Here is a 72,089-nt window from a genome sequence, read left to right as displayed (position 1 = left end):
CATTAGATGGTTCGTTGGCCATAGCCATTGAGTTCATTGGGTTCAGCTGATACAAATCTAAAGCAGCTTTAGATGTCATCAGAGCTACTGCAGAACAGTTGACTGGTGGGTGTGTGACCCCCGCCGATTAGATACTGATGGATAGGCTATCAATATGAAACCCCTTTAAGGTGTGCTGCACTGGTTGGATAGTAAAAACCGTGTGGCATCGCACATATAAAAAAACTGTATAGTAAGGCACACTTTTTGGCTTCTTTATGCACCCCTCTGCGGCTGTGGTCTCTTCGCTCTCTGTGGGCAGACATCAACCACCTACATCTTCCAGGAGTGCCATGCAGTCAGCGTTTGTTAGCTATGCCCCCCCTGCCCTCTCCTGGTGGCCAAAGCTCTCTTCTGGCTTTCTCTCCTGCATAGAAAATAGCAACACACTCAGCCCATTGATTCCACTAATAAAAATGGTATGTAACGCCTCTCCTGTTTACTTCTCCACTGACTTGAAAGAGAGAGAGCGATACACTTTTATGAATTTAGGAGTAGGGATGGATGAATGAATGTATCCTGACTGCTTCACTATGAGATCTCTACACCAACACTGGGAGAAGGAAGGGAGCAGGAAGGCTTCAGAGCATGTCAGTACACCAGTGAATGCAGTAGGTAGACCAGAATTTAAGGCACTTGAAGGTTAGGGAAAAGGATGGAAGATGTATTGAGCTGGTAGGCACGTGTATCCACACCATGAGTAACGCTAGAGAGCATAGGACGATGTCCACTATTTATGATGTCAGAGACAGGAAGTGATGTCACGATAGGAAGTGCTTTGCGTTTCAGCGTGGATAGTAGTTGGAAGGCAGACACTATGTCTATATAGCTATATTGTGTTTATATAGTAGTGGAAGAAGGGGGTATATGAAGGGTAGCTGCAGTGTGCCTTAATAAGGTAAGATGGCACGGCGTTGGTGGAAGTGGAGATCCAAAATGGCAGTGCATTTCACTGTGAAACGCACCGATCATTCAGGAGTAGGAGTGGAAGATGAAAGATGGCAGTGCATTCCACAGTGGAACGCACCAGAAGCTGGTCTGTCTAATTGGAGGTACGGTGTTCTCCAATGTGAGGAGCATTGGATAGTACAGGACGGAGGGAGAGAGAGACTAAGTGGTGGCTGGCCTGTGAGATGGGAGGAAGCTCTATTGCGCACTCCCATATGGAGTGCATCGGTCTACAGGGGCGGGGTTGAAGATGGTGGTGTGTTGCACAGTGGAACGCACCAATTTGTAGTCTGCCTGAAAGTGAGAATGCAATGCGTTCCAAAGTGGAACGCATTGCAGTACAACGCAAGGGACTGGCTCTCTGTGCGCATGTATAGTGTCTAGTTATCAGTATAGATATAGAGACAAATATAATTTGTGGGAAATACAAGATGAAATGAAATGGTGTATGAAGTTTAGATGAATATGAAATATGTCATGTTAGGTCAAATGTATATTGTATTATATCTATGTGGATATGTGAGGTGTAGTTAATGTGGAAAAGTAGGATGAGGAATGTGAGACTGTTAGAATGGAAAGTGGGGAAAAAGGAGGAGAAAAAGAAGGAAATAAGAAGGTCCAAGCTAAACTCAATCACAGATACCTGTACAGAACAGCCATATTGTGGACTCTAATGTTCATTATCAACTACACCAGTGGTGCCCAACCAGGGGCGGACTGAGAACCCTCAGGGCCCCCGGGCAAAATAAATCAAGGGCCCCCTTACAGGCCCCACCCATGTTCTGCTGCAAGCCCCACCCTTGTCCCGCCTCCATGCCCCGTCTCCAGCCACACCCTACACAATCTTTAATAAGATTTCAAAGTTAAAGCGACACAAAAGGCACCCAGACCACTTCAGCTCATTGACGTGGTCTGGGTACAGTGTCCCTTTTGCAAATCGAGCTGCAATGTTCTAGAGAAGCTGCATTGTTTACGTCCCAGTAATAAGTCAGCCTCTAGTCGCTGGCAGCCACCTGAGGGCTTCCTGGAGTAAAACAGACCTTTGGTCCGGTATCTGACGCTGGACGTCCTCACACTCTGTATGATGACCTCCAGGGTCAGATTTTTCCCCTATAGGAAAGCATTGATTCAATGTCAGTCACTTCGGTGCGCAATCCCATCCTGCGGCGCGTGATCCCACGAGACCCGTGACCTACAGCGGCAGGTCTTGCGGGATCACGCGCTGCAGGACGGGATTGCGCACCGAAGTGACTGAACTCATTCCCGCGCAGCCCACAAGTAGTGGAACAATTACAAGAGGGGTGGGGAATAGCCAAATTAAAAAATATTTTGAACCAAAAGGTGTTATGGGGCTCTGTGGATGGCACTGTTATGGGGGCTCTGTGGGTGGCACTGTTGTGGGGGCTCTGTGGGTGGCACTGTTGTGGGTGGCACTGTTGTGGGTGGCACTGTTGTGGGGGCTCTGTGGGTGGCACTGTTGTGGGGGCTCTGTGGATGGCACTGTTGTGGGGGCTCTGTGGGTGGCACTGTTGTGGGGGCTCTGTGGGTGGCACTGTTGTGGGGGGATCTGTGGGTGACACGTATATAGCACCTTATGCTATATATGTGTCATCCACAGATCCCCCCATAACAGTGTCCCTGTGAGTGAATGATCCCCAATACAGGGTCTGGGGGCCGGCATCTGGTGCTGTAATGGCAGTGCGGCCCGGTGCAGTCACTGTATTCTATTACACCGGGCCCCGCTCACTGTAATACTAATATTCATATGTGAACAACTTGAAATCCTCTGCGATCCTCTCCCTCTGAGCTCTCTGTACTCACAAACTCAGTAGCAGGCCGGGCGGCAGCGCAACTCACTGACGTCACGCGCCTGCTCCTCCTGCTTCATTCATAGAGTTGCGCTGCCGCCCGGTCTGCCTGCTACTGAGTTTGTGAGTACAGAGAGGGAGAGGACCGCAGAGGATTTCAAGTTGTTCACATATGAATATTAGTATTACAGTGAGCGGGGCCCGGTGTAATAGAATACAGTGACTGCACCGGGCCCCGCTGCCATTACCATGCCAGCATAACATTCGGAATCGGGGTGCTGGGCACAGTGCTCCAGACTAAAAAAAATATCTAGTAGCCATTGGCTCCTGAACTGAAAAATTTAGGAGCCAAATTACATTTTTAGTCGCCAAATCAAAACTGAATCAAAATTTTGGTATCGTGACAACGCTACGCCGATCAGATTGGCGTAGGGTTGTTTCGATACCAAAGTTTTGATTCGCTTTCGTCACCATAAAAAAGTATTGCGATACTCAATACCGTGCAAAAAAAAAACACCAAAAAAAGCCGCGTGCATTTCGCATTTTATGAAACGTTCGGCCCATAATAGAACAGTCCTATCCTATTTTTTGGGGTGACAAGGTGACTAAAAATGGCGAATGCTCACCGCATAGGAGATATTTTTTAATAATTTAATAGTTTGGACTTTTCGGACGCAGCGCTATGTAATATGTTTATTTATTGTTTATATATTTTATATGTAAAATTGGGAAAGAGGGGGAATTAAACTTAATATTTTAGGGTACTTTCACACTAGCGTTTTTCATTTCCGGCATAGAGTTCTGTCACAGGGGCTCTATACCGGAAAAGATGTCTTAAGGTCAGTCTTTTTGACTGATCAGGCAAAAGATAAAACCGCAGCATGCTACGGTTTTATCTCTGGCGAAAAAAACTGAAGATTTGCCTGAATGCCGGATCCATCCTTCCGGTTGAACCGTGCGATTTTCACGCATGGTTGCTAGGATGAAAGTCTATTCACTGTATTACTTTCCCTTATAACAACATGGTTATAAGGGAAAATAATAGCATTCTTTAATGCAGAATGCGTAGTAGAAGGTCAATATAATAAACATTGGTGGCGCAGTGCGCCCCCCCTCCCTAGTATAATAAACATATAAACATTGGTGGCACAGTGCGTCCCCCCCCAACATAATAAACATTGGTGGCGCAGTGCGTCCCCCCTCCCTAGTATAATAAACATATAAACATTGGTGGTGCAGTGCGCCCCCCCCAACATAAATAATACACATTGGTGGCGCAGTGCGCCCCCCCCCAACATAATACACATTGGTGGCGCAGTGCGCCCCCCCTCCCTAGTATAATATACATATAAACATTGGTGGCGCAGTGCGCCCCCCCAACACCCCAGTATAATAAACATTGGTGGCGCAGTGCGTCCCCCCCCAACATAATAAAAATTGGTGGCGCAGCGCGCCCCCCCTCCCTAGTATAATAAACATTGAGTGCGCCCCCCCTCCCTAGTATAATAAACATATAAACATTGGTGGCGCAGTGCGCCCCCCCCCCAACACCCCAGTATAATAAACATTGGTGGCGCAGTGCGTCCCCCCCAACATAATAAACATTGGTGGCGCAGTGCGTCCCCCCTCCCTAGTATAATAAACATATAAACATTGGTGGCGCAGTGCGCCCCCCCCAACACCCCAGTATAATAAAAATATAAACATTGGTGGGCAGTGTGCCCCCCCCCTCCCTAGTATAATAAATATATAAACATTGGTGGGCAGTGCGCCCCCCCCCTCCCTAGTATAATAAATATATAAACATTGGTGGGCAGTGCCAATGAGGGTTAAAAAAATAAATAAAAATTAACTCACCTCCTCCAATTGATCGCGTAGCAGCCGGTCTTCTGTACTTTCTTCAGGACGCAGGACCTGTGGTGACATCACTGTGCTCATCACATGATCCATCACATGATCCATCACCATGGTAATGGACCATGTGATGGAGCTCAGTGACGTCACCACAGGTCCTGAAGAAAACAGGAGACCGGCACCTACGCGACCAATTGGAGGAGGTGAGTTAATTTTTATTTATTTATTTTAACCCTCATTGGCACTTCCCACTGCGCCACCAATGTTAATTATACTGGGGGGGCGCACTCAATGTTTATTATACTGGGGGGGCGCACTCAATGTTTATTATACTGGGGGGGCGCACTCAATGTTTATTATACTGGGGGGGGCGCACTCAATGTTTATTATACTGGGGGGGCCGCACTCAATGTTTATTATACTGGGGGGGGGGCGCCACCAATGAAGATAACTGAGCTGTTAATACAAATGCAGGAGGCGGGTGCCGAAATCAAATAGCGGCACCCGACCTCTATGACAGGGAGCTGCGATCAGCGGCAGTTAACCCCTCCGGTGCAGCTCCCTGTCATAGAGGTCGGGTGCCGCTATTTGATTCCGGCACCCGCCTCCTGCATTTGTATTAACAGCTCAGTTATCTTCATTGGCCACAGCCCCTCCCCCTGTCCCTCCTCTTATTGGCCGCGGCAGCAGCAGCACAGGGAGGAGGGAGAGACTCTTCCACTGCGCTGCTGATAATTAATAATATTATTCTGCGGCGGGCCCCCATCCCGCCCGGGCCCTCGGACCATGCCCGAAGTGCCCGACCGGTCAGTCCGCCCCTGTGCCCAACCATTTTCGTCTGAGGGCCGCACTAGACATGGTATAAATTTTGCGGGCCAGAATCAGGTAGCTTTGCCAGAAAGAAAAGCAAACACTGAGGGGGCACGTGTGAGCATTACTACTGTGAGGGGGGCACGTGTGAGTATTACTAAAATACAAAATACGTAGACCTACACTTGTTCAAATCTGCGTTGGAAGCTGCATTTGGAGCCTCTGTTGCAGATTCTGTCGAAAGACCAGACAAAAAAGCCTTATATGCAGCACTTTTGTGTCCACTAAAAAGACAGGATCCCGAACGGAAACTGAACGGATCCCATCATAGTCGGTGGAGTCTGTTCAGCTTCTTCCCTGTGGGGTGACAGGAGGAAGGGAAAGCAGGGTCAATAATGAGGTGACAGGAGGAGGGGGGAGAAGAGTCACTAGTGGGGTGACAGGAGAAGGGGGAAGTAGGGTCACTAGTGGGGTGACAGGAGGAGGGGAAACAGGGTCACTAGTGAGGTGACAGGAGGAGGGGGAGCAGGGTCACTAGTGGGGTGACAGGAGGAGGGGGAAGTAGGGTCACTAGTGGGGTGAAAGGCGGAGGAGGGAGCAGCATCACTAGTGGGGTGATAGGAGGGGGAAGCAGCAGCAATAGTGAGGTGACAGGAGGAGGGGGGAGCAGGGTCACTAGTGGGGTGACAGGAGGAGGGGGGAGCAGGGTCACTAGTAGGGTGACAGGAGGAGGGGGAGCAGGGTCACTAGTAGGGTGACAGGAGGAGGGGGGAGCAGGGTCACTAGTAGGGTGACAGGAGGAGGGGGAGCAGGGTCACTAGTGGGGTGACATGAGGAGGAGGAGGGAGGAGGGTCACTAGTGGGGTGATAGGAGGAGGGGGAAGCAGGATCACTAGTGAGGTGACAGGAGGAGAGAGGGGAGCAGGGTCCCTAGTGAGGTGACAGGAGGAGGAGGAGGGAGCAGGGTCACTAGTGGGGTGATAGGAGGAGGTGGAAGCAGGGTCACTAGTGGGGTGATAGGAGGAGGAGGGAGCAGCGTCACTAGTGGGGTGATAGGAGGAGGAGGGAGCAGGGTCACTAGTGGGGTGATAGGAGGAGGTGGAAGCAGGGTCACTAGTGGGGTGATAGGAGGAGGTGGAAGCAGGGTCACTAGTGGGGTGACAGGAGGAGGAGGGAGCAGCGTCACTAGTGGGGTGATAGGAGGAGAGAGGGGAGCAGGGTCCCTAGTGAGGTGACAGGAGAAGGAGGAGGGAGCAGGGTCACTAGGGGGGTGACAGGAGGAGGAGGGAGCAGCGTCACTAGTGGGGTGATAGGAGGAGGGGGAAGCAGCAGCACTAGTGAGGTGACAGGAGGAGGGGGGACAGGGTCACTAGTGGGGTGACAGGAGGAGGGGGAGCAGGGTCACTAGTGGGGTGACAGGAGGGGGAAGTAGGGTCACTAGTGGGGTGAAAGGAGGAGGAGGGAGCAGCATCACTAGTGGGGTGATAGGAGGAGGGGGAAGCAGCAGCACTAGTGAGGTGACAGGAGGAGGGGGGAGCAGGGTCACTAGTGGGGTGACAGGAGGAGGGGGGAGCAGGGTCACTAGTACGGTGACAGGAGGAGGGGGAGCAGGGTCACTAGTGGGGTGACATGAGGAGGAGGAGGGAGCAGGGTCACTAGTGGGGTGATAGGAGGAGGGGGAGCAGGGTCACTAGTGGGGTGACAGGAGGAGGAGGGAGCAGCGTCACTAGTGGGGTGATAGGAGGAGAGAGGGGAGCAGGGTCCCTAGTGAGGTGACAGGAGGAGGAGGAGGGAGCAGGGTCACTAGTGGGGTGATAGGAGGAGGTGGAAGCAGGGTCACTAGTGGGGTGACAGGAGGAGGAGGGAGCAGCGTCACTAGTGGGGTGATAGGAGGAGAGAGGGGAGCAGGGTCCCTAGTGAGGTGACAGGAGAAGGAGGAGGGAGCAGGGTCACTAGTGGGGTGATAGGAGGAGGGGGAAGCAGCAGCACTAGTGAGGTGACAGGAGGAGGGGGGAGCAGGGTCACTAGTGGGGTGACAGGAGGAGGGGGAGCAGGGTCACTAGTAGGGTGACAGGAGGAGGGGGAGCAGGGCCACTAGTGGGGTGACAGGAGGAGGGAGCAGGGTCACTAGTAGGGTGACAGGAGGAGGGGGAGCAGGGTCACTAGTGGGGTGACAGGAGGAGGAGGAGGAGGAGGGAGCAGGGTCACTAGTGAGGTGACAGGAGGAGGGGGAAGCAGGGTCACTAGTGGGGTGACAGGAGGAGGGGGAGCAGGGTCACTAGTGGGGTGACAGGAGGAGGAGGGAGCAGGGTCAGTAGTGGGGTGACAGGAGGAGGGGGAGCAGGGTCACTAGTGGGGTGACAGGAGGAGGAGGGAGCAGGGTCAGTAGTGGGGTGACAGGAGGAGGGGAGCAGGGTCACTAGTGGGGTGACAGGAGGAGGAGGAGGGAGCAGGGTCACTAGTAGGGTGACAGGAGGAGGGGGAGCAGGGCCACTAGTGGGGTGACAGGAGGAGGGGGAGCAGGGTCACTAGTGGGGTGACAGGAGGAGGAGGAGGGAGCAGGGTCACTAGTGGGGTGACAGGAGGGGGGGAAGCAGGGTCACTAGTGAGGTGACAGGAGGAGAGAGGGGAACAGGGTCCCTAGTGAGGTGACAGGAGGAGTGGGGAGCAGGGTCACTAGTGGGGTGACAGGAGGAGGGGGAGCAGGGTCACTAGTGGGATGACAGGAGGAGGAGGGAGCAGGGTCAGTAGTGGGGTGACAGGAGGAGAGAGGGGAGCAGGGTCACTAGTGGGGTGACAGGAGGAGAGAAGGGAGCAGGGTCCCTAGTGAGGTGACAGGAGGAGAGAGGGGAGCAGGGTCCCTAGTGAGGTGACAGGAGGAGTGGGGAGCAGGGTCACTAGTGGGGTAATAGGAGGAGGTGGAAGCAGGGTCACTAGTGGGGTGACAGGAGGAGGAGGGAGCAGCGTCACTAGTGGGGTGATAGGAGGAGAGAGGGGAGCAGGGTCCCTAGTGAGGTGACAGGAGAAGGAGGAGGGAGCAGGGTCACTAGTGGGGTGATAGGAGGAGGGGGAAGCAGCAGCACTAGTGAGGTGACAGGAGGAGGGGGGAGCAGGGTCACTAGTGGGGTGACAGGAGGAGGGGCGAGCAGGGTCACTAGTAGGGTGACAGGAGGAGGGGGAGCAGGGCCACTAGTGGGGTGACAGGAGGAGGGAGCAGGGTCACTAGTAGTGTGACAGGAGGAGGGGGAGCAGGGTCACTAGTGGGGTGACAGGAGGAGGAGGAGGGAGCAGGGTCACTAGTGGGGTGACAGGAGGAGGTAGAAGCAGGGTCACTAGTGGGGTGACAGGAGGAAGGGGAGCAGGGTCACTAGTGGGGTGACAGGAGGAGGAGGGAGCAGGGTCAGTAGTGGGGTGACAGGAGGAGGGGGAGCAGGGTCACTAGTGGGGTGACAGGAGGAGGAGGGAGCAGGGTCAGTAGTGGGGTGACAGGAGGAGGGGGAGCAGGGTCACTAGTGGGGTGACAGGAGGAGGAGGGAGCAGGGTCACTAGTAGGGTGACAGGAGGAGGGGGAGCAGGGCCACTAGTGGGGTGACAGGAGGAGGGGGAGCAGGGTCACTAGTGGGGTGACAGGAGGAGGAGGAGGGAGCAGGGTCACTAGTGGGGTGACAGGAGGAGGGGGAAGCAGGGTCACTAGTGAGGTGACAGGAGGAGAGAGGGGAACAGGGTCCCTAGTGAGGTGACAGGAGGAGTGGGGAGCAGGGTCACTAGTGGGGTGACAGGAGGAGGGGGAGCAGGGTCACTAGTGGGATGACAGGAGGAGGAGGGAGCAGGGTCAGTAGTGGGGTGACAGGAGGAGAGAGGGGAGCAGGGTCACTAGTGGGGTGACAGGAGGAGAGAGGGGAGCAGGGTCCCTAGTGAGGTGACAGGAGGAGAGAGGGGAGCAGGGTCCCTAGTGAGGTGACAGGAGGAGTGGGGAGCAGGGTCACTAGTGGGGTGACAGGAGGAGGGGAGAGCATGGTCACTAGTGGGATGACAGGAGGAGGAGGGAGCAGGGTCAGTAGTGGGGTGACAGGAGTAGGGGGAAGCAGGGTCACTAGTGGGGTGACAGGAGGAGGGTAGTAACGCTTTACAAGAGGTGAAGACAGTTACAAGTAATGCTTCAATCTCAGCAACAGCAATTTGAGATTTTTCACTGGGGATCATGAATATCAAGGTGAGATTTCATCACATGCTTTGATGGGATATATGTGACTCCATTTTGTCTTATTCAGCCACATGTATTACATTTGGTTAGTGCACTACAAAACCTCCCTTCCCCCTATGGAATGTGAGACACTTCCTTAAACTGTTTCAAGGATTCCATACATTCCTTAGTTTGAAAGTATGAACAGTCCAAGCCATATAAGGTCATCTGGCTCAAGTGTCTGCTAGCTCATGTGTATATACCTGATTGGTCAAATGCTGTTTCTAGGAGTCATCTATTATGTTAATGCAGAGCTTATGTGTGACCATACTATTTGTCAAATACTAATGCTAACATATGATTGGATGTAAAGGAAGCTCAACCCCCTCTATTAAAACTGTTTGCCAGCTGTGAATAAACCAGAATGGATTGGAAATAGACATGTGTTCATGTGGTCAATCTAATTCATTCTCCCGGTACCGGTATAGACTTAATTCAAGCTGGCCACTGTAATCATGTGTCAGGGACACACCGTTAGGTAAGAGAGTAAATTTTCCTAACAGTTCTGGGGACTCGGTTCCGGGATTGGGAGGGTCCTCTTCAGGTCTACAGCGAAAGACATCAATTTTTTTTGTCCTCCTCTTGGACCTGGAGCAATGACCAAAATCCCATTCAAGTAAGTCGAACCATCTATTTATGATTTCAGTGATGCGATGTCTGGGACACGCAAATGTTGATTTTAAGCGGCTCATATCATTGAGTCCACATCGTTAGGTATAAAATGTTGATTGTAAGAGGCTCATTTGGGTCCGTATCGTTAGATAGTGCACTATATATAAGAATAATCTGTTCCGGGAACAGAAGGATACAAGCTTGAATTAATTCTTATGTATATATAGTATAAGTATTTTAGAAGTATTAAGATTATCTGTCTGTGTGAGATGTTGGCCGGGTGGTAAGTTTACGGTCGCATCCCGCTTTGAAATCATTCTGTTTCTATCACTGCCAACATGTAAACTTTGTTGCACGGTCTAGTCCCACAAATTATTTCCTAGTCAACACATGAGTAGACAATTGGGCTAGGGTGAGTGACAAGACACAGCAGAGTCAGGAAGTTAATTCATGGCAAGGGAAAAAGTGTTTCAGTGTTTGCAATTAGAAAGGGCTTGTGTTAAACGTTCAGAAATGAACTGGTTAAGTTTTGTTGCCCTAATGATCTGTGTGTGTTTAAATAGTGACGATTTATAGTCCTAGAATTAGAGATTACAGCACTAAAAGATGGATAGTTAATGCATAAGTGTATTGATAATTGAAGTTAGAGAAATGAAATGAGCAGCATTTCTTATTTCAAGATGGAGGATTTTGAATCCTATAGAGAGAACAAAGGTTGCCATAAGGCATCCCTTCCCCCACCATATTCCAAAATGTCACTTGTAGTCCTACAAAAAAACTTTTCCTGTTTTCTCTGCAGTGTGCTCTCAGAGAGAGCCCCCTCCCTCCTCTGCTCAGGAATTTCATATGGGGGTTGAGGGGGGAGGGGGGCTGCTAATTGGTAAATGCATTGGCAGAATGTGAAGATGCTAACCTGTGTTATCTATAAGATCTTCCAGACAGGGCTCCAGTATTGGATTAGATCTTTCCCAATTGTATGTTCCAATGGTTTAAAATGTGCCTGCAGTGATGATGCTAATTGGAAGTGTCCACTCCTATCAATCTAAGCTTGCACCTATGCTAAGTCCTTATTCAGATATGAGTAAAAGTTTGAGGAACATGTGGTACAGCTGAACGTCTTGATGTATTGCTTTACTTCCCCTGTTTGAACACTCCTGAAATAAGAGACGCAAGACAAGAGGAAATAGAAAGGGTAGTTATATAGAATAAGGGGTGATATGTATAACACTAAACCAAAAAAACTACATGGCATATAAGATGGTTTGTTAATTTTAACAAAATGACTGTATGATTAACATGTATATTGTTTTACAGTGACAGACCATCAGCAATTCTGGGTGTGGTATGAATATCTGCTTCCCGGAAAGCTGTGTTTGTCTGTGCTGCAAATTTTGGAATGTAACAAAGAGATTGTGTGATTGGGTGAAAGATACATGATTCAGTGGAATGTGAATGGGTGTGGCTCTGAGTTGTATGTACGTAGCAGAGCTGTGTGTGCAATTCATATTTTATGTGTAAGGGCGTGGTTATGAGCTGTTTTGTGAAGATGAGTACATGGAAAAATGCATATGAATGCGTATGAAGTATGGTATTTGTTTTTAAATATGCGCATTAAGAATTTTATTTTATTTTCTTGGAAGTTTTTTTTATTTTTTATTGGTACCAACAGCATTGATCAAGCTGTACATTTTTATTTCAATGAAAAGTTTTTATGGGCCCTTTGTGTGTTCATGTCTGTATTGTCAGATCTGTTTGTTTCAATGTTTGCAGTTACATGTTACATGTTCAGTGTTGTGCTTAACATCAGAGCTCTGCTCGTATGGACAGCTAAGATACTAATGGCAGAACAGAAGACAGACCAAAGCGTCCACTAAAAGGGGTGGCCTTAGATGACTCAGAATGGGAGGAAGGAAATGGGAGCCCTCTATGGGAATAAATGGGGTACTGACAAGGACATACAGAACAGATTCCTTACCAGTAGAAACCATGGACAGGGAATACATCATGTCATGTATTTAGCATTATACTAGATTGCCCAGTCAGCCTATTAGGGAGAGATTTGTTCATTAAGCTTGACTTGCAGGTATCAGCAAAGACTCAGGGCATAAGAGTACATTCAGATCTCATTCCAGTCTCTACACCAGTGCCACTGATTCTTGCAAACATACAGGACCACCCAGAACTTAATAACATTAACCCTGCATTATGGTCTTCAAATGAATATGGCACAGGATTCATAGATTTGCACACATTACAAAGCTACTGTGAAACCAGGTGTCATCTCAGTGTTCCAGAAACAATACCTGCTGTAAAAAAAGAGAAACTTGATGGACTTAGGCCAATGATAAAGGAATTCCTACAAAAGGGAATCCTGGAAGAGGTGATTTCACCCTACAGCACGCCCGTGAATCCAGTGACAAAGGCAGATGGTGCTACCCGCTTTGTACAGGATTTAAGGGCCATCAACAACATCATTGTGCCTATAGCCCCTGTTGTACCTGATGTCACTTAATCATTATCTGCCATTCCAGCAGACGCTGTTTGGTTCAGTGTGATAGATCTGAAAAATGCTTTCTTTTCTATCCCAGTTGATAAGATAACCAGACTACTTTTTGCTTTTTCCTTTGACAGACGCCAACTGACCTGGTGCAGAAATGCCCCAGGGATATGCTGATTCACCTGTAGTGTACAGCATAGTCCTCCAAGCGATGTTAGAGTCATGGTACATCCCCCCAAGGTTCTGTGCTGCTGCAATATGTCGATGATTTATTACTGTGTAGCATGTCAGCGGAGGCCAGCATTCAGGATGGTTTATCACTGTTACAATGGTTGTCAGGATGTGGTCACAAAGTGGCACTTAAGCAAATGCAATGGTGTAAAATGCAGGTTGAATACTTGGGCTTTGTCCTCACAAAAGGTGAACGGAGAATCAGCGCAGAAAGAGTCCAGTCTATTGCGGGTTTGGTCGCCCCGCACACTAGGAAAGAAATGTTATCTTTCCTTGGTATGATAAACGGTAGACAATGGATTCCTGATTGCTCCCACTATTGACAATGTTTTGAGGCAAGCCACTCTGGAAGAAAATCCAGATTTGATTAAATGGTCTTCTGAAATGTACAATGCATTTGATTATCTGAAATGTTCGCTCATGTCGAGTCCAGGGCTGGGCCTCCCTCACTATAATATGCCCTTCCACATGTTTGCACGCCAAAATTGTAAAACCATGGCGGGTGTACTGACACAAGAAAACGGAGGCAAGTTGCGTCCTTGTGTGTTTTTCTCAAAGGTAATGCCCACCCCTGTTCAAGGGATGCCGGCATGTCTGTGTTCTCTTGCAGCCTGTGCTATGATGGTAGAGATGACAACTTCTTTCACAATGTGACATTACACCATTTTGCACACCACTCATGATGTTGTAGGCCTACTCAAGGACATCCGCACTCAAACACAGCAGGCAGCTGAGCTCATTGCACTCACTAGGACATGTATTCTACATACTGATAGACCTGTCACCATTTATACTGAGCGTAGGTACACACATGGGGTAGTGTGGGACCATGGTATGATCTGGCAGAGGAGAGGATTTACGGCAGCAGATGGTAAGGATCATGTCTCACAGGGCAATGCGCTGGCAGGTAAGATGGCGAAATGAGTGGCCAAAAGCAACCTCACAGGTTTGTATAACCATTGGGAGATGCCATGTTTGGCACCTCCAACCCCTGAGATGTTGCAAATGCTTACTGATCTTCAGTGGTATGTCACTGAACAGGAACAGCAAGACCGGTGTTATCCAGTATTGCAGAAAAATCCTGAGATAGGATTAGTCTGCGAAGAGGGGAAGTTATGTATTCCCCAACACAGTGCTTCCATCTTAAATAGCACATTTCTACGGAGTAGGACATAACAGCATTGAGATACTCATGGGTAGGCCTTTCCCCACACCATGGGCAAGACGCCCCCTGGTAGTGCAGGAAGGGGACTTGGACCTGATCAGAGAGGAGTAATAATATGATCAAGGTCCTCAGTAAAACTGAAGAATAAGTTGCTTGTAAGTCTTTTTCTCTTTCACAGGAATCAACCCGTCCATTCCGGATAGGCGACCAGGTGATGATCACGATCTTAAAGAGGGGAAAGGAACCAGGAAGTTTCACCTACGGACCACCCACCGAGGTAGTCGTGATCACCAGAACAGCAGTCCTCACTGAACAGTCGCCCACGTGGATCTACGCCACAAGGATTAAGTTGGTGAAGAAAAGAGAGGTACTAACGGGGGCAGACAGCCCTGACCTCCAACGAGGCCCAGAGTTACTAACGGAGGCAGACAGCCTTGACCTCAAAGAAGATACAGAAGGGGTACTAACGGAGACAGACAGCCTTGACCCCCAACGAGATGACGCAGTCGGGAAATTCCTCGAGATGGCTGAGATGTAGTGCCTTAATAATTGTAATTTTGTGTCTCCTACTTACTATCCCATGGCTGTGGAACAGACAGATATACCTGAAAACAGAATGCAGAGGGGAAGACAGTCTATGCAAGACAAAGGAGAACTTATGGCTGTACCTGGCCAAAACTCTGAACTTAACTGACTTTTGTCTCCAAACCACTTTATCGGCATCTAACATTTTGGAGACATGTCTGGTAGCGGTCCCCACCCCACTAGATGTATGGACGGAGCTCCTACGTTCCCAATGGAATGACGCAGATATGGAGGATCATGATGTTAAATATGGATATGTAAATCCTTATCATGCTTGTTATGACTGTCCTACATATGAGACTCTGCAAAGTAATATGATAGAAATAATTACAGGTCTTGTCACAGCAGCAGAAATATGTTATAACTTCACCTGTGATGAGACACTATTGCCTCCCTGCATACAAGCAAAAATGCAGAATAAGACTAAACCAAATATTTGTGATAGAGATTTAGGTAGTTGTAAAAAAATAGTATCAGGAAAGAATATGCAATGTAATATTACAAAAACAGTACCATCCCTAGACAAACATGTACCTCTACCAGCAGGATGGGTATTGGCCTGTGGGAATACTAGTTACACATACATACCGGCCAATATTACAGAGGGACCCTGTACAATAGCCAGGTTGACGTTAGCAATGATACCACTATTCCCAGCAATGCAGACACGATACACGAGAGACACTTCCCTACAGTTACCCGAAAATTGTGACTATAATGTGAATCTCCTCTCTAGATCAGAATATATGAGTTTAGGGGTATCTTTGATAGGAGTACCAAGTTTGGCCATATATAACCACAGGACAATATTAAAACTTGCCTGTTTTATGATAAAACAGATAAATGTCACTAGTGCAGTTCTGCAAGATATGCTGCTGGATATACAATCGTATGAAAAGGCTATCTTGCAGAATAGGGCAACTATTGACTATTTATTGTTCCAACATGGTGTAGGATGCTCAGCGTTCGCAGGGATGTGTTGTTTCAATTTATTAGATCACTCCTGTGGAATAAAAGATAAAATAGGCCAATTAGAGGAGATGAGAAAACATATAAAACAGGATGTTGACCAAGGTTGGTGGGACTGGCTTTTTGGCTGAATACCTGACTTTGGTCAAATAAGATATGTTTTAGGAGTGGTACTCGCCGTGATTGCTGCGATAGTGTGTCTCTGCTGTTGTCTACAGTGTGTGCCCTCCCTTCTTGTCATATGTCAAAAGGTGGCCGAAAAAGGGGTACACTTAACATTCCTCTATACACCTGTAGAGGTAGAAGAGGTAAACCCAACCTCAACAAAGCCTGAGGATTATACTCCTGAAGGGTACATGGAATACCTAAAGGTTTACAAGCAAACCAAGGAGGAGCAGAGAAAGAACCATATAGTATATATATATATATATAAGGTTCTAAGAGGGGATTTGATGGGATATATGTGACTCCATTTTGTCTTATTCAGCCACATGTATTACATTTGGTTAGTGCACTACAAAACCTCCCTTCCCCCTATGGAATGTGAGACACTTCCTTAAACTGTTTCAAGGAATCCATACATTCCTTAGTTTGAAAGTATGAACAGTCCAAGCCATATAAGGTCATCTGGCTCAAGTGTCTGCTAGCTCATGTGTATATACCTGATTGGTCAAATGCTGTTTCTAGGAGTCATCTATTATGTTAATGCAGAGCTTATGTGTGACCATACTATTTGTCAAATACTAATGCTAACATATGATTGGATGTAAAGGAAGCTCAACCCCCTCTATTAAAACTGTTTGCCAGCTGTGAATAAACCAGAATGGATTGGAAATAGACATGTGTTCATGTGGTCAATCTAATTCATTCTCCCGGTACTGGTATAGACTTAATTCAAGCTGGCCACTGAAATCATGTGTCAGGAACACACCGTTAGGTAAGAGAGTAAATTTTCCTAACATGCTTTATTACAGAAGCGTTTGAATAATTACGGAGTACGGGAGCTCAGGGACGCCATGTGCCTCTATGCAGGCTTTTCCATGTTCATGAGGATTCATTGTAATTATATATTTTGTGGTAGAATGGGAAGAATGGTCTTAGATAAGATACTACTGGGCATGGTGTAGCTGCAGAGATAACTATAATGAGCTACTAAACCATTGCAGACGTTAACCATACAAATCAATCCCTGCCATATAATGCGGCAACATAGGAGGAGAGGGGAGCAGGGTCACCGAGGAGCAGTCACATGAGTCTACGGCTCCTTACTTTTCCAGCGGCCCTGTCATGTTTCCCAAGGTCCTCTAGCAGCGCGCCCCGCTCTCCTTACAACAGCCACCCCCGGCCCCTCCTTCTTCCAGGTTCTGTCAGCTTCCCCTGCTACAGGACCTGTATGGCTCCGGCGCGCGCCTATACCAACCAATAACAAGGCTCCTTGCTGTAAGGAGCTTTGCTATTGGTCATTTCAGGCATAGGCAGCATCGCTGCGCTGCCTGTGCCATTCACAGTGCTCACTGCGCTGATGAATGTGGGTCACTGCACGTGCCGCATGACACAGCTTTGCGGGCTGGATTTGGTCCGCGGGCCGTAGTTTGGGCATCACTGAACTATACCATCTAAGAGCAATATTCCTGCACCACGTTATCTCTTGATATATCTATACAGAGGTGTAACCGTATATGAATTATTATTTCATACTATTGTTATACAATTTTCTGCTACTTGACTGTATACGATCATTATTTTGTATGAAAAAACCACCATGTAGACTTCAATGTCTAATTTTCTGTTTTAGTGTTCGAAAAAGGTCTAATTTTACCGAAACGTCACACTGTCAACTTTTAGTTGCCTTGCATAAGAAAAATTTAAAATAAAGACACCTTGATATCACCATACTCATTGGAGTGCTGAAGTTTCTATGTCGACATTTCTGCGGGCTAGGAACCCACAACCTCAGCATCCATCTGATCAGGACAAGAGTACCATGCCATCCTATCTTATAACCTACGACTACACCCAGCAACTGGGAAATGTGCAAAGTATATTGAGAGTAATTGCATGCCTGTGGTTAATTTGGAACAATTGCATAGTGTATCTGGTCTGAGAGAGACTCAGGAAGTACTACAACCATCATTGCCGTCTCCTATATATAGCCTTTGGGAAAAGCCTGCTCTGTGAAATATTTGAGAACTTTGCTTGCTGCTTTTATTTATACTGTCAATCCCATCATCTGCAGAGTAAAGAGAGACTTTATTTATACTAACCAAATGGGCCTAGACATTGCCTCCACTATCTGCCGGCCCCTGTCTCTTGCACCTTACTACTCATCTACCCAACATTAAGGGCACCCCAGCCACCACCAGGAAGGAACCCTCAAAAGTCCAGACTGTGCCCCAAGGTAAAAAGCGTGCGTCCATGAAGTGGACTTCGATCTTAATTTCTGGATAAATTAGATTCGCCGCAAAGCCAAATTTCCTTGTTCTTCATGGTAGCGAATTGATTTAACATAAAATAGTGCAAAAAAAATCAAACCTGCTTCATTTGCTCGCAACGGGCCGACCACCACCTTCTTGTTTGAAGATCTCAGCCAAAATCCTATGCGTGGTGACATAATCTCGGGCTGTGTGAGATTTTGCGCCAGCTCTTCAAGCAAGATGATGGCGGTCAGCCCATTGGGAGCAAATAGAGCAGGTAAGCATGATTTTTTATTGTTTTGTTTTTTATTTTACACCGTTTAATGTATATCAGATGCCGCGATCATGTATGAACACAGCTCATAAGGGGTACAATGGGGAGCGGCGCAATCGATGCTCCCTGTCATTGTACCCACTACTTACAAAGATATGCGCTTCGTGACAAAGTAATTCATGACAAAGCAATTTTTTTTTTTTATTTGACGAAACAGCCAAATCGAATTTTCAAATACTTCGCTCATCTCCAGTGCCTTCCATTACTCATATAGACTAATCAGGATTTATACCCACAAGGTCCGCCATGGTCAATGCACAGTACGATGCTTATATCCTAACCTACAACTCCTAGTACATAACTCAGGAGATAGGGTCATTTGCTCCTGGGATTTCGTTAAGACGTTTCACAGTGTTGAATGAGATTACCTAATAAGTGTGTGACTTTAGATTAAGTGAGTTCAGATTCAGGGACTTCATTAGGGGACTGCAGTAAATCAGTTTCTTATTACTACATTCTATTGTATTTTCGCTTTCGTTGTGTAATCCCCATCTAGTATGTGTTCCATTATTGACAGCGCAGTCCAGTGCACATCTTGTCTGATGTATTCAGTCCTGGAAAAGCCGTTCGAGGGTGTATATCATTTTTCAAAATGTGAGCAAATTCCCTGTTTGGAATCGCAAATTGAGAATCTAAACGGGCGAGTTTCAACACTGAGAGGCATTAATTTGGAAAAGAGTTTGCTGCTCACTGAGCAAGCACTCTATGGGGTAGATGAGGGGGAGGGTCAAAAGGAGGCTGAGTAAAGTGAGGTAGCTAGCTGGGTAACAGTTAGAAAGTAGAGGGAAGAGTGCCAGGGAGGCTAGCCCTAATCTGACACACCCCAACAAGTTTGCATAGTTGGCAGATGAGGGGGATGTCAGTTCAGGGAGAGCACTGCGGCAGCCGGACACTTCCTCTGCCAGTCAGGGGAATGTAAGCTCCAGTAAGCAGGGGACCAGGACAGCATGGCAGGGCAGACAGGTGCTGGTAGTGGGAGACGCAATTATTAGTGGTACAGATAGGGCAATCTGTCACAAAGATCGTTTAACAGTGTGTTTTCTTCCCGACGCTACAGTTCGACACATCGTGGATCGGGTTGACAGATTACTGGGAGGAGCTGGAGAAGATCCAGCGGTCATGTTCCATATCGGAACCAATCACAAAGTTAGAGGTAGGTGGAGCGTTCTTAAAAATTATTTTAGGGATTTAGGTCAAAAGCTTAGGGCAAAGACCTCAAAGGTAGTGTTTTCCGAAATACTGCCTGTACCACGAGCCACACAAGAAAGGCAGCAGGAGATTAGGGAGGTTAACAAGTAACTCAAGAACTGGTGTAGGAAGGAGGGGTTTGGGTTCCTGGAGAACTGGGCCGACTTCTGTCAGCTACAGGCTCTATCGTAGGGATGGGCTGCACCTCAATGGGGAAGGGGCAGCTGTGATGGGGGGGAAAGATGGCTGGAAGGTTGGAGGAGTGTTTAAACTAGGGACTGGGGAGGGTAATTACGTTATAGGATAGGAAGTGCAGATAGAGATCGGGGGCAAGGTAATCAGACTGGGGGAGGAATGGAAGGAGGGACTAGAACAGTTCAGAAGTAAAGGTGTAGGGTAAAAATATACATAAACCTCTTAATTGTATGTATACTGATGCCAGAAGCCTGACTAATAAAACTGGGGAACTGGAATTAGTGATGTGTGAGGAGGACTATGACATAGTGGGAATAACTGAGACATGGCTGGATGATAGCTATGACTGGGCAGTTAATGTACAAGGTTACAGTCTGTTTAGAAAGGATCGTCAAAACAAGAGGGGGGGAGAGGTCTGCCTTTATGTAAAGTCCTGAGGGACATGAACATATGGAGTCACTGTGGGTAGAAATACATGGAGGCAAAAATAATAATAAATTACTAACAGGAGTTTACTATAAACCGCCTAATATACCAGAGTCCACAGAAAATCTACTACTAAATGAGATAGACAAGGCGGCAAATCATAATGAGGTGGTTATTATGGGGGACTTTAACTACCCAGATATAGACTGGGAAACTGAAAACTGTACATCTCATAAAGGAAACAGATTCTTGGCAATAACCAAAGACAATTACCTTTCCCAACTGGTTCAGAACCCGACTAGAGGGACGGCCATACTGGGCTTAATATTAACCAATAGACCTGACAGAACAACAGATGTGCAGGTCGGGGGACACCTGGGAAATAGTGACCATAAAGTAATAACTTTCCAATTATATTTCAAACGAGCGTTTCTACAGGGAGGAACAAAAATACCAAACTTCAAAAAAGCAAAATTTAGCCAACTAAGAGAGGCCATAGGCGTAACTAACTGGGACAAAGTCCTCAAAAATAAAAATACCGCCACAAAATGGGATATTTTTAAAAGCATCCTAAAATCTAATTGTGAGAGGTACATACCTTATAATAGGAATAAAGGGTTAAGTAACAAGAAGAAACCAATGTGGATAAATAGAACTGTAAAGAAAGCAATAAATGTCAAAAAGAAGCATTTAAATCACTTAAACAGGAGGGTAGCACGGAAGCACTGAAAAACTATAAGGAAAAAAATCGAATATGTAAAAAACTATTAAAAGACGCCAAACTAGAGACCGAGAGAATAATTGCCAAAGAGAGCAACACTAACACTAAAATGTTCTTCAATTATATTAATGGTAAAAAGTATAAATCTGAAGGTGTCGGCCCTCTACAGAGCAATGAGGGGGGAGTTGCTGAGAGCGACGAGGAGAAAGCAAAGCTATAAAAAAAAAAATTCTCCACTGTATTCACTGAGGAAAATAAACTTTCAGATGACATGCAGAATGTAAAAGTAAATTCCCCATTAAAAGTGCCCTGTCTGACCCAGGAAGAAGTACAACAGCGACTTAAAAAGATTAAAATAGACAAATCGCCAGGACCGGATGGCATACACCCCCGTATCCTAAGAGAATTAAGTAATGTCATAGCCAGACCCTTATTTCTGATATTTACAGACTCTATACTGACAGGGAATGTCCTACAGGATTGGCTCATAGCAAATGTGGTGGCAATATTCAAAAAAGGTGCAAAAACAGAGCCTGGAAACTATAGGCCGGTAAGTTTAACATCTGTTGTGGGTAAACTGTTTGAAGGTTTTCTAAGAGATGCTATCTTGGAGGATCACAAAGAAAATAAGCAAATAACGCCATATCAGCATGGCTTCATGAGGGATCGGTCATGTCAAACTAATTTAATCAGTTTCTATGAGGAGGTAAGTTCTAGACTTGACAGTGGTGAATGAATAGATGTCGTGTATCTGGACTTCTCCAAAGCATTTGACACTGTACCACATAAAAGGTTAGTATATAAAATGAGAATGCTCGGACTGGGAGAAAACGTCTGTATGTGGGTAAGTAACTGGTTCAGTGATAGAAAACAGAGGGTGGTTATTAACGGTACACACTCAGATTGGGTCACTGTCACTAGTGGGGTACCTCAGGGGTCAGTATTGAGCCCTATTCTCTTCAATATATTTACTAATGATCTTGTAGAAGGCTTGCATAGTAAAATATAAATTTTCGCAGATGACACTAAACTGTGTAAAGTAATTAACACTGAAGAGGACAATATACTACTACAGAGGGATCTGGATAGATTGGAGGCTTGGGCAGATAAGTGGCAGATGAGGTTTAACACTGACAAATGTAAGGTTATGCACATGAGAAGGAATAATGAAAATCACCCGTACATACTAAATGGTAAAACACTCGGTAACACTGACATGAAAAAAGGACCTAGAAATTTTAATAAACAGCAAACTAAGCAGTAAAAACCAGTGTCAGGCAGCTGCTGCCAAGGCCAATAAGATAATGGGTTGCATCAAAAGGGGCACAGATGCCTGTGATAAGAACATAGTCCTACCACTTTACAAATCACTAGACCACACATGGAGTACTGTGTACAGTTCTGGGCTCCTGTGAACAAGGCAGACATAGCAGAGCTGGAGAGGGTCCAGGGGAGGGCAACTAAAGTAATAACTGTAGTGGGGCAACTACAGTATCCTGAATGATTAACAACATTAGGGTTATTCACTTTAGAAAAAAGACGACTGAGGGGAGATGTAATTACTATGTATAAATATATCAGGGGTCAGTACAGAGATCTATCCCATCAGCTATTTATCCCCAGGACTGTGACTGTGACGAGGGGACATCCTCTGCGTCTGGAGGAAAGGAGGTTTGTACACAAACATAGAAAAGGATTCTTTATGGTAAGAGCAGTGAGACTATGGAACTCTCTGCCTGAGGAGGTGGTGATGGTGAGTACAATAAAGGAATTCAAGAGGGGCCTGGATGTATTTCTGGAGCGTAATAATATTACAGGCTATAGCTACTAGAGAGGGGTCGTTGATCCAGGGAGTTATTCTGATTGCCGGATTGGAGTCGGGAAGGAATTTTTTTCCCCCTTAAGTGGGGAAAATTGGCTTCTACCTCACAGGGGTTATTTTGCCTTCCTCTGGATCAACTTGCAGGATAACAGGCCGAACTGGATCGACAAATGTTTTTTTCGGCCTTATATACTATGTTACTAGTTACCTCTGAAAGGTACTGCCAAAATATGGTTTGGGCTTACAATTTATATCCAGTGTACAAATGCTATATAGTGAACCAACAGGCTATGGGATAATGGATGTTTGATTGAGTCGTAGGTAGAACACAATAGGGCTATCCCCTGTCTCCGCTGATCTTCCTGTTAAATATTGATCCATTGGCCCCCTATCATGTAGGGATGACTTTTATATTAGTGAGTTATGTGGAAAAGATTTGGGGGGAAAGTGGCACTTTATGCAGACGTTGTCCTGTTGTGTCTCACTAATAACAAATATTCCCTATATAATGCTGTAGAGACTATGGGGTCATTTATTGTACTGAAATACGCCTATATTAGATGGTGCTGCAGCGGTTAGTTGCGCAGCCATCTGTGACTTCTCTCTGCTCACGCCAGGTCTAAAATTGTGGGTGTGGTGTAGGCGGGAAACGGGACGGGCTGGTAGGCCCGTCTTATTTACCATTTTCTACACCTATTTTAGGCGTAGAAAAAGGTCTAAATGTAAGACAGCTCGGAAGCTGTCTTACATTTATAACTGGAGCAGGATCTGGCAAAGTTATGAAAAGGCCAGGGTCTCTTCATAACTTCGGTGGAACCAGCGCAGGGGTTTATTAAGACCGGCGTCTAAAACGCGATCTGTCCTAGAATATGAGCAGGACTGGATGCCTCCACTTCCAGAGCTGCCTAGGAGGGTGAGGGGCCGGGGCCTCTCTATACAATACACTAATCTACAATAGGTGGTAATGATGTGATCCTGCCTATATTATGCCATCATGGCTAAGCAGTCTGACAGGAACACTTACCAATGTGTAGTATATGCAAGTGCCAGAGTGTCTACATCTGTTGTCGGAGATTATTGATTGAATTAGCATAACTGATACCTTTTAATGGCTAACAAAAATAGAAGCAATGATGTTACATATCAAGCTTTCGAGACAATATCAGTCCCTTCATTTTGCGTACGTCAAGAATGTATGAAGAAACAACAATATATATACAGAAAGAACAGAGACATGGTGTAATGAATGAACATAGTGGGGGCACGAGGTCTTTGAGATAACATCAATTTAGAGACCATAAAACTTTCACACAGCTTAGGCTACTTTCACACTAGCGTTTTCAATTCCGCTATTGAGATCCGTCATAGGATCTCAATAGCGGAAGAAAATGCTTTAGTTTTGTCCCCATTTATTGTCAATGGGGACAAAACTGAACTGAACAAAACGGAATGCACCAAAATGCATTCCGTTCCGTTTGGTTGCGCTCCCATCGCGGACAGAATAATGCTGCAAGCAACATTTTTCTGTCCGCGATGTGGTGCGGAGCAAGACGGATCCGTCCTGACACACAATGAAAGTCATTGGGCACGGATCCGTTTTCTCTGACACAATAGAAAACTAATCCATCCCCCATTGACTTTCAATGGTGTTCATGACTATAGAAGACATAATACAACTGGGTCCGTTCATGACGGATGCATGTTGTTGTATTATGGTAATGGAGGCGTTTTTACATATCCATGACGGATCCGCAAAAAACGCTAATGTGAAAGTAGCCTTAGGCTCAGGTTTTGGCTTTCCGTTTGTGAGATCCGTTCAGGGCTCTCACAAGCGGTCCAAAACGGATCAGTTTTGCCCTAATAGATTCTGAATGGAAAAGGATCAACTCAGAATGCATCAGTTTGCCTTACATCAGTCTCCATTCCGCTCTGGAGGCGGACACCAAAACGCTGCCTGCAGCGTTTTGCTGTCCACTTGACGAAACTGAGCCAAACGGATCCGTCCTGGCACACAATGTAAGTCAATGGGGACGGATCCGTTTTCTCTGACACAATCTGGCACAATAGAAAACGGATCCGTCTCCCATTGACTTTCAGTGGAGTTCATGACGGATCCGTTTTGGCCATGTTACAGATAATACAAACAGTTCCGTTCATGACGGATGCACACGGTTGTATTATTGTAACGGATCCGTTTTTGCAGATCCATGACTTGTTCTCAAGATTTTTGATATTCTGTTGTCTTTATTGTCCATTCATTACACTGTGTGTCTGTTCTTATTGTATATATATTGCTGTATGCTGCCTCGAAAGCTTGCCATGTAACATCATTGCTTCTATTGTTGTTAGCCATTAAAAGGTATCAGACCTGCAAGACTCTTATGTTTCTCTTAATGAGAGCACTAGACTAGTGTTCTACTGGCTAACATGGTACCAGACTTTTTCCTTTTTCTTTTAACATAACTGAAACATAGAAACATAGAATGTGTCGGCAGATAAGAACCATTTGGCCCATCTAGTCTGCCCAATATTCTGAATACTATGAATAGCCCCTGGCCCTATCTTATATGAATGATGGACTTATGCCTATCCCATGCATGATTAAACTCCTTCACTGTATTTGCAGCTACTACTTCTGCCGTAAGGCTATTCCGTGCATCCACTACTCTCTCAGTAAAGTAATACTTCCTGATATTACTTTTAAACCTTTGCCCCCTCTAATTTAAAACTATGTCCTCTTGTAGAAGTTTTTCTTCTTTTAAATATTCTCTCCTCTTTTACCTTGTTGATTCCCTTTATGTATTCAAAAGTTTATATCATATCCCCTCTGTCTCGTCTTTCTTCCAAGCTATACATGTTAAGGTCCTTTAATCTTTCCTGGTAAGTTTTATCCTGCAATCCATGTACTAGTTTAGTAGCTCTTCTCTGAACTCTCTCCAAAGTATCAATATCTTTCTGGAGATATGGTCTCCAGTACTGAGCACAATACTCCAAATGAGGTCTCACTAGTGCTCTGTAGAGCGGCATGAGCACCTCCCTCTTTCTACTGGTAATGCCTCTCCCTATACACCCATGCATTCTGCTAGCATTTCCTGCTGCTCTATGACATTGTCTGCCTACCTTTAAGTCTTCTGAAATAATGACCCCTAAATCCCTTTCCTCAGATACTGAGGTTAAGACTGTATCACTGATATTTTATTCTGCTCTTGGGTTTTTACACCCCAGGTGCATTATCTTGCACTTATCAACATAAAATTTTAGTTGCCAGTTTTTTGACCATTCCTCTAGTTTTCCTAAATCCTTTTCCATTTGGTGTATCCCTCAAGGAACATCAACCCTGTTACAAATCTTTGTGTCATCAGCAAAAAGACACACCTTACCATCGAGGCCTTCTGCAATTTCGCTGATAAAGATATTTGTCACGAGGGTGTCAAGAGCCACGCCTGACTCCGTTATACCCGGGGTCAGGAAGTCGCAGCGGGTGGCTGCGCGCTCCATGTAGAAACATAGTGCTGTTTCTTTATGGTAGCTTTCTGGGTTTGCCTTGCAACCCTTTTTGGCTCACTCAGGGATCCGTAGCTCCTTCTCCTCAGCTGTTTCTTGTCCAGCACTCCCAACCTCCTTATATTCCCCTCTCACACTTCTCTGGTTGCCAGATATAGAGCTTCCTGCCTGGACTTCTATACTGACCCACTGGAGCTGTGTAACTGTGTTCCCTGGTTGTTGTTCCAGAGTGTTACCCTCCGGATCCCTGTGGGCCTTGGTGGTCTGCTGTTGTCGCCCACCTGGGATTATATGTTTTGACTGTATTGTCTGTCCTCTCCTTGGTGTTTTCCTTTAGTGTCAGTGGTGCGGACTAGTGATCCCACCGCCCCGTTCACTACACAGGGCTCATCTTAGGGAAAGCCAGGGTTTAGGCACGTGATCGGCGTACGGGTGAGGAACCCGTCTAGGGACGTCAAGGCAGTCAGGTGCCAACCGCAAGGTGAGTCAGGGGTCACCACCTTTCACTCTCCCTTGGACAGGGCCTTCCCACTTCCCTCCCTTTGCGTGACGCCGGTCATTACATTATATCTGGCCCTTATTTTGTGTAGGTAAAAAAAAAAATAATAATAATTTCTTTCTACCTACTTAGAATCCAGTATGGATCCAGTTGCTGCTTTGTCAGAGCAACTTCAAGGCCTGTCTTTGGAGGTGGCAAGATTGAAGGCGTCGGTCCTCCAGCGACAGCAGCAATTACAACAGACCGAAAGCCCAGCGGTTGCTACAGGTAACCAGGTTGTTGTGGAACCCAAGGTTGTTCTTCCTGACAGATTTTTTTGGGGAAGGGACAAATTTGTGACGTTCCGTGAGGCCTGTAAATTATATTTTAAGCTGCGCCCTTACTCCTCTGGTAATGAAGAACAGCGGGTGGGGGTTGTTATTTCCCTGCTGCAGGGGGACCCGCAATCCTGGGCGTTCTCTTTACCCGCTGATTCCCAGGGTCTCCGGTCAGTGGATGAATTTTTTGGGGCCTTTCGTCTCATATATGACGACCCTGACCGAGTCGCACTGGCTGAATCAAAATTACGGAGACTCCTACAGGGAGAGCGGCCAGTAGAGGAGTATTGCTCAGAGTTCCGTAGGTGGGCTACGGATACCCAGTGGAACGACCCGGCTCTCAGGAGTCAGTTCTGCTCTGGGTTATCCGAAAGGATTAAGGATGCGCTTGCGCTGTATGAGACTCCCTTTTCCCTTGATGCGTTATGTCCCTTGCTATCAGAATAGATAGACGTCTTAGGGACAGATTGAAAAAACCGGAGCAATTGGTAACCCCTCCCAAGCAGCAGTTAGTCTGTACGGACTTAGACGAGCCTATGCAGCTAGGAGGAACTACTCGTCAGGTCCGTCCTCCTGAGGCTCGCCGTAGGCGTGGGGTTTGTTTTTTCTGTGGGGAGAGGGGTCATTTTATTAATGTGTGTCCTTCCTTCCTCAAAAACAAAAAAAACTTCGGAAAACTACTAACCCCAGGCTGTGTGGAGGATGTCAGCCGGGGGTATACGTTTCCTCCATACGAACATCGCAATTTGTGCTGCCAGCGGTTGTTGTTTTTGGCGTTAAGATGGAGACTATTTATTTTTTTCTAGACAGTTGAGCAGGAGTAAATTTGATAGATGCCCATTTTGCCCACACTATGGGTTTGTCTCTCTGTACGCTACAGAGACCTATTCCCATATTCGCTATTGATTCTGCTCCTCTGTCTCAGAGAAACCTCACTCACATTGTCCATAACTTACACCTTCGGGTAGGGGACCACCATAATGAGTTGCTTTCATGTTATGTTCTGGAGGGGCTTCCCACTCCGGTGGTGTTGGGTCTTCCCTGGTTGGTAGCGCACAATCCAGTGGTGGATTGGCAGGCCAGGGAGATATTGGAGTGGAGTGAGCATTGCAGAGAAAATTGCTTAAATAGCAATTGCTTAGTCGCCTCCATAGCTACCCTACCTACATTTATTTCAGACTTTGAGGATGTTTTTTCTGAAAAGGGTTGTCAGAAGTTACCACCTCACCGTCCTTATGATTGCCCGGTTAACCTGATTCCCGGTGCAAAATTACCCAAGACCAGGTTATATAATCTTTCGGGTCCAGAGAGACAAGCCATGAAAGATTATATCTCCGAGAGCTTGGCTAAGGGACACATCAGACCCTCTTCTTCACCCGTGGCTGCAGGGTTTTTCTTCGTTAAAAAGAAAGATGGGGTCCTGCGTCCTTGCCTAGATTTCCGCGAACTAAACCGGATAACCATCCGAGACCCATACCCTCTTCCTCTCATTCCTGACCTGTTTAATCAGATAGCGGGTGCTAGGTGGTTCTCCAAACTTGATCTTAGGGGGGCCTACAATCTGATTCGTATTAAGGAGGGGATGAGTGGAAGACAGCTTTTAACACACCTGAGGGGCATTATGAAAATCTAGTCATGCCTTTCGGTCTGACCAATGCTCCTGCTGTCTTCCAACATTTCGTTAATGACATTTTTAGTCATCTTATCGGCAGGTTTGTGGTGATATACCTAGATGATATTTTAATTTATTCGTCTGATCTGAAAAGACATGAGGTGCATGTCAGACAGGTACTGCAGGTCCTACGGACGAATAAATTTTATGCTAAAATTGAAAAGTGTGTCTTCGCCGTTCAGGAAATACAGTTCCTAGGTTATTTATTATCTGCTTCAGGTTTCCGTATGGATCCTAGGAAGGTCCAGGCAATTTTAGATTGGGATCTTCCTGAGAACCTCAAAGCACTGCAACGGTTCTTGGGCTTCGCTAATTTCTATAGAAAATTCATTAAAAATTATTCGGTGATTGTAAAACCCCTTACTGACATGACTAGGAAGGGGACTGATTTTTCTAAATGGTCTGACGCCGCTAAAATTGCTTTTTCCTCTCTAAAAGAGAGGTTTACCTCGGCACCTGTACTAATCCAACCTGATGTCTCCCAGCCTTTTATTGTTGAAGTTGATGCGTCGGAGGTGGGAGTGGGGGCTGTGCTGTCTCAGGGTCCGTCTCCTGGCAAATGGCGTCCTTGTGCTTTCTTTTCTAAAAAACTATCTGCAGCAGAAAAGAACTATGATATTGGCAATAGGGAACTATTAGCTATTAAACTAGCGTTTGAAGAATGGCGTCACTTTTTAGAGGGGGCAATCCACCCCGTCACTGTGATTACGGACTACAAAATCCTTCTGTACCTCGAATCAGCTAAGCGTCTCACCCCTAGACAAGCTAGGTGGTCACTATTTTTTACCAGGTTTAACTTTGTTATTACCTATCGTCCTGGGGCAAAAAATACCAAGGCAGATGCACTATCTCGTTGTTTCCCTGGAGGGGGTAATGTGAGTGATCCGGTACCCATTCTACAAAGAGGAGTGGTTGTCTCTGCGGTACACTCTGTTCTGGAGGGGAAGGTGTTAGAGGCCCAGGGGGACGCCCCGGTCTCTTGCCCCTCAGAGAAATTGTTTGTACCGTTGAACCTGCGTCTCGAATTATTAAAGGAACATCATGATTTGGCACTTGCTGGGCACCCGGGTAGTAAAGCAACCTTGGAGCTATTGTCTCGTCGTTTTTGAGAGCCAAGGTTGCGTCAGGATGTAATGGATTTTGTGTCTTCCTGTTCTACTTGTGCGCGCGCGAAAGTCCCTCATACACGTCCTGCAGTGTCTTTATTGCCACTTGTCATTCCCAATAGACCATGGACACATCTGTCAAAGGATTTTATCACTGACTTACCTTTGTCTGCGGGTAAAACAGTTATCTTGGTAGTAGTGGACAGGTTTAGCAAAATGGTACACTTCATTGCGTTACCCGCACTACCTAATGCTAAGACTCTTGCTCAGGTATTCATCAGTGAAATCGTGAAGCTTCACGGGGTCCCTTCCGATGTTGTTTCGGATCGGGAAACCCAGTTTATTTCTAAGTTTTGGAAAGCTTTTTGTTCCCGTTTGGGGGTACACTTGTCCTTTTCCTCAGCTTTCCATCCTCAGTCGAATGGACAGACTGAGCGTACCAACCAAAACCTTGAGACATATCTAAGATGTTTTGTGTCTGAAAACCAAGAGGTGTGGTCATCATATTTACCGTTAGCCGAGTTTGCCATAAATAATCGCCGTCAGGAATCTACTGGCAAGTCACCATTTCTTGGTGCATATGGTTTTCATCCCCAATTCTGTACTTTCAAAGAGGGGGGGGTCTTCTGGGGTTCCCGAAGAGGAACGGTTTTCATCATCTCTTTCATCGGTATGGCAGAAGGTGCAAGCTAACTTTAAAAATATGGGAGGTAAATATAAATGCATGGCTGATAAGAGACGGTCGCCAGGTCCGGACCTAGGAGTGAATGACTATGTGTGGTTGTCTACTAGGAATATTAAATTAAAGGTTCCCTCTTGGAAACTGGGTCCTAGGTTCATTGGCCCTTACAAAATAGTAGCCATCATTAACCCCGTGGCTTTTTGCCTGGAGCTACCTCAGACTTTTAAAATCCATAACGTCTTCCATAAGTCGTTACTCAAGAAATATGTTCCACCTCTAGAACCGTCACTGCTGCCACCCCCTCCTGTTGTTGTGGATGGTAATCTAGAGTTTCAAATATACAAAATTGGTGATTCTCGTCGGGTCCGCCGCTCTCTTCAATATCTGGTGCATTGGAGGGGTTACGGTCCCGAGGAAAGAATGTGGGTTCCAGCGTCTGAGGTAAACGCCAACAGGTTAGTTCGGGCTTTTCATGCCTCTCATCCTGAGAGACCTAGTCCTGAGTGTCCGGAGGCCCCTCGTAGAGAGGGGGGTACTGTCACGAGGGTGTCAAGAGCCACGCCTGACTCCGTTATACCCGGGGTCAGGAAGTCGCAGCGGGTGGCTGCGCGCTCTATGTAGAAACATAGTGCTGTTTCTTTATGGTAGCTTTCTGGGTTTGCCTTGCAACCCTTTTTGGCTTACTCAGGGATCCGTAGCTCCTTCTCCTCAGCTGTTTCTTGTCCAGCACTCCCAACCTCCTTATATTCCCCTCTCACACTTCTCTGGTTGCCAGATATAGAGCTTCCTGCCTGGACTTCTATACTGACCTACTGGAGCTGTGTAACTGTGTTCCCTGGTTGTTGTTCCAGAGTGTTACCCTCCGGATCCCTGTGGGCCTTGGTGGTCTGCTGTTGTTGCCCACCTGGGATTATATGTTTTGTCTGTATTGTCTGTCCTCTCCTTGGTGTTTTCCTTTAGTGTCACTGGTGCGGACTAGTGATCCCACCGCCCCATTCACTACACAGGGCTCATCTTAGGGAAAGCCAGGGTTTAGGCACGTGATCGACGTACGGGTGAGGAACCCGTCTAGGGACGTCAGGGCAGTCAGGTGCCAGCCGCAAGGTGAGTCAGGGGTCACCACCTTTCCCTCTCCCTTGGACAGGGCCTTCCCACTTCCCTCCCTTTGCGTGACGCCGGTCATTACAATATTAAATATTATGGGTCCCAGAACAGATCCCTGAGGTACCCCACTGGTAACAAGACCATGGTCTGAATATACTCCATTGACTACAACCCTCTGTTGTCTGTCCCTCAGCCACTGCCTAATCCATTCAACAATATGGGAGTCCAAGCTCAAAGACTGCAATTTATTGATAAGCCTGTGGGACAGTATCAAAAGCCTTACTAAAGTCTAGATAAGCGATGTCTACTGCACCTCCTCCATCTATTATTTTAGTCACCCAATCAAAAAAATCTATAAGATTAGTTTGACATAATCTCCCTGAAGTAAACCCATGCTGTTTTTCATCTTTCAATCCATGGGATTTTATATGTTCCACAATCCTCTCCTTAAGTATGGTTTCCATTAATTTCCCCACTATTGATTTCAGGCTTACTGGTCTATAGTTGCCCGATTCCTCCCTACTACCTTTCTTGTGAATGGGCACAACATTTGCTAATTTCCAATCTTTTGGGACGACTCCTGTTACCAGTGATTGGTTAAATAAATCTGCTAATGGTTTTGCTAGTACACTGCTAAGCTCTTTTAATCGCTTTGGGTGTATCCCATTAGGCTCCTGTGACTTATTTGTATTTATTTTAGACTTAGAACCTCTTCTTCTGTAAAGGCACATGCATCAATAGATTAATTAGTCTTCCTCCCTAACTGAGGTCCTTTTCCTTCCCTTTTCCTTTGTAAAAACTGAACAGAAGTATTTATTGAGGCAGTCAGCTAGTTCTTTATCTTCTTCCATATACCTTCATTCTTTTGTTTTTAATTTGGTAATTCCTTGTTTTAGTTTCCTTTTTTCATGTATGTATCTGAAGAATGTCTTATCACCTTTTTTCTGACTGAGCTAATTTCTCTTCTGCCTGTGCTTTAGAAGCTCTTATAACTTGCTTGGCCTCTCTCTGCCTAATCTTATGAATTTCCCTGTCATCCTCGTTTTGTTTTGTTTTTTATAATTACTAAATGCTATCTTTTTGGTTTTAATGATTTTGGCCACTTCTGCTGAGTACCACAGTGGTCTCTTCCTTTTTTTTGCTTTTACTGACAAGCCTAATGCAATTATCTGTTGCCTTCAATAGTGCCACTTTTAAGTAGTCCCATTTCTCCTGGACTCCAATGAAACTGTTCCAATCTGATAGGGACTCGTATACCACTAATCTAATTTTAGAAAAGTCAGTTTTTCTAAAATCTAAAACTTTTGTTTTTGTGTGGTGCGACTCAGTCACTGTACTTATAGTAAACCACACTGACTGGTGACCACTAGATTCCAAGCTTTCCCCTACAGTAATAGCAGATACCAGATACATAAAAAATTATTATTATTATAATTATTAAACACAATTAGTAGACACTTCATTCTGCTGAGTAAATGTTTATTAGCCATATTAGCTACTAATAGATGATGCAATATCTTTACCACTTCACCTATATTCTTGTCCTGTACATTACAGGTTATAAAGATTCCTTTTTTTTGTTTTGCAGTTTTACATTCTCTTTTAACACATGGCAGTGGCAGTAGCTAGATGACCATAATGTGTCAGTCCAACTGCATGATTATACCAACTGTTTCAATGGTGGTTCACCTGTACCATTGTACCGTCTGCACTTGCATCTGCTGTTTGTGGTAGCAGTTTAGGGCCATCTGTTATTAGTGTCCTAGCACTGTGTATCCTGGCATGAATTGTGCCTGTCATCCGTCTCAGTTCTGTATTGCGAGGGTTAACCTTTTGCTTGCTGTCTGTGTCTGCATCTATTTGACTAATGAGGTTTTTTAAGTCTGTTATATAGTCCTGAGTCCTGTGTCTGTTTGGTGGCTGTCTCTTGAGTGCTATAACCTGCCCTAGTTGAGCAACTTTCTTGTCTTTCATGTATGTCTTGCTTTGTTCCGTGTTGGAGTCTGTCTGTGCCTTGGTCATAATCATAGTCCAGTTTGTCTCTGGATTGCTCTATGTCATAGCCTGAATTCCGTCTTAGTTAGTTTGCCATAGTCTGATCCATGTCACAGTCTGAATCCTGTTCTAGTTTGTTTGCTAAAGTCTGTTCCGGATGTTGTCCTGATTCCATCCTAATTCTTGTCTGATTGGTTTTCCCTAGTTTCTGTGTATATCTGCTGTGTCTGAACAGTGTCCAAGTTCCTGAAGTACGCGTATCCAAGTACATATGTCAGTATGTCTGGGTTCCTGATCTGTCCGTCTGCCAGTGCTCCATGTTTTGTCTCATGTATTTTGTGTTTGCCTTGGATTTGCCTGTGCTCTGCCTGGTTCTCAATTGTGCCAGGCCTGTGTCTATGAACACAGTAGGTCAGTTGCCAAGTACACAGGGACAATACCAGGAGGCAGGGACGGACCGGACATAGAATCTACCTGGAAAGTTCTGATGTCCAGGGGGCTGGCCGAGCACTCCTCGCGACCGCTGGCCGGGTACATGATGATATGATCATTAATTAATGCTCTCAGCATTAAAGTGGGAGTATCAGGCACTAATGCATCTGGCCAACAGCTGCAGGTCCCCCCTGAACTCAACTGTATTGCCATTCTCAGGACGGTGATACAGTTCAATACTGCGGCGAAGGTGGCAGTATTTTGTGCTGCACTGTGGTATTCCGTTCTGCCTTCGTGTTATTTTGTGTTGCACTATGGTATTGCTTGTCCCGCCTACTTAATTTGCCCTGTCTTCTGTCTGTATGGGACCACTTTTAGTTTTTTCCAGGGCCACTTTAACCCTTTCAGACTCTGAGTTTTTTTTTTTTGCGTTTTCGTTTTGCGTCCCCTGCCTTCCCAGAGCCATAACTTTTTTATTTGTCTGTTTACATAGCCATATGAGGGCTTGTTTTTTGCGGGACAAGTTGTACTTTTTGTACTTTCCAACACCATCATTTAATATTGCATATGATGTAGTGGGAAGCGGGGAAAAAATTCCAAATGGGGTGAAATTGCAAAAAAAAAAGCAATTCCACCACAGTTTTACGGGTTTTTGATTTACGACGTTCGATGTACGATAAAACTGACCGGTTAATTTTATTCTACAGTTCAGTACGAATCTGGAAATACCTTATATGTATAGTTTTTCTTGCGTTTTGATAGTGATCAAAAAATTAAAAAGTTGGAAATAATCTGTTTTATTTCTTTTGTCGCCATATTTTGACCCCTATAATTTTTTTGTATTTATGTATAAGAAGCTGTATGGGGGCTCATTTTTTGTGGGGCGATCTGAAATTTTCATTGATACCATTCTGGGGTGTGTATGACTTTTTGATCACTTTTTAGTGCAATATCAAAACCATTACTTCGCACTGTGGTTCCACCACCATTGTCCGTACGCATATCTGTAACACTGACATTCCACAATAAAACTTCTGATAGTGACTGGATGATATATCTAGCACATATTTGCACTTTGCACCTTTATTGGCTTATTTGTGCCCAATTTTCTCTGCACAATGTCGCATTTACGCCAAACCCCATTTACCATGAACTCATGCCTTCTTCTGCTAAGCCACTTGTCAGACAAGGCGGAACAAGTCTCTGAAATATTTAAAGAGATTGTCAGAGTGTTTAAAATTGATGATCTAGCCTTAGGAGAGATCATCAATATCTGATCGGTGGGGGGCCAACACAAGGCACCCCTGCTGATTAGCTGTTTGAGGAGGCCGTGGACTCTTCCTAGGCCAGCGATGTCGGGTTCATTGGTCACATGGCCTGGGCATACCTCAGTCCCATTTGAGTGAATGGGGCTGAGCTTCAGTACCAAGCACAGCTGCTATCCAATGAACGGTGCTGTGCTTGGTAACCCATGAGGAGGCCTCTTTAAATAGTTGATTGATGGGGATCCCAGTTTCAGACCCCCACTGAACAAGAATTGATTACCTATCCTAAGGATAGGCTATCAATATTAAACACGCGGAAAACCCCTTGTGCCAAAATTCTACTGCATGTTCAATATTAACGAATGCAACTAATGTGTTTGAAAGACTTATAGGGGGGCTCCCTCTGTTTAGCCACGCAATGCAATTGCAGGCTACCAATGCATTACTATGGCAGTGGCGGTCTTACAAAGACCCCACCAGAACCTGCCCATTAGGCTATTCCTGAGGAGTGTCCTCATAGGTTGGCTGTTAGTGTTTCTCTGCAATTTTCATCCATTTTAAGCGATCAAAGGATTGCACCTTTAAGTCCTCTACAGGGTACAACAAAAAGATAAATTATGTTAAATAAAGTACCCACCCCAAAAAATGAAGGAAACTCCTTGTAGAATAAAGATAACTTACTGTTTATGGATTTCCTATTTTTTCTGTTCCCCACCACCAAAAACATTATAAAAATCAGTCATTAAATTATGTATGACAAAATGCTTGGGTACTTTCACACTAGCGTTTTTCTTTTCCGGCACTGAGTTCCGTCAAAAGGGCTCAATGCCGGAAAAGAACTGATCAGGTATATCCCCATGCATTCTGAATTGAGAGCAATCCGTTCAGGATGCATCAGGATGTCTTCCATTCAGTCATTTTGAGTGATCAGGCAAAAGATAAAACCGCAGCATGCTACGGTTTTATCTCCGGCCAAAAAAATGGAAGACTTGCCTTAGGCCTCATGCACACGCTGCTGTACAGTGATACACTCGTATAGATCATACCAGTGTATCACTGTACAGCAGCGGCGGCATGAAGCGCAAGGCGTCATAGCAACCAATGGCGCCGTGCGCTCCTGCTGTCAGCAGGAATCCCGGCCGGGTTACCACGGACCGCTCTCGGCCGCGGAACACGGCCGTGTGCATGAGGCCTAGTTGCCGGATACAGCATTTTTTTCCATAGGAATGCATTAGTGCCGGATCCGGCATTCAAAATACCGGAATGCCGGATCCATCCTTCTAGTCTGCGCATGCGCAGACCGAAAAAAAGGTTAAAAAAAAATAATGCCGGATCCGTTTTGCCGGATGACATCGGAAAGACGGATCCGGCATTTCAATGCATTGTTATGATTGATCAAGCATTTTTAAGACTGATCAGGATCCTGGTTAAGCTTGATTTCTTAAGAGAAAACCGCATACTTACACCTTTTCATGGTTCTGTTATTGCTGTGTTTACATGCTGAAGTACATGCTGAGGGGGCGTATAACAACAATGCCTGAGCTCTCCCTCATGAATATTTGTGGGCGTGAACAATCTGACCTTCCCCTGACCCTGCTCTGCACATACTAACTTTGTTTTAAAAAAACTGTCACATGATCATCTTCTAGCTCACACAGACAGATCTTCCTGTCAAATTGCAGATACACAGGGTAAGTTCTAAGCAATATCTGTATCTAAGCAATATCTGTATCTAAGCTATATCTGTATCTAAGCTATTTCTTTATCTAAGCAATATCTGTATCTAAGCTATATCTGTATCTAAGCTATATATGTATCTAAGCAATATCTGTATCTAAGCTATATCTGTATTGAATCTATATCTGTTTCTAACCAATATCTGTTTCTAAGCTATATCTGTATCTAAGCTTTTTCTTTATCTAAGCTATTTCTTTATCTAAGCTATATCTGTATCTAAGCTATATCTGTATATAAGCTATATTTGTATCTAAGCTATTCCTTTATCTTAGCAATATATGTATCTAAGCTATATTTGTATCTAAGCTATATCTATATTAAATAGATATAGCTTATTTATATATATAACTTTGATACATATATATCTTACATACAGTTCAAGCTTAGATACAGATATAGCTTAGATACAGATATAGCTTAGATACAGTTCAAGCTTAGATACAGATATAGCTATATCTATAAGAAGGACATATATCTGTATCTAAGCTAAATCTGTATTGAAGCTATATCTGTATCAAAGCTATATCTGTATCTAAGCTATATCTGTATCTAAGCTATATCTATATTAGATAGATATAGCTTAGTTATATATATAACTTAGATACATATACAGTTGCAAGAAAAAGTATGTGAACCCTTTGGAATGATATGGATTTCTGCAGAAATTGGTCATAAAATGTGCTCTGATCTTCATCTAAGTCACAACAATAGACAATCACAGTCTGCTTAAACTAATAACACAAAGAAATAAATGTTACCATGTTTTTATTGAACACACTATGTAAACATTCACAGTGCAGGTGGAAAAAGTATGTGAACCCCTAGACTAATGACATCTCCAAGAGCTAATTGGAGTGAGGTGTCAGCCAACTGGAGTCCAATCAATGAGATGAGATTGGAGGTGTTGGTTACAGCTGCCCTGCCCTATAAAAAACACACACCAGTTTTAAGTTTGCTTTTCACAAGAAGCATTGCCTGATGTGAATAATGCCTCGCACAAAAGAGCTCTCAGAAGACCTACGATTAAGAATTGTTGACTTGCATAAAGCTGGAAAGGGTTACAAAAGTATCTCCAAAAGCCTTGCTGTTCATCAGTCCACGGTAAGACAAATTGTCTATAAATAGAGAAAGTTCAGCACTGCTGCTACTCTCCCTAGGAGTGGCCGTCCTGTAAAGATGACTGCAAGAGCACAGCGCAGACTGCTCAATGAGACTTACAAAAGTCTCTGGCATATGCTAACATCCCTGTTAGCGAATCTACGATACGTGAAACACTAAACAAGAATGGATTTCATGTGAGGATACCACAGAGTAAGCCACTGCTGTCCAAAAAAACCATTGCTGCACGTTTACAGTTTGCACAAGAGCACCTGGATGTTCCACAGCAGTACTGGCAAAATATTTTGTGGACAGATGAAACCAAAGTTGAGTTGTTTGGAAGAAACACACAACACTATGTGTGGAGAAAAAGATACACAGCACACTAACATCAAAACCTCATCCCAACTGTAAAGTATGGTGGTGTGGACATCATGGTTTGGGGCTGCTTTGCTGCGTCAGGACCTGGACAGATTGCTATCATCGAAGGAAAAATGAATTCCCAAGTTTATCAAGACATTTTGCAGGAGAACTTAAGGCCATCTGTCCACCAGCTGAAGCTCAACAGAAGATGGGTGTTGCAACAGGACAACGACCCAAAGCATAGAAGTAAATCAACATCAGAATGGCTTAAACAGAAGAAAATACGCCTTCTGGAGTGGCCCAGTCAGAGTCCTGACCTCAACCCAATTGAGATGCTGTGGCATGACCTAAAGAAAGCGATTCACACCAGACATCCCAAGAATATTGCTGAACTGAAACAGTTCTGTAAAGAGGAATGGTCAAGAATTACTCCTGACCGTTGTGCACGTCTGATCTGCAACTACAGGAAACGTTTGCTGCCAAAGGAGGTTCAACCAGTTATTAAATCCAAGTGTTCACATACTTTTTCCACCTGCACTGTGAATGCTTACATGGTGTGTTCAATAAAAACATGGTAACATTTAATTCTTTGTGTGTTATTAGTTTAAGCAGACTGTGATTGTCTATTGTTGTGACTTAGATGAAGATCAGATCACATTTTATGACCAATTTGTGCAGAAATCCATATCATTCCAAAGGGTTCACATACTTTTTCTTGCAACTGTATATCATGGATACAGTTCAAGCTTAGATTCAGATATAGCTTTAATATGGAAATAGCTTAGATAAAGATATATCTTAGATGCAGATATAGCTTAGATATAGCAATAGCTTAGATATAGCTATAGCTATATCTATATGATGGACAATTATTAACTTTTTTTGTACTGGGGGTGGTATTACCAGTGTAATGTGGACTTGTTGAGGGGGCCAGGGCTCTAATAACGATCCCCAGATGGGGGAGGGGAACGTGTTAACTGGCCCATGGAAGTGAGGGAAGGAGCCAGACACATACCCTGCTGCTGAAGAAAATCTATCACAACAGCTCTGGTAAGGATCGTGCGCATGTGCGATCACTTACAATCGCCGAGGCTGTGTGAGGGGAGCAAGAGAGGGGCGGGCACCAAAGGCTCTGACGTCTCGTTTACAGAGCCGGGCCACTCCCTCAAGCAGGGAGAAGCTTGTAAACGAGACGTCAGAGCCTGAGCTCGGCAGTGGCTAAACAGAGCAAAATCAGTAAAGTAAGTGATTTACAAAAGAGTTTAATATACTAATATAATAGCTATTAGCATATATTTATTTAACTTAGATAACCCCTTTAAGTAACAAACAGGCCAGGGTTAAATCCACCCCATGGAATGTAATCTCCTCCAAGACCACTAGTGATTACAACAGATGAACAATTTGAAACATGTTGGACACTAGGGATTGCATGCCCTCAGCTGTATCACCACCGAATGAAGCCCTCAAATGTAACACCAAGGATTGTAAACAGACTATAAACTGCTAGGGTAAGTAATGATTCTATCACCCCATAAATCGTCCATCAAGGTTTCAGAGCCTATGGTAAATCACAAGGAATTTACTGAACCCCTAATGGTTTTTTTTCTGCTGGGTAATACATTGTAAGCCTACTAGAAGAAACACTATACACGTAAGACCTCATCTAGACTACCATAATTATATGATCAGTCATCTAAATTTGCATGCCACCAATGTTTATAAGACCTCAATGAATGTCTACAGATTATTAGTTCATGTTAAGGGCAAACGCTCGTTAGCAATTATGTAGTGGAGTAAAAGTGCTGCCAGTTACCTGATGAACGAGCGAAACGCCAATTCATTGGGTAATAGATAATTTATGCGGACACAAAAATCATTGTTCACCGGCGGCAGATTGTCCTGTGTAAACAACATCTGCTGCTGTATGGGGATGAGTGATGGCATTAGCAATTGCTCCTCCCCATACTGTAGAGGAAATCACTGCATGTAAATGCAGCAGTCTCCTCCACTGACGAGCAGGTGCTTGTCAATAAGGAATGCTTCCTTCCAGACAATCGCCTACTGTATCGTCCCTTATTAAGGGGCCTTTACAAGCAACAAGGGCCTCTTGCCTGTCTCAAAATCTTTGATTGAAACAGTTACTATGCAACTGCATTACACCTGAATCCAGGTTTATTATCAAGTTGCTTAGTCTGGTGTTTGCTGGATGAGGGTTTCTTATTGGTATGGCTTTTCATAACTTTATTTCTGTGCCTCTTTACCAGGTATAGCAAAATATCTGCGCAGTTTGTTTTCAGAGTCTTGAATCCTAGTCCATGGGCTTTGTTTGAGTGCATTCTGGGATTTATTGTTCTTTGTCTTATTGTTGTCTGTATTGTAGTTGTATTTATTGTTTTAGCGTCCATCCAGTTGTTAAGTAATTCTGCTTTACTCAAGTCTTGGAAGTATCTAAGCACCAAGATCCATAGTTATTAGGACTTGGGAAAGGCAATAGCTATGATTAAAGTCAAGTTCTGTAGTCTTGAAACAATCAGAGTTATTATGGTTTCCCATCTGCTTTTGCAAGTCAGAAAATGGCACCACTAAAGCCATTTACTGCATCACCCGGGTTAGAAGGACCCCACTGGACAACCAGGGACTTTAAGGCATCTATTAGATCAACCATAATAGTAAACCTAAAATTGACAAGCACTAATGGACTACCAAGTATTAGAAGCCTATCTATGGTCCACAATTAATCACACAGCCCACCATGACAAGAAAGCATTATTATCTCGATCTCTGATCTCACACTCACTTAATCATCAGGTATTCTGGACCTCCAATGACTGGATATATTGTAAGGCTGTCAGTGGGCTATCAAGCATTATGAAGCTTTGCTTGGTTCTATAAACTCTTAGCCCCTCTATAAAGTTACTGTTTCATACAATTCCTCGCTCCAGCACCACCCTCCTGTGTTTTGCTGGCAGGTGAGCAATGTTGCCATAGCAACTGACGCATACTCCCTGCATCCTAAAGCCAGGTGCCTTCTTACCTTGGCCTTACTATTCTCTAGTTACTGTCTCTATCTTTTGATATACACTCACCTAAAGAATTATTAGGAACACCATACTAATACGGTGTTGGACCCCCTTTTGCCTTCAGAACTGCCTTAATTCTACGTGGCATTGATTCAACAAGGTGCTGATAGCATTCTTTAGAAATGTTGGCCCATATTGATAGGATAGCATCTTACAGTTGATGGAGATTTGAGGGATGCACATCCAGGGCATGAAGCTCCCATTCCACCACATCCCAAAGATGCTCTACTGGGTTGAGATCTGGTGACTGTCGGGGCCATTTTAGTACAGTGAACTCATTGTCATGTTCAAGAAACCAATTTGAAATGATTCAAGCTTTGTGACATGGTGCATTATCCTGCTGGAAGTAGCCATCAGAGGATGGGTACATGGTGGTCATGAAGGGATGGACATGGTCAGAAACAATGCTCAGGTAGCCCGTGGCCTTTAAACGATGCCCAATTGGCACTAAGGGGCCTAAAGTGTGCCCAGAAAACATCCCCCACACCAATACACCACCACCAGCAGCCTGCACAGTGGTAACAAGGCATGATGGATACATGTTCTCATTCTGTTTACACCAAAATTCGGACTCTACCATTTGAATGTCTCAAAAGAAATCGAGACTCATCAGACCAGGCAACATTTTTCCAGTCTTCAACAGTCCAATTTTGGTGAGCTCGTGCAAATTGTAGCCTCTTTTTCCTATTTGTAGTGGAGATGAGTGGTACCCGATGGGGTCTTTTGCTGTTGTAGCCCATCCGCCTCAAGGTTGTGCGTGTTGTGGCTTCACAAATGCTTTGCTGCATACCTCGGTTGTAACGAGTGGTTAGTTCAGTCAACGTTGCTCTTCTATCAGCTTGAATCAGTCGGCCCATTCTCCTCTGACCTCTAGCATCCACAAGGCATTTTTGCCCACAGGACTGCCGCATACTGAATGTTTTTCCCTTTTCACACCATTCTTTGTAAACCCTAGAAATGGTTGTGCGTGAAAATCCCAGTAACTGAGCAGATTGTGAAATACTCAGACCGGCCCGTCTGGCACCAACAACCATGCCACGCTCAAAATTGCTTAAATCACCTTTCTTTCCCATTCTGACATTCAGTTTGGAGTTCAGGAGATTGTCTTGACCAGGACCACCCCCCTAAATGCATTGAAGCAACTGCCATGTGATTGGTTGACTAGATAATTTCATTAATGAGAACTAGAACAGGTGTTCCTAATAATTCTTTAGGTGAGTGTATATCAATCAGCATGTGTTTGACTCACCTTGCATTTCGATTCCACTTTTTGTCTTATACAAGCTTTATTATTCTTTTCTTAGGTATCTCCAGTATTGACCGCTGTCCTGAAGTATTGACTCTGACTTTGTGGACTCCTCTGGATTTGTAGTTCCTGCTTGATCTTTGAGTTCTGACCTACAGCTCTAAAAACACTCCTTTGACTGCATCGCTGCTGTGCCTGCTGCCTATTGTTGACTACTGTGGGGAATGCAACCTGGGGATCACACCTCTTCTACCCAAACTTCTCTGCAGGGGTCTTTGTTAAACAATGGAATGATTCCTCAACATTTTACCTTGGTTTAGTCAGTGCCAGAGTGATGGCAGTTCCAAGGTTCCTTCTTCAATGATACACCTACATAAGTTACAAAAAATGACATGCTACTCACTGAGCCACCTGGGATTGTAATGCGTTATCTACATCACCAGGGACTTGTACATCTTTTGTGACACCTAGAAAAAGATGACAATGCTGCCCTGAACATCAGGTATCTAAGACTGACTATATCATTCATTATACAGCTACCAGATAGTATATGATGTTTGAATGATTGACCAGCATTGTGGCATGGAGAAAAATAATTGTAAGGTTAACTGCACCGGAGTCAGTCATGGTGGAGTGCACCAGTGGTCAGTCATGGTGAAGTGCACCGCTGATCAGTCATGGTAGAGTGTATCGGTGGTCAGTCATGGGGGAGTGCACCGGTGGTCAGTCATGGGGGAGTGCACTGGTGGTCAGGCATAGTGGAGTGCACTGGTGGTCAGGCATAGTGGAGTGCACTGGTGGTCAGGCATAGTGGAGTGCACCGGTGGTCAGTCATGGTTGTAAAGAAAACTGTTTTGCATTTTTAAAAGATAAATACAGAGATGAACAGATGAAATAAGTCCTGATTTCGGACTGATAGTAAGAGGGGCCTAAAGGCTGTAATGCCATCAAAGAAGACTCCAGTGAGTGCTTCAATAAGTGAGGAGGATGGGGCAATATTAACCCTTCCCTTTATAGCTCGCTATTGGGCACCTTAGAAGAGGCTTAGACAGAAACTTGCTATGACACCATGAACAAAGGACAGGAGCCTTTACATCTAAGAGCATCCCTCTGAACCAATTCTTCCAGATCCACAGAGCAGGTATCAGGCTTTTAAAATAACAGCTACAACTAGGGGAAACTTCATGGGTGGTGTTCTGCTTCGCGTTATTGAACTGTTGTATAAGACTAGTCAGACAGCTTAACAATAATTCAGAAGTCAAGAAACGTGAGACATCAGATCTGTATGTATTCTCTTTTCTGAATAACTTTGTAAAACTACAATATAAACATAAACAAAACATATGTGTCAGTACATTACACATAATACAGCAGCCTCACTCCATCAGTGAGAGTGCTCACAGACAATTCCATCATTAGTCCAGGAATAGATCAAGAGCTCCTCTGCATGCAGCCTGCTAGATCCAGGAGCAGTCATGAAATAGAGGAAATACAGTTCCAGGTTAAAGGTTACTGCCTCTGACTCTGAGAAAAATACACTTCCTGTAAAGTTCTGGCGAAGTAGAAACTAACTTTGACCACTAGATGGCAGCAACGTCAAACATAACATTTCAGTATAATCTTTACAGTACATTACATACATTTATTATGCACAAAATGGGCAGAACACTCCCTGTCTGGCATAATTATTATGTCACTACCTAAATAACTAGAAAAAAACATATAAACAGGAATGGAATCCTAGCTAATCTGAAACGAAAACTATAATGTCAGTTATAGGTCTAAGATAAGTTTTGGAAGTCCCATTCTTTGCAATCTTGACCTCCACCTTCCTAACATTGCCATCCCTGCTTGGAAGAGCATTGACAATAAGTCCTACAGGCCACTCGTTCCTGCTCTCTTGGCTGTCTTTCAACAGAACAACATCACCCACTTTTACATTTGGGCGATCCTCAGTCCATTTCCTACGGCGTTGCAGATTTGACAGATACTCCCTCTTCCATCAAGCATTGTACTTGCTTCCATTGTTTAGCATGAACTTGTGTTGTACTTATGGTTCCAGATGGAGCAGACAAAGAGTTCACCAACATTGCTGGGGTAAGGACCATAGGTGTATCTGGATCTGAGGACACAGGAACTATAGGCCTGGCATTCATAATAGCTGTAACCTCTGCCATAAAGGTGCTCAAAGTCTCATGGGTCAAGTGAGCAGTTTTAGTTTGTAGCAACATAGCGTCCAAGATTCGCCTGACAATACCTATAAGTCTCTCCCAGACACCACCCATGTGTGAAGAGTGTGAAGGATTAAAGAACCATGTACATCCTCTGTCTTGGAGAAAGTCTTGCAATTGTGATTCGCTGGCACAAATGTTAAGTTCCTTGCAGGCTCCTACAAAGTTTGTTCCTCTGTCAGAACGGAGCAGTTTTGCTGGGCCACAAATTGAGAAGAATCTCCTCAAGGCATTAATAAAGCTTGATGTTGACATGGTTTCAAGTAGCTCTATGTGTACAGCTCGGGTGGACAAACATGTGAAAAGGACTGCCCATCGTTTACTGTCTGCGCTGCCTCCTCTAGTGCGGCGGGTTAAAGCAGACCACAGACCAAATACATCTAAGCCCACATTGGTGAAAGGTGGTTGAGCAATTACTCTGTCCTCTGGTAGCTCTGCCATGTTTTGACTTTGTAACCTTCCTCGCAGCTTGCGACAGATGACACATTTGTGTATAACAGCTGATACCAAGCGTTTGCCACCAAGAATCCAGAAACCTGCGGCTCTAATTGCACCCTCTGTGATGTGTCGCCCTTGGTGAACTACTTGTTCATGATAGTACCTAACAAGCAGTGTCGCAATGTGGTGATCATAAGGTATAATGATAGGCTGTTTCTCTTCCTCTGAAAGTTCTGCAAGAGACAAACGTCCACCTACTCTCAACAACCCATTTTTGTCCAAAAAGGGGCTAGCTTCCTAAGACGGCTTAGTTTTGGGAATGTCTTTTGTTTTTTAATGTAATCAATTTCCTTCTGGAAATGTTTGTTTTGAACAGAAGAGATTATAACAGACTTTGCCTGAGCAAGTTCTTCTAGATTGACCTGTTTATGGAAACTTTCCCACCTTCTGACCTGATTGCTGCTGGTTTCCCTCTGGAAGGTTTTAGCGACATGGATTAGTTTGGCTAGGGTCTTAACTAATATCTTCCAGCAAGAAAATCTATCAAAGCAATGTGAGTGAAGTGTGGCTTCAGAAGTTTTGGTGCTGAAGCTTGTAATTTCAAATCTGATTTCAGGGTCAGCTTCAGGCTCTATGAGTGGATAAACATTAGCAGTGTCTATCTTCTCACAGTGTGGTTGGTACAGAAAGGACGGGCCTGAGAACCATATAGAGTTCTGAAGGCATGCTGCTTGAGTAGGCCTAGTGGCATAATCTGCAGGGTTTTGATCCTCTATAGAGAGGGTCTGTTTATCATCATCTTTAGTTTTCTGAAATACTGTTATCCCTAGATTGTCCGTCTCAATGTTGGAATTGACTTCTTCTTTACCATATAGTGTAGAAGAGTCACAGTGTTGTGTTGACCTGCCAAAGCTTTCCTTGACAATGAAGTTGTTGTGACAGGGACTGAGAATGGATGTGCGTCCATTTGTTAACACAGACGTCTTCAAAGTGCTAATGTTGTCAGGCTGGTGAGTTGTCCCCAGGCAAACTTCTCCTACAATGACCCACCCCAGGTCCAGTCTCTGTGCATAGGGGGCATTATAAGGTCCATTGATTTGCTGGCGTACCTTGTGTACCTGAAGGATATCTCTTCCAAGAAGTAGAAGAATAGAAACATCTGGCTAAACAGCTGGGATAAGGAGAGCAATTGAGCGGAGGTGAGGGTGGTGATGAGCTACTTCTGGAGATGGAATCTCAGTTTTGTCGTCAGGTATCATGCCACACACTATTAGGGTAGGAAGTGGGAACTGCACTTTCTTATTGAAGGATTCAATGGTAAAGTCAGTAGCTCTTCTCCCTGTGGTTTCAATTGTCCCCGCACATGTCCTTAGAGTGTATGGAACTGCACTTGCCTTAAGGTTAAAGATATCAAAGAAATCTGACTTTGCAAGGGATCTGTTGCTTTGTTAATCTAGCACTGCATACATTTTCACTGCCCTTTCTCTTATGCCAGTGGGATACACAGTCACTAGACAGATTTTAGAGCATGATCCTGCACTCTTGCCTTGTCCACATACTTCGGTGCAATTAGACATTACAGAGGAGAGTGGGGTCTCTTGTTGCTCCCTGCCCTGATCTTTCCTGGGTTCTACAGTCTCTAGTGGGGCAGGAGCAGGGCCAGGGTGCAAAGCTGCAATGTGTCTCTCACTACCACATTCTGTACATTCTACTGGTATTTTGCAGTCTTTGGCAATGTGATAAGTAGATCCGCAGCACTTGAAACAGATGCCGTTTTGTTTAAGGAAGGACATCCGCTCTGCAATGGGTTTGCTTCTAAAGCCTTTGCATTTCTTTAGTGGATGTGTTTTTTTGTGTATTGGGCAATGTCTATCAGGGTTTTCTATGGTGTGTACCTTGTGGGTGCTTTGGTAGTCTGTGACTTCTGAAGGTACAGCTGTTTTGTGTGTGGATACATAGGCCCTACCGTAAGGTCTGTGAGGTCTCTCAGGTATGTGTGATTGATTGCCGCTGGTGGTGAAGGCAAAACTGGGATCACTTCGGATTTTCGCTTGCTGTCGGACAAACCTAGAAAACACAGAGAAAGGGGGAAAAGCGACTCCATAATCTTCTTTGAATTTACCTCCTACAGACATCCACTTGTCTTGCAGATTTGAGGGTAGTTTCTCTACTATGGGATTAGTGCCTCTAGCTGTATCTAGATACGAAAGTCCTTGCAAGTAGCCATCCTCTTTGGCATATTCTATCTCTAGTAGAAGATCACTTAGTTCTTGTAGCCGCACGTTGTCTCTGTAGCCCACCTTGGGAAAGACTTCAAGTTTTTTCAACAGTGCTCCTTCTATTACCTCTGGGGATCCATACGTTTCTTCTAGTCTTCTCCAGGTCATGTTGAGTCCTGCTGCAGGGTTGAACAGGTTTGCTCTTCTCATCCTCTTAGCATGCTCTGCTGACTCGGTGCCAAGCCATTTTATCATTAAATTAAGCATTTCTGCTGGTGATAAGTTCAGACCTTCAGTGGCATTCAGAAAGGAAGATTTCCATGCCCAATAGTTTTCAGGACAGTCATCAAATTGCAGAAAGCCTGAGCTAACCATTTCTTTGGGATGAGATATTTGGTGACATACACTGCACATTGTTGTTCGCGCCTGTAATCTATAGGTTGAGGTGATGGGAACACTTGTTTTTTGTTCTTAGGGGTTTCTGGTGCTTCATTCTTGGTTTGCTGGCAGCCGCTGACCTCATGAGGTTGATTGGGCCTGCTCAGGGGGTATGTTGATCTCGGCCTGAATTCCTTTGCTTCAGGTTTAAGAGGTTCTGGACGTACTCACTTGTACGATCTGCAGAGAATAGAGGTTTTTCTGGAACCTCTGAGTCTTTATATGATTTTTCACTTCCTGACTGACTTGTTCCCATGTAGGCAGCGGCCTCTGCTTCAGCAGCTGCAGCTGCAGTCTGTCGCTGCAGGATGAGCAATTTTGATTCTAAAACCGCTTCTTCTTGTGCTATAGCAGCTTCCCTAGCTGCTTTCTCTTGTGCTATGGCAGCTTCCCTAGCTGCTTTCTCTTGTGCTATGGCAGCTTTCTTTGCTGCTAACTCCTGCATCATCATGGCTTCTTTTTCTGCGTACTGTAGCTGGACGTGGGCACCTTCTGCCTTGGCATGAGCTCTAACTGCTGAGGAACTTGCTGAGGACATCTTGCTAGCCCGTGAAGTTCTGGACACATGCGACTTTGCATCGTCTTGCTGGGCACTAGGAATGTTCTCCCTGCCTTGCTGTGTCGGCGGTAGCGTGGCATCAGCCTGGTACTTTGTTCCTGATCTTAGACTCATGCTGCAGTAATGGCGTCTCAGTTTATTCCAGACCGTCAAGTGGATTGTCTTTTTACTGTTCTGCTTCGCATTATTTAACTGTTGTATAACACTAGTCAGACAGCTTAACAATAATTCAGAAGTCAAGAAGCGTGAGACATCAGATCTGTTTGTATTCTCTTTCCTGAATAACTTTGTAAAACTACAATATAAACATAAACAAAACATATGTGTCAGTACATTACATATAATACAGCAGCCTCACTCAATCAGTGAGAGTACTCACAGACAATTCCATCATTAGTCCAGGAATAGATCAAGAGCTCCTCTGCATGCAGCCTGCTAGATCCAGGAGCAGTCATGAAATGGAGGAAATACAGTTCCAGGTTAAAGGTTACTGCCTCTGACTCTGAGAAAAATACACTTTCTGTAAAGTTCTGGCAAAGTAGAAACTAACTTTGACCACTAGATGGCAGCAACGTCAAACATAACATTTCAGTATAATCTTTACAGTACATTACATACATTTATTATGCACAAAATGGGCAGAACAGGTGGAATATTTAGGCAAATGTCAGGTGGATGTCACCAGTATCCAAACTAGATGGACAAAGGGTTTGATATGATGTTCCAAGGCAGATGTAGCTGCAGATGAAACAATCTACAAAAAAAAAGAAAAAGATTGTATGTATGGTAAAAAAAAAAAAAAGTCCTGATAGATTTATGTATATGGTTATATACAAATTAAGCCTAGGACTAGGTAGAGTAAATATGCTACTCCAACACACAATGGAAAAATTGCTCATGGTTCTCATTTAGACTTGCAATTTGCCCAACAGATTGTGGATAATAGGCTAAATTAAGCTAAGTACTCATACTTTTTCAAAAAGGGCCCTTCTGCAAAATGGCTGTGAAATGGGTTATTTCCGAAAACCTGTCATGAGGAGGAAGATCAAAATGTTCTAAAGTTTATTTTAAAAAAAATAGTCAGGATCTGGTGATTACCAGGCAAAGAAAAACAAATGCCTATGAGTCTTTATTTGGGTACAGATGGTACAAACTTGAAATGGCATCTGTCATCAGATTTTTCCCTAAGAGACTGGCTGATCTGTTGCATGTGCACTTGGCAGCTGAAGGCATCTGTGTTGGTCCCATGTTCATATGTACCCACATTGCTGAGAACCTTGTACCCTAAGGTTCAGTGCTGGGCCCTCTATTATTTAATTTATTTATTAATGATATCGAGGACGGAATTAATAGCACCATTTCTATTTTTGCAGATGACACCAAGCTATGTAGTACTGTACAGTCTATGGAAGATGTCCATAAACTACAAGCTGACTTGAACACTCTGAGTGATTGAGCATCAACTTGCCAAATGAGGTTCAATGTGGATAAATGTAAAGTTATGCATTTTGGTAGTAATAATCTCTTTGCTTCATATGTCCTAGGTGATGTAACACTGGGAGAGTCACTTATAGAGAAGGATTTGGGTGTCCTTGTAGATGGTAGATTAAATAACAGCATACAATGTCAATCAGATGCTTCTAAGGCCACCAGGATATTGTCCTGCATTAAACGAGGCATGGACTCGGAGGGCAGGGATGTAATATTACCACTTTACAAAGTGTTGGTGTGGCCTCGTCTGAAATATGCAATTCAGTTCTGGGCACCAGTCCATAGAAAGGACGCTCTGCAGCTGGAAAAAGTACAGAGGAGATGTCACGGATGAGAGTGGGGGAAACCCTCATCCGTGTGATGTTAAACGTAAAGGGAAGCTGTTTGACCAGGACAACAGAATTAGGGAGCAGGTCACCTCCTATGCGTCCCTAACTCTGACCCTGACTCCTAGCTGTATGAGCCAACCCAGATGGTAGGAGGACTTATACTCAGGAACCTCGGGTCCCTACTAACCCTCAAGGGATCCCTGAACTAGGAGCTGAGTAAGACAACCTGTTCCTCCTGGACACGGACGAACAGGAGTCTAAACTGGCCAAGCTGCAAGGGAAGAGAAACATAAACAGCCTATGGATATGGCAGGTGAGTGAAACGACTTCCACACCTACCTGCCACAGACACTCTGACTGGATCCCGTGCTCAACTGCTGATGTACAAACCAAACATAAAAGGACACAGCACACACACATAAACACACAGGAACCCAGATCCATAGCTGCAGTAATAATAGACACCACATAAACATAAAATAACATCACGCATAACGTTTTATGACCACAAGGGTGGCCCTCACTGGCAGATGGTTTAAGAAACCAGGAGGATGACTCCAGCTACAAGAAGGCTGGAGTACCCCTCAGCTACAGGTCTCAACAGAGGCTAAATAGCCCAAATGGCCACACCCACACAGACACACACTGCAAAGGGAATTAACCCTTCCAACACTAACCAGGGAAGTGAAACCACTTAAAGGGGAAGTGCACACATACCTAAACCTCGTGCACAACAAACAGGGAAAGTGCACACATAAAAATCACACTGCACCTGTTACCGCTGGCAACGGCATGCTTGGCAATCATGTCCTGGGAATCTGCCAGCAGGCCGAGACACTGCAACCACATGCACACAACACCACACGTTGCCGCGGACAACCGCAAGTGAAGGGAAAATGTCTGAGTGCACACCATACAGACCAGAGGCACACCTACATAGCCAGGTTGTCAGGTGTAACCGCATGCACTTGACAGCAAGCTGCCTAGCAACAGCTCAGGCTACTATACTGTCAATACAATCATGTTGCCAGCGGCAACCACACGTGAGGCAACATACAAGCAGCCCTCACCATGTGGTTGACAAGAAAACCAAACCGCAGGCAACTGCATGCGGGTCCAGGAGTCACGACCATAACCATGGTCGTGACAGGAGTGCGACTAAACTGATAAGGGACATGGAGAGTCTTAGTTATGAAAAAAGATTAAAAGAATTACATTTATTTAGTCTTGAGAAGAGACGTCTAAGGGGGGACATGATTAGCCTATACAAATATATAAATGGGCCATACAAAAAATACTGTGAAAAACTGTTCTATGTAAAATGCCCTCAAAAGCAAAAAGTGCACTAGAGAAGAAAAAGTTCAGTCTCCAGAAGCGTCAAAACTTCTTTCCTGTAAGAACTGTAAATCTGTGGAATAGACTTCCTCAGGACGTGGTCACAGCAGGAACAGTGGACAGTTTTAAAAAGGGTTTAGATGAATTGTTAAAAGTAAACAACATTAATGCTTATGAAAACGTGTAGCAATCTGAGTCTCACTTCCTTCTTGGATTCGCGTCCCCACCTATCCCTTGGTTGAACTTGATGGACTTGATGCAACAGGGGCATCACCATTACACCAAGCCCTCTCCACTTTGATTGACAGGGCCAGGCATGATGAATTTTACACTGCCTTGCCCGGTCAATCAAAGTGGAGAGCGCGGAGCCTCTACACATAATGGCAATGCACCTTTTGCTCCTAGAGGCTTATTTGCATATATTAAAACATCATACCAGTGGCGTAGGGATCGCCATAGCAACCATAGCAGTGGCTATGGGGCCCTACGCCACTGGGGGCCCGTCCGACCGCATTCAATTATTTATTTATTTATTTATTTTTATTAACACACACAGACACTACACACAGGCAGCCAGGAGGTGGCGTAACTACCGGGGAAGCAGCTGCTTCGGGGCCGACAGTTTATTTTCAAGTTAGTTAAATATCGATGTCTTAATGTTCAGGGCCCCCTTCACAGCAGCGGTCTTAATGTTCAGGCCCCCTCGCTAATGTGATCTAATCTTACTGTATTCTAAAGTCTCCTGATGTGTCTGGGATTCGAACCCACAACCTCCAATGTATCAATGTATCAGAGGCAAAGCATTTACCCTCACAACCATAAAGGAGGCATTGCAACTGATTGAAAAAAACATATGACAGCTGCCCCAACACACCCAGCACTGCTATATCTCTATATGACAGCTATCCCAGCACACTCAGCTCTGCTATATCTCTATATATGAGCAGCTGTCATGTGTATAGATGTACACTTAGCCAGCTATGACAGTAGAAGTCTCATAATTTTTCAGCCAGCAGCAAGGCAGCTCTTATGGTCTAGTGGTTAGATGCTTTGCCTCTGATACAGAAGGTCGTGGGTTCGAATCCCAGCAGAAACCTTTTCTGAAATACAAGCACTGACTCCATATATGGACATACAGGGAGGGACACAGGAAGAGACTGCATCGCATCGCTGACATGGAGGAGGTAAGTAGAAGTGTTTATTTTATTTTTTTTAATACCCGACTGTTACTGCCATGGGGGGAGCGGGGGGCACTTGATACTGGCACATGGGGGAGGGGGGTTGGTGCCTGACCTGATACTGGCACCTGGAGGGGGGGGGGGGTTGGCACCTGATACTGACTGGCACATGGGGGGGAGAGGCACCTGATACTGTGGACGGCACTGTTTAGGGGAGGGGGATCTGTGTATGGCACTATTTAAGGGAGGGGGGATCTGTTGGCACTATTTAGGGGAGGGGGATCTGTGGATGGCATTGTTTAGGGGAGGGGGGATCTGTGGATGGCACTGTTTAGGGGAGGGGGATCTGTGGATGACACTGTTTAGGGGAGAGGGATCTGTGGATGGCACTATTTAGGGGAGGGGGATCTGTGGATGGCACTATTTAGGGGAGGGGGATCTGTGGATGGCACTGTTTAGGGGAGAGGGATCTGTGGATGGCACTATTTAGGGGAGGGGGATCTGTGGATGGCACTATTTAGGGGAGAGGGATCTGTGGATGGCACTATTTAGGGGAGGGGATCTGTGGATGGCACTATTTAGGGGAGGGGGATCTGTGGACGGCACTATTTAGGGGAGGGGGATCTGTGGACAGCACTATTTAGGGGAGGGGGATCTGTGGACGGCACTGTTTAGGGGAGAGGGATCTGTGGATGGCACTGTTTAGGGGAGGGGGATCTGTGGATGGCACTATTTAGGGGAGGCGGATCTGTGGATGGCACTATTTAGGGGAGGGGGATCTGTGGATGGCACTATTTAGGGGAGAGGGATCTGTGGATGCCACTATTTAGGGGAGGGGGATCTGTGGATGGCACTATTTAGGGGAGGGGGATCTGTGGATGGCACTATTTAGGGGAGGGGGATCTGTGGACGGCACTATTTAGGGGAGGGGGATCTGTGGACGGCACTGTTTAGGGGAGAGGGATCTGTGGATGGCACTGTTTAGGGGAGGGGGATCTGTGGATGGCACTATTTAGGGGAGGCGGATCTGTGGATGGCACTATTTAGGAGAGGGGGATCTGTGGATGGCACTATTTAGGGGAGGGGGATCTGTGGATGGCACTATTTAGGGGAGGGGGATCTGTGGACGGCACTGTTTAGGGGAGGGGGATCTGTGGACGGCACTGTTTAGGGGAGAAGGATCTGTGGATGGCACTGTTTAGGGGAGGGGGATCTGTGGACGGCACTGTTTAGGGGAGAAGGATCTGTGGATGGCACTGTTTAGGGGAGGGGGATCTGTGTATGGCACTGTTTAGGGGAGGGGGGATCTGTTGGCACTGTTTAGGGGAGGGGGATCTGTGGATGGCACTATTTAGGGGAGGGGGATCTGTGGATGGCACTATTTAGGGGAGGGGGATCTGTGGATGGCACTATTTAGGGGAGGGGGATCTGTGGATGGCACTATTTAGGGGAGAGGGATCTGTGGATGGCACTATTTAGGGGAGGGGGATCTGTTGATGGCACTATTTAGGGGAGGGGGATCTGTGGATGGCACTATTTAGGGGAGGGGGATCTGTGGATGGCACTATTTAGGGGAGGGGGATCTGTGGATGGCGCTATTTAGGGGAGGGGGATCTGTGGAATGCACTATTTAGGGGAGGGGGATCTGTGGATGGCACTGTTTAGGGGAGGGGGATCTGTGGATGGCACTATTTAGGGGAGGGGGATCTGTGGATGGCACTATTTAGGGGAGGGGGATCTGTGGATGGCACGGGGGGGGGGCCATACATTTTTTTTGCTATGGGGCCCATGCATTTCTAGCTACGCCCCTGCATCATACCAACACAGATGCCTTCAGCTGCCAAGTGCACATGAAACAGGACAACCAATGACACTGTTAAGTTTATAGCCAAAGTATTATTTTGACCCTAGGTGAATTAAGCTAGTTTTACACAAGCATTAAAATTTTCCAGCAGAGGAGAAGAACAGCCTGCCAGAGTTCATCATACCCAGCACAGACAGAGTGTGCAGTACGGTGGCTCATTGGTTAGCACTGGTGCCTTGTAGTGCTGGGGTCCTAAGTCTGAATCCTACCTAGGACATCTGCATGGAGTTTGTATGTTCTTCCTATGTTTGAATGGGTTTCCTACCACACTCCAAATGCATACTAATAGGGAACTTAGATTGTGAGCCCCATTGGGGACAGTGTGATGCTAATGTCTGTAAAGCGTTACCGTCTTGGGCTGCAAGCACCAGTTTTTTGTCTGGTACTAATGCTGGAAACAAGCTGGATCCCTGTCGGGTCCCATTATAGTCAATAGGGCCTGGTAGTGACCTGAGCCCTTTCCGGTTATTCCGGATACGATGAACTCAATATGATGAAGATTTTAACACTAATGTGAAACTGGCCTTACAGACAAAGATTTATGAGCCCAAACTGGGTAGAGGAGAATATTCACCCAGTGGACACTTTTCTGCAGACTCCTCCAGCATGGCCTGAAGTGGAAATCATACCTACCTGATCCCTGCTGCTTGGTTAAAGCTCTTTTGCAGCTCCTGCTCTGCCGTAGCTTCTAGGTCTCAAGTCACATGACGCATGGGTGACATGTCACAGTTGTGGCCAGCCATTGGCTGCAGCAAACACGTGACCTACTTCGAACTGGATGTTGAGGTGGGGAGACTCAGGACCTGCAAAGGAGCTGGGGGAGAGAAGGATCTGGAACCCAGCTTTGGCAATCAGGTAAGTATAATTCCCACCGTAGGTCTGGCCATGCTGCCGAAAAAGGTGCCCGGGGTGAACAACCCCTTTAAATCCACATGTATAAAGAATCTTCACCACAGGTCAATTTCTGTGCAGGGATTTTTTTCACAGACAAATGACAGGCTCTATAAGTTCTTATCGACTGTATAAATAGTCGCCGCATATGATGCACCATTAAATAATTACCAGGAGCTTTTGATCCCCTATGGTGTAGTTAATTTCTGTTGGGTATAATTTCTAGAGATAAGCGAATTTAAAAAAAAATTTATCCAGCCAGTTCGCCGAATTTTTAGAAAAAATTTGGTTCGATCCGAATTTATTTGCGGAGAATCGCGTTAAAAAACTGCTATTTCCTGGCTGCAGAGAACCTTTATAGCGGTGTAGAACACTGTGCCTTGCAGTAACACGCATAGGGAGTCTGCTGTGGTAGTGAAATAATACTGAGTCGGTATGAAATGCAGATGACAGGCGTCGCTCTTGGAATCACTGCACACTTCACTTATTTGGGCAGTCATGGGGCCCAAAAGGACCAAATAACTCAAGTATGAACTTATCCTTACAGGTCAATGTTAGCGCCAAGAAGAAGAGCACTCCTTTTACACCGTCGTCAGCTGATTCTACACAGGGGCACTGTGAATTGTCCCTGCAGTGGAAGCTGAGGACACGGTGGAGGATGAGGAGGCAGAGGCGGACATTGTCACAGGACCAACGGTGTGACAACGTGGAGGCGGAAGCGGCGTCACCTGGCCAAGTTGCTGGTGGGGCTGTACAGCAACCACATTCACCCAGTGGGCCTTAAAGGACATGTATTGTCCCTGACCGTAGTTACAGCTCCACACGTCGGCGCTGCCGTGCACTTTGGCAGACACCGACAGGCTCAAGGACTGTCCTACCTTATGTTCTACATGTATGTGCAGGGCTGGTACTGCCTTTTTGGCAAAGTAATTAGGGCTTGGGACTCACTACCTCGGCTCAGCACAAGCCATCAGTTCTCTGAAAGGTGCAGAGTCCACCACTTGGAAAGGGAGGGACTGCAGCACCAGCAACTTGGCCAGGAGCACATTCAGCTTCTGCGCCGTTGGATAATTGCACTCATACTGTTGCGTCTTGGGAATCGCTTCGGTGATTGATTGCTGATGGAATGACTGACGAGTAGTAGGAGGAGCATAAATACCAGCAGATGATGGGAAGGACAGACAGCTACCTTCGGTTAAGGTGGTGGAGCCATGACTGCCTGAAGCTGGGTGCGTGCCACCGGGGTGATGTAGCGGTTGTTGCCGCAGGCTGGACCACCACATCGGAGCCACAGTTCTCCCAGGCCACTTTATGGTGATGCTGCATATGTTGACACAGGGCCGTGGTGCCACCTTCTACCCACAGAGTCTACATATGGCCATGTTCACCTCCTCCGGCGGTTTAACAAAAAACTGCCACACCACCGAGTAGGTTATTTAAACACCAATACTACGCACTGACTGACTGCTACCACCGCTGCTTCCGTGAACCCGTGCACCACTACTTTCCGGGCAGATAGGCTCCTGAGAAGCAGGTGGTCTACCCCAGGCACGTTTGACTACCTACCTCCCACTGCTGCCACCCTGCTGACTGCCGGCCACGCTAGCGACTTGCTGGCTCCGCCGCTGCCTCACGGACAAGCTGCCACCCTCTTCTCCCGATGATGATGAAGCTCCTAATTCACCCGGCTCCCAAGTGCGATCAGCTACATCATCATCATCATCTAGTACTGCACGTCACTGATGTCCTCCTCAACAGTCTCTGGGTCAGGAGCCTCACCGCTCGAAACACCAGCTCCCACACCACTCTCCTCACTACTTGCCCGCCTAGTGGAGAAAGTGGTGGATGGCTCCTACTCATATTGGTTGGCCAGTAGCTGCTGACTGTACTCTAGCAGCTCGTCCTCGCTGTATAGTGGGGCTGAGCCCACAGCATATAATACATCTCTGGCTGAGGGAACAGAAAAGGACAGAGGCAGGTTGATGACAAGTGAGGGCACAGGGCCTGCTCCTGGGACATGCCAACTAAAGGTTGTGTCTGATGAACCCACGACTTTTGGCTGAGGGTGTCTGATGTCACTTGGGAAGAAGTGGATGACCGAGTCAACCATTCAAGAACCGCTGGGTTGCTGGTCAAGACACGACCGCTAGATGACACCGGGAGCTTAGGCCTCTCACTGCGACTCCTGCTGCCACACCCCCTTACTCTGCTGCGACCTGTGCCTGAGCCAGAAACATTTAGGCCTCTGCCTGGCAATTCTTTGTCTGGCATACTATTAGATCAAATAAATAAATATAAAAAAAATTAAAACACCCCAAATACTTATAATATTCTCACTTCACCACACAATGGCTAATAAGCCCTTTTTTCCCCCACTAATACACGCCAAAAAAGACTGTAATTTTCTCACTTCACCAAACAAAGGCAAATACTTTTTTTACGCCAGTAATACACGTAAAAAAAGGCTTTAGAACATATAACTGCACCGCTGAACAGCAAATATATTTTTCTTTTGCCACTAATACACGACAAAAAGGGCTTTAGAACATATAACTGCACCGCTGAATGGCAAATAGGCCCTTATTTTTTTCCACTCATACACGACACAAAAGGCTTTAGAACATATAACTGCACTGCTAAATGGCAAATATATTTTTCTTTTTTTCACTTGTACACTCCACCAAAGAGCTTTAGAACATATAACTGCATCGCTGAAGGGCAGATATATTTAACTTTTTTCCGCTTATACACTCCAGAAAAGGCTTTAGAACATATAGATGCACCGTTAAACGGCAAATATACTTTTCTTTTTTCCTCTTATACACTCCACAAAAGGCTTTAGAACATATAACTGCACCGCTAAACGGCAGATATATTTTTCTTTTTTCCACTTATACAATCCACAAAAGGGCTTTAGAACATATAACTGCACCGCTGAATGGCAAATAGGCCCTTATTTTCTTCCACTTATACACGACACAAAAGGCTTTAGAACATATAACTGCACCGGTGAACGGCAAATATATTTTTCTTTTTTCCACTTATACAATCCACAAAAGGGCTTAAGAAAATATAACTGCACCGCTGAACAGCAAATAGGCCCTTATTTTTTTCCACTTATACACGACACAAAAGGCTTTAGAACATATAACTTCACCACTGAACGGCAAATATATTTTACTTTTTTCCTCTTATACAATCCACAAAAGGCTTTAGAGCATATAACTGCACCGCTAAACAGCAAATATATTTTTCTTTTTTCCGCTTATACACTTCACAAAAGGGTTTATAACATATAACTGCACCGCTGAACGGCAAATATATTTTTCTTTTTTCCACTTATACACTCCACAAAAGGGCTTTAGAACATATAACTGCACCGCTGAACGGCAAATATATTTTTCTTTTTTCCGCTTATATGCTTCACAAAAGGCTTTAGAACATCTAAAGAAATTTTGTGGAGTGTATAAGTGGAAAAAAGATAAATATATTTGCCGTTCAGCGGAGCAGTTATATGTTCTAAAGCCTTTTGTGGATGGTATAAGAGGAAAAAAGGAAAGAAGCAGGTTGATGACAGGTGAGGGCACAGGGCCTGCTCCTGGGACATGCTAACTAAAGGTTGTGTCTGATGAACCCACCGACTTTTGGCTGAGGGTGTCTGATGTCACTTGGGAAGAAGTGGATGACCTAGTCAACCATTCAAGAACCGTTGGGTTGCTGGTCAAGACACGACCGCTAGATGACACCGGGAGCTTAGGCCTCTCACTGCGACTCCTGCTGCCACACCCCCTTACTTTGCTGCGACCTGTGCCTGAGCCAGAAACATTTAGGCCTCTGCCGTTGAACAGCAAATATATTTTTCTTTTGCCACTAATACATGACAAAAAGGGCTTTAGAACATATAACTGCACCGCTGAACGGCAAATAGGCCCTTATTTTTTTCCACTTATACACTACACAAAAGGCTTTAGAACATATAACTGCACTGCTGAATGGCAAATATATTTTTCTTTTTTCCACTTATACACTCCACAAAAGAGCTTTAGAACATATATCTGCATCTCTGAACGGCAGATATATTTTACTTTTTTCCACTTATACACTCCACAAAAGGGATTCAGAACATATAACTGCACTGCTGAATGGCAAATAGGCCCTTATTTTTTTCCACTTATACACAACACAAAAGGCTTCAGAACATATAACTGCACTGCTGAATGGCAAATATATTTTTCCTTTTTCCACTTATACACGACACAAAATGCTTTAGAACATATAACTGCACCGATGAACGGCAAATAGGCCCTTATTTTTTTCCACTTATACACGACACAAAAGGCTTTAGAACATATAACTGCACTGCTGAATGGCAAATATATTTTTCTTTTTTCCACTTATACACTCCACAAAAGAGTTTTAGAGCATATAACTGCATCGCTGAACGGCAGATATATTTTACTTTTTTCCACTTATGCACTCCACAAAAGGGATTTAGAACATATAACTGCACCGCTGAATGGCAAATAGGCCCTTATTTTTTTCCACTTTTACATGACACAAAAGGCTTTAGAATATATAACTGCACCGCTGAATGGAAAATATATTTTTCCTTTTTCCACTTATACACTTCACAAAAGGCTTTAGAACATATACCTGCACCGCTGAACAGCAAATATACTTTTCTTTTTTCCGCTTATACACTCCAGAAAAGGCTTTAGAACATATAACTGCACCGCTGAACGGCAAATATATTTTTCTTTTTTCCACTTATACAATCCACAAAAGGGCTTAGGAACATACACTCACCTAAAGAATTATTAGGAACACCTGTTCTATTTCTCATTAATGCAATTATCTAGTCAACCAATCACATGGCAGTTGCTTCAATGCATTTAGGGGTGTGGTCCTGGTCAAGACAATCTCCTGAACTCCAAACCGAATGTCAGAATGGGAAAGAAAGGTGATTTAAGCAATTTTGAGCGTGGCATGGTTGTTGGTGCCAGACGGGCCGGTCTGAGTATTTCACATTCTGCTCAGTTACTGGGATTTACACGCACAACCATTTCTAGGGTTTACAAAGAATGGTGTGAAAAGGGAAAAACATCCAGTATGCGGCAGTCCTGTGGGCAAAAATGCCTTGTGGATGCTAGAGGTCAGAGGAGAATGGGCCGACTGATTCAAGCTGATAGAAGAGCAACGTTGACTGAAATAACCACTCGTTACAACCGAGATATGCAGCAAAGCATTTGTGAAGCCACAACACGCACAACCTTGAGGCGAATGGGCTACAACAGCAGAAGACCCCACCGGGTACCACTCATCTCCACTACAAATAGGAAAAAGAGGCTACAATTTGCACAAGCTCACCAAAATTGGACTGTTGAAGACTGAAAAAATGTTGCCTGGTCTGATGAGTCTCGATTTCTGTTGAGACATTCAAATGGTAGAGTCTGAATTTGGCGTAAACAGAATGAGAACATGTATCCCTCCTCTAATGGCTTCTTCTAGCAGGATAATGCACCATGTCACAAAGCTCGAATCATTTTAAATTGGTTTCTTGAACATGACAATGAGTTCACTGTACTAAAATGTCCCCCACAGTCACCAGATCTCAACCCAATAGAGCATCTTTGGGATGTGGTGGAACAGGAGCTTCGTGCCCTGGATGTGCATCCCTCAAATCTCCATCAACTGCAAGATGCTATCCTATCAATATGGGCCAACATTTCTAAAGAATGCTATCAGCACCTTGTTGAATAAATGCCACGTAGAATTAAGGCAGTTCTGAAGGCAATAGAGGGTCCAACACCGTATTAGTATGGTGTTCCTAATAATTCTTTAGGTGAGTGTATAACTGCACCGCTGAACAGCAAATAGGCCCTTATTTTTTTCCACTTAAACACGACACAAAAGGCTTTATAACATATAACTGCACCGCTGAACGGCAAATATATTTTTCTTTTTTCCACTTATACACTGCACAAAAGGGCTTTAGAAAATATAACTGCACCGCTGAACAGCAAATATTTTTTCTTTTTTACTCTTATACACTTCACAAAAGGGTTTATAACATATAACTGCACCGCTGAACGGCAAATATATTTTTCTTTTTTCCACTTATACACTCCACAAAAGGGCTTTAGAACATATAACTGCACCGCTTAACAGCAAATAGGCCCTTATTTTTTCCACTTATACACGACACAAAAGGCTTTAGAACATATAACTTCACCACTGAACGGCAAATATATTTTTCTTTTTTCCTCTTATACAATCCACAAAAGGGTTTAGAACACCTAAAGACATATTGTGCAGTGTATAAGTGGAAAAAAGATAAATATATTTGCCGTTCAGCGGAGCAGTTATATGTTCTAAAGTCTTTTGTGGATGGTATAAGAGGAAAAAAGAAAAATATATTTGCTATTCAGCTGTGCAGTTATATGTTCTAAAGCCTTTTGTGGAGTGTATAAGAGGAAAAAAGAAAAGTATATTTGCCGTTCAGCGGTGCAGTAATGTATTCTAAAGCCCTTTTGTGGAGAGCATAAGTGGAAAACAGAAAAATATATTTGGCATTCAGCGGTACAGTATACAAGACACAAAAGACTTTAGAACATATAACTGCACCGCTGATCGGCAAATATATTTTTCTTTTTTCCACTTATACACTCCACAAAAGGGCTTTACAACATATAACTGCACCGCTGAACGGCAAATATACTTTTCTTTTTTCCTCTTATACACTCCACAAAAGGCTTTAGAACATATAACGGCACCGCTGAACGGCAAATAGGCCCTTATTTTTTCCACTTATTCACGACACAAAAGGCTTTAGAACATATAACTGCACCGCTGAACGGCAAATATATTTTTCTTTTTTCCACTTATACACTCTACAATAGGCTTTAGAACATATAACTGCACCGATGAATGGCAAATATATTTTTCCTATTTCCACTTATACACTCCACAAAAGGCTTTAGAACATATAACTGCACTGCTGAATGGCAAAAAGGCCCTTATTTTTTTTCTACTTATGCACGACACAAAAGGCTTTAGAACATATAACTGCATTGCTTAACGGGAATTTTTTTTCTTTTTTCTACTTATACACTCCACAAAAGGCTTTAGAACATTTAACTCCACTGCTGAATGGCAAATATATTTATCTTTTTTCACTTATACACTCCACAAAAGGGCTTTAGGACATATAGCTTTACCGCTTAACGGCAAATATATTTTTCTTTTTTACACTTGTACACTCCACAAAAGGGCTTTAGAACATATAACTGCACCGCTGAACGGCAAATATATTTTTCTTTTTTTCACTAATACACTCTACAAAAGGCTTTAGAACATATAACTGCACCGCTGAATGGCAAATATATTTTTCGTTTTTCCAGTTGTACACTTAACAAAAGGGCTTTAGAACATATAACTGCACCGCTTAACGACAAATATATATTTTTCCACTTATACACGACACAAAAGGCTTTAGAACATAACTGCACCGCTGAACAGCAAATAGGCCCTTATTTTTTCCACTTATACACGACACAAAAGGCTTTAGAACATATAACTGCACTGCTGAACGGCAAATATATTTGTCTTTTTTCCACTTATACACGACACAAAAGGCTTTAGAACATATAACTGCACTGCTGAACGGCAAATAGGTCCTTATTTTTTTCTACTTATGCTCGACACAAAAGTCTTTAGAACATATAACTGCATTGCTGAACGGGAAGTATATTTTTCTTTTTTCTACTTATACACTCCACGAAGGCTTTAGAACATTTAACTCCACCACTGAATGGCAAATATATTTATCTTTTTTCCACTTGTACACTCCACAAAAGGGCTTTAGAACATATAAATGCACTGCTTAACGGCAAATATATATTTCTTTTTTCCACTTATACACTCCATAAAAGGCTTTAGAACATATAACTGCACTGCTGAACGGCAAATATGTTTTTCTTTTTTCCACTTATACACTCCACAAAAGGGCTTTAGAACATATAACTGCACCACTGAACGGCAAATAGGTCCTTATTTTTTTCTACTTATGCTCGACACAAAAGGCTTTAGAACATATAACTGCATTGCTGAACGGGAAGTATATTTTTCTTTTTTCTACTTATACACTCCACAAAAGGCTTTAGAACATTTAACTCCACCGCTGAATGGCAAATATATTTATCTTTTTTCCACTTGTACACTCTACAAAAGGGCTTTAGAACATATAACTGCACCACTGAACGGCAAATAGGCCCTTATTTTTTTCCACTTAAACACGACACAAAAGGCTTTAGAACATGTAACTGCACCGCTTACCGGCAAACATATTTTTCTTTTTTCGACTTATACACTCCACAAAAGGCTTTAGAACATATAACTGCACTGCTGAACGGCAAATAGATCCTTATTTTTTTCTACTTATACACGACACAAAAGGCTTTAGAACATATAACTGCATTGCTGAACGGGAAATATATTTTTCTTTTTTCTACTTATACACTCCACAAAAGGCTTTAGAACATTTAACTCCACTACTGAATGGCAAATATATTTTTCTTTTTTCCACTTATACACTCCACAAAAGGGCTTGAGAACATATAACTGCACCGTTGAACGGCAAATAGGCCCTTAATTTTTTTTTCTACTGATACACGACACAAAAGGCTTTAGAACATGTAACTGCACCGCTGAACGGCAAATATACTTTTCTTTTTTCCACTTATACATAGTAACATATAGTAACATAGTACATAAGGCCGAAAAAAGACATTTGTCCATCCAGTTCGGCCTGTCACCCTGCAAGTTGATCCAGAGGAAGGCAAAAAAAACAAAACTGTGAAGTAGAAGTCAATTTTCCCCACTTTAGGGGAATAAAAAATTCCTTCCCGACTCCAATCAGGCAATCAGAATAATTCCCTGGATCAACGACCCCTCTCTAGTAGCTATAGCCTGTAATATTATTACACTCCAGAAATACATCCAGGCCCCTCTTGAATTCCTTTATTGTACTCACCATCACCACCTCCTCAGGCAGAGAGTTCCATAGTCTCACTGCTCTTACCGTAAAGAATCCTCGTCTATGTTTGTGTACAAACCTTTTTTCCTCCAGACGCAGAGGATGTCCGCTCATTACAGTCACAGTCCTGGGGATAAATAGATGATGGGATAGATCTCTGTACTGAACCCTGATATATTTATATATAGTAATTAGATCTCCCCTCAGTCGTCTTTTTTCTAAAGTGAATAACCCTAATTTTGATAATCTTTCAGGGTACTGTAGTTGCCCAATTCCAGTTATTACTTTAGTTGCCCTCCTCTGGACCCTCTCCAGCTCTGCTATATCTGCCTTGTTCACAGGAGCCCAGAACTGTACACAGTACTCCATGTGTGGTCTGACTAGCGATTTGAAAAGTGGTAGAACTATGTTCTTATCACGGGCATCTATGCCCGTTTTGATGCAACCCATTATCTTATTGGCCTTGGCAGCAGCTGCCTGACACTGTTTTTTGCAGCTTAGTTTGCTGGAAAATTCCTAGATCCTTTTCCATGTCAGAGTGTTTTACCATTTGGTATGTACGGGTGACTTGCATTATTCCTTCCCATGTGCATAACCTTACATTTGTCAGTGTTAAACCTCATCTGCAACTTATCTGCCCAAGCCTCCAATCTATCCAGATCACTCTGTAGTAGTATACTGTCCTCTTCAGTGTTAATTACTTTACACAGTTTAATGTCATCTGCAAAAATTGATATCTTTCTATGCAAGCCTTCTACAAGATCATTAATAAATATATTGAAGAGAATAGGTCCCAATACTGACCCCGGTGGTCCCCCACTAGTGACAGTGACCCAATCTGAGTGTGTACCATTAATAACCACTCTCTGTTTTCTATCACTGAGCCAGTTACTTACCCACATACAGACATTTTCTCCTAGTCCGAGCATTCTCATTTTATATACTAACCTTTTATGCGGTACAGTGTCAAATGCTTTGGAGAAGTCCAGATATACGACATCCATTGATTCGCCGCTGTCAAGTCTAGAACTTACCTCCTCATAGAAACTGATTAAATTAGTTTGGCATGACCGATCCCTCATGAAGCCATGCTGATATGGCGTTATTTGCTTATTTCCGTTGAGCTGCTCTAAGATAGCATCTTTTAGAAAACCTTCAAACAGTTTACCCACAACAGATGTTAAACTTACTGGCCTATAGTTTCCAGGCTCTGTTTTTGCACCTTTTTGAATATTGGCACCACATTTGCTATGTGCCAATCCTGTGGAACACTCCCTGTCAGTATAGAGTCTGTAAATATCAGAAATAAGGGTCTGGCTAAGACATTACTTAATTCCCTTAGGATACGGTGGTGTATGCCATCCGGTCCTGGCGATTTGTCTATTTTAATCTTTTTAAGTCGCTGTTGTACTTCTTCCTGGGTCAGACAGGACACTTTTAATGGGGAATTTATTTTTACATTCAGCATTTCATCTGACCGTTTATTTTCCTCAGTGAATACATTGGAGAAAAAAATATTTAACAGCTTTGCTTTCTCCTCGTCGCTCTCTGTAACTCTCACCTAATTACTCTTTAAAGGGCCGACACCTTCAGATTTATACTTTATAACATTTATATAATTGAAGAACATTTTAGGGGTAGTTTTACTCTCTTTGGCAATTAATCTCTTGGTCTCTAGTTTGGCCGCTTTTATTTGTTTTTTACATGTTCTATTTTTTTCCTTATAGTTTTTCAGTCCTTCCGTACTACACTCCTGTTTTAGTGATTTATATGCTTTATTTTTGTAATTTATTGCTTTCTTTACAGTTCTATTTATCCACATTGGTTTCTTTTTGTTCCTTAACCTTTTATTCCCATATGGTATGTACCTCTCACAATGAGATTTTAGGATGCTTTTAAAGATATCCCATTTTGTGGCTTTATTTTTATTTTTGAGGACTTTGTCACAGTTAGTTAGGCCTATGGCCTCTCTTAGTTGGCTAAATTTTGCTTTTTTGAAGTTTGGTATTTTTGTTCGTCCCTGTAGAAACGCTCTTTTGAATGATAATTGAAAGGTTATTACTTTATGGGCACTATTTCCCAGGTGTCCCCCAACTTGCACGTCTGTTGTTCTGTCAGGCCTATTGGTTAATATTAAGTCCATTATGGCCGTCCCTTTAGTTGGGTCCTGAACCAGTTTGGAGAGGTAATTGTCTTTAGTTATTGCCAAGAACCTGTTTCCTTTATAAGATATACAAGTTTCAGTTTCCCAGTCTATATCTGGGTAGTTGAAGTCCCCCATAATAACCACCTCATTATGATTTGCCGCCTTGTCTATCTCGTTTAGTAGTAGGTTTTCTGTGGACTCTGGTATATTAGGTGGTTTATAGTAAACTCCTATTAGTAATTTATTATTATTTTTAGCTCCATGTATCTCTACCCACAGTGACTCCACATGTTCATGTCCCATGTTCAGTGTGGGCTTTAGACAGGACTTTACATAAAGGCATACCTTCCCCTCTCTCCGGTTTTAACGATCCTTTCTAAACAGACTGTAACCTTGTACATTAACTGCCCAGTCATAGCTATCATCCAGCTATGTATCAGTTATTCCCACTATATCATAGTCCTCCTCACACATCACTACTTCCAGTTCCCCAGTTTTATTAGTCAGGCTTCTGGCATTAGTATACATACATTTGAGAGGTTTATGTATATTTTTTACCCTACACCTTTCCTTCTGAACTGTTCTAGTCCCTCCTTCCATTTCTCCCCCAGTTCTATTACCTTGTCCCAGGTCTCTATCGCCACTATCTTCCGCTCCTATAATGTAATTTCCCTCCCCCCAGTCCCTAGTTTAAACTCTCCTCCAACCTTCTAGCCATCTTTCTCCCCAACACAGCTGCCCCTTCCCCATTGAGGTGAAGCCCGTCCCTACGATAGAGCCTGTAGCCGATAGAGAAGTCGGCCCAGTTCTCCAGGAACCCAAACCCCTCCTTCCTACACCAGTTCTTGAGCCACTTGTTAACCTCTATAATCTCCCGCTGCCTTTCTTGTGTGGCCCGTGGTACAGGCAGTATTTCGGAAAATACTACATTTGAGGTCCTTGCCCTAAGCTTTTGACCTAAATCTCTGAAATCATTTTTAAGGACTCTCCGCCTACCTCTAACTTTGTCATTGGTTCCGATATGGACCATGACCGCTGGATCTTCTCCAGCCCCTCCCAGTAATCTGTCAACCCGATCGCTATGTGTCGAACTCTAGCGCCAGGAAGACAGCACACTGTTCGGCGATCACGGTCTTTGTGACAGTTTGCCCTATCTGTTCCCCTAATGATGGAGTCTCCCACTACCAGCACCTGTCTGGCCTGCCCTGCTCTCCTGGTTCCCTACTTACTGGAGCTGACATTCCTCTGACTGGCAGAGGAAGTGTCCGGCTGCAGCAGTGCCGTCCCTAGACTGACATCCCCCTCATCTGCCAAACGTGCGAACTTGTTGGGGTGTGTCAGATCAGGGCTAGCCTCCCTGGCACTCTTCCCTCTACCCCGCTTTCTAACTGTTACCCAGCTATTTACCTCACTTTCCTCAGCCTCCTCTCTGTCACCCTTTCCCTCATCTACCCCAAAGAGTGCTTGCTCGGTGAGAAGCAAACTCTTTTGCAAATTGTCAATGCTTCTCAGTGTTGCAACTTGCCCGTTTAGGCTGAGTTCACACGAGCGAAAGCCGTGCGTGACATCCGCTCCGTGAAAGAGTGCCAAGACCCGATGCAGACTGCAGAGGCACGGAGCATTAACATGACTGATAATGCTCCGTGCCTCTCTGTGATCTCTTTACTACGAAATCACAGTGAGATAAAGTTGTCACTGTGATTTCGTAGTAAAGAGATCACAGAGAGGCACGGAGCATTATCAGTCATGTTAATGCTCCTTGCCTCTGCAGTCTGCATCGGGTCTTGGCACTCTTTCACGGAGCGGATGCCACGCACGGCATCCGCTAGTGTGAACTCAGCCTTAGGGACTCGATTTGGGATTCCAAACGGGTAATTTGCTCACATCTTGAACAAAGATATACACCCTCGAACGTCTGTTTCAGTACTTCATACATCATGCAAGATGTGCACTGGACTGCGTTGTCAATTGTGCAACACATACTAGATGGGGATTACAATACAAAAGCGAAAAATACAATATAATGTAGTAATAAGTAACTGGCTAATTGCAGTCCCCCACTGAAGTCCTTGAATCTAAAGTCACTTAATCTTAAGTCACACACTTACACAACCACACACTTAATCAACCATGCGTCACGGTCAAACTCGCGTTATATATCTTATATTAATATAAATGAAGCTCACTACAACAGCCTGGTTTGTTTTCCCTCTGGATTCAAAAAGGCTGTGCTGCCCTCACTGCTGAGTTTTTATAGTCTCCTAATTAGACAGCCACACCCTAATAACTCACCTGTGCAACCCCTGGAGAAGGGGGGAAAAAAGTGTTATCACAGCACACAATACAGTCAAATACAGCCACTCATCAATGTCCACAAATAATTTAGCTCTCAGATACTCCCTCACTTAATCTTAAGTCACACACTTACACAACCACACACTTAATCAACCACGCGTCGCTGTCAAACTCACGTTATATATCTCCTTATATTAATATAAATGAAGTTCACTACAACAGCCTGGTTTGTTTTCCCTCCGGATTCAAAAAGGCTCCACAAAAGGCTTTAAAACATATAACTGCACCGCTGAACGGCAAATAGGCCCTTATTTTTTTCCACTTATATACAACACAAAAGGCTTTAGAACAAATAACTGCATTGCTGAACGGCAAATATATTTTTCTGTTTTCCACTTATACACTCGACAAAAGGTTTTAGAACATATAGCTGCACCTCTGAACGGCAAATATATTTTTCTTTTGCACTAATACACGACAAAAAGAGCTTTAGAACATATAACTGCACAGCTGAACCGCAAATAGGCCCTTATTTTTTTCCACTTATACACTCTACAAAAGGCTTTAGAATATATAACTGCACCGCTGAACGGCAAATATATTTTTCTGTTTTCCACTTATACACTCTACAAAAGGCTTTAGAACATATAACTGCACCACTGAGCGGCAAATATATTTTTATTTTGCAACTAATACACCACAAAAAGGCTTTAGAACATATAATTGCACTGCTGAATGCGAAATATATTTTTCTTTTGCCACTAATACACAACGAAAAGTGCTTTAGAAAATATGACTGCACTGCTGAACGGCAAATACATTTTTTTTTTTTGCCACTAATACACGCCAAAAAGGGCTGAAATTTTCGCACTTCACCACACAACGGCTAATATGCCCTTTTTTCCCACTAATACAAGCCAAAAAATCCTTTAGAACATATAACTGCACTGCACAAGGGCAAATAAGACATAGAAATATTTCCTTGTAAACTCTGTTAATGGCTGTATCAAACAGCACTTGCACCCCAATAACAAGAACGGTTTGTTGGAATTACAGAGCTGTATAATGGCAATTTGGATCCCCAGTCAGTCCAGCAAGGTGTAATAGGATTGTTTCTATTACCCAGGCTGTAACCAACCCAACTGAATCCTGTTCAACATAAATGCTGTGGAATAATTCCTCCCTATCCTTTCCCTACACCTAAATAATCTTTCCCTGAACTTGTAAATCTTTTTTTTAGCACAATGAAGTCTTTCCTAGCACTGTCCCTAGCGCCTTCTGACATCTTTCCCTGAACTAAGTAAACTGGAAAATGGCAGAATCCAAGATGGCTGAGGCTATTTATAGGGCTGTGACATCACAGGGCTGGCTGGCTGCAGATTGGCTGCATGCATGACATTATGGGTGATACCACATTCCCAGAGTTCCTTGCTCCATGTCATCACACGTGCAGCAGACATTTTAGGAAAAAATGCGATTCGTTACCACAAAGCGTGAAGAAATTCGGGTTCAGTTCAAATTGAATTTTTCCTGAAATTCGGATTGAATTCCAATTTGTCAACTTCGATTCGCTCATCTCTAATAATTTCTAATAAAAAAAATTCCAGGAACGCCTGGTTACTGAGAATGCACTGTTTCAATAGAGTAATTATGAACTGGACTTTATTTATCTTCAAAGTCAATGGGGGAGCTGCAACAACTCGGAAAAGTCACTTCACAGTGGACTAAGCTGCCCACTTCTCGCTCTGCCCAATGTGTAATTTTTGGTGACGGTGGCTGCTAAGAACAGCTGATAGGTGGAGTTGCAAGGTGTCAGACCCCCATCAATCTGATAACCTATCTTCGGGATAGCTCATCAATATCTAGTGCTTTGTCAACCTCTTTAACCACCTCCGGACCGCTTAACGCACGGATGCGTCCGGAAGGTGGTTGATTCATTCCTCCTGGACGCATCCGTGCGTCATCTCGCGAGACGCGAGATTTCGGTCAGAGCCGGCCCGCGCATGCGCATCGCGGGCCGGCAAAACTTAAAGGAGTATTTCGGCAGCAACCTGCCAGCCAATGATCGTGGCTGGCAGGTTGCTGATTTTTAAAAAATCGAATCACAAGCCATATAACAGATCATATTAGTAAATATGATCTGTTATATGGCTTGTCTGCTCCTCTGCTGGTCCTTTTCGTCAGTTGGATCCAGCAGAGGAGCAGGCTTCACAGTGAGTAGCACCAACACTACACTTTAGCTCCAGATCACCCCCTGCACCCCAATTAACCCTTTGATCACCCCTTTGATCGCCCCTGTCAATCACTAGTGAAAGGAAAAAAGTGATCAGTGTAAACTGTCATTTTTTTTTTTTCACTGGTATTGACCAGTTAGCGCCCAGCCCACCGCACCGCAGTCCCTTATTCGCTGATTAGCGTATCGCTAATCAGCATTTGTACTTTTATAGTATCTGTAAGTGATCAAAACTGATCACGGTCAGATCTATAATAGTATTAGTGTCACTTTAGTTCGCCCTCCACCCAAAACGCAGTGTTTGTCCGATCAGGCCTGATCGGTCGCCCACACGTGCGTTCTCCCATGCCCGCCCCACCGCAGTGACAAAAATATATATTTTTTTGATCACTGCACATTCACTTTACACGCGCTGCGGCGATAAAAAAAATCAGTTTTGATATT

General features: G+C 44.4%; 1 long non-coding RNA gene across 1 annotated transcript; it reads right to left on the bottom strand.

Annotated features, from left to right (window-relative positions):
- Positions 1–24,518: 24,518 nt before the first annotated feature.
- LOC120979332 lies at positions 24,519–49,542 on the bottom strand. The gene is made up of 3 exons (XR_005774272.1): positions 49,532–49,542; positions 35,197–35,203; positions 24,519–24,644 (listed from the first exon to the last, which is right to left on the bottom strand). It is a non-coding gene; the product is annotated as an uncharacterized LOC120979332 (long non-coding RNA).
- Positions 49,543–72,089: the final 22,547 nt, after the last annotated feature.

The sequence above is a fragment of the Bufo bufo genome, chromosome 9, assembly GCF_905171765.1.
Source record: "Bufo bufo chromosome 9, aBufBuf1.1, whole genome shotgun sequence".
Lineage (NCBI taxonomy): Eukaryota > Metazoa > Chordata > Amphibia > Anura > Bufonidae > Bufo > Bufo bufo.
The sequence above is the reverse complement of the archived record's forward strand: the minus strand, read 5'-3'. Positions and strand labels throughout refer to the sequence as shown.